This window comes from Acomys russatus, chromosome 2 (genome assembly GCF_903995435.1).
Source record: "Acomys russatus chromosome 2, mAcoRus1.1, whole genome shotgun sequence".
Lineage (NCBI taxonomy): Eukaryota > Metazoa > Chordata > Mammalia > Rodentia > Muridae > Acomys > Acomys russatus.
This window is the reverse complement of record NC_067138.1, coordinates 82,474,461-82,546,549: the sequence shown is the minus strand read 5'-3', so window position 1 is coordinate 82,546,549 and position 72,089 is coordinate 82,474,461. Positions and strand designations below refer to the sequence as shown.

Genomic DNA, 72,089 nt, shown 5'->3' with positions numbered 1-72,089 from the left:
GCTCTTTCAAAGGACCCAGGTTCAATTCCTAGAACACACATGGCAGCTCACAATTGTCTGTAACTCTAGTTCCAAGGCACATAAGATTAAATAAGTTGTTTTTTTAAAAGTTTGGGTGCCATAATTTGAGCAAGACCCCTGGGCCCAGACATGCAGTAAACTTCGAACCCCTACCCAGATCTACCCATTGGACAGGACGTTCTCCACAGTTGAGTGCAGAGTGGGGACTAACTTTCACATGAACTTTGGTGCCCCATATTTGACCACGTCCCCTGGATGGAGAGGCCTGGTGGCACTCAGAGGAAGGATAGCAGGCTACCAAGAAGAGACTTGATGCCCTATGAGCATATACAGGGGCAAGGAGGTCCCCCTCAGTCACAGTCATAGGGGAGAGGATTAAGGGGAAAATGGGAAGGAGGGAGGAATGGGAGGATAGAAGGGGAGTATCAGAGAGGCAGACACTTTCCTAGTGTTGCAGAGATGAAAAGTAGTTGAGTGGGTCCTATTTTAAATGCAGTAATTTCCTTTAATCTCAGTCATTGCTTTTCAGAATCCTGATTCAACCATATCACAGTACAAACCTACATAATGAGTTATCAACTCAGATATTTTAGGAAAGATCTGTTTTATTTTTTACTTGTTTTTATTTTGGCGACTATAATATATTTATATCTTTTCTTTCTTCCTTTTTCTCCTCCAAAACACCCATATAGCCTTTTCCACATGCTTTGTTAAATTCGAGGCCTCTTCATTCATTGTTATTACATGCATATATGTATATACAAATATATTCTAAATATAATCAACTCAATCTGCCAATTTGACCCTGGATATCATATTAGTGTGCGCTTCCCTGGGAAGACCACTTCTAACTCCCAGTTTTTCTGAGTTACCTATATTTATTTATTTAATTTTGAAGCCTTGTGGACTTTTTCAGTCCACCTTGACACATTTAATGGTGATATTGCTCAGCTAACCCTTGGGTAGTAATATTAGTGGGACTGCACAGATGTCGCTTCTGATATTACTAAGCAATAGAAACTCATAGCTCCTACAGTCTTTCTACATCCCTCTTCTGGAATGTTTTCTGAGCTTTATTTGTGGGAGTATTTTGAAGATATATCCATTGGGAACTGGGTCCACAATTCTGCCTCCCTATCACTGTATAGTTATCTAGGCTTCCAGTATCAATCACCTTTTCTTAGTCAGGTTTTAAGTCCAATTAGAGAGCTGTTGGTTTCCACTAAGATGTGTGCCACTACTGCCCCTTTAAGGTTATTGTGTTATGCTGGTCATAGGCATCATAGCTACGCAGGGCTATTGATTGTCTTCCTACTTTGGAATTTGAATGATGCCGTTGGGTGTCATGAAAGTCAGTCCTCATGGAGGAGACATGTAGGTCAGTTCTAGCTTAGAAGTCTCTGGGCCATATTTCTGAGGTGCATGATGTCTTCATCAATAGACACCTACCTTCTACCTCTGTGGGGCAAAGCAAGGGCAGTAGCAATAGGCTATGTGTTTTTAGAGTCTCTTGGGCACCACTGGTGCTGGGAAAACTAGTGTCCACATACAGAAGAAATAAATTTGACCCACATCTATCACCTTTCATAAAACCAAAGTCCAAATGAATCAAAGACCTAAACATAAATCTGAAACTCTGAAACAGTTCAAAGAAAACATAGGCAGTTCTCTGAATAATATAAGCACAGGGGTGTACTTTCTGAATAGAACTCCATTTGTTAAAGAATTAAGGCTAACAATTGATGAGTAGGACCTCATAAAACTGAAAAAGATCTGCACAGCAAAAGAAACAACCAACCAAATGAGGAAGCCCATATAATGGGAGAGAAACTTTGGCAGCTATATATTGGTCAAAGAATGGATATCCAAAATAAGCAACAGTCACTTCTTATACACACACACACACACACACATGCACTACCAAGACATGCCCACACATCATACATGCACAAACACACCACCACAACTACCACCAACAGCAATGATGACTACAACAACAACAACAACAACAAAACAATGTCCCAGGCCAGTCAGGACATCATATCAGAGCCTGTCTCAAATTTACAAATTGTGATTATACTTAACACAACAGGCTATTGAATTGTTAGGGGACAATGACATCAACAGGAGAGAAAAGCTAAAATGCTAAATTTTGTAAAACAATTTTAGATCCTTCTGTAGACTGGAAATCTATAGGACACTGACTTTAATTTGCTGAGTTAGTTTCTGTTAGATTTTAAAAGTACCTGCATCACATAGAAATTTCATTCTTCTTTCATTAGTATGCATGAACTTCATGCAATGAATGGATTTAAAATGATATAAAATAATTTTGTAAAATAAACTATGATATGTCTTATGATATTACCTCACTCCTTTATAAACTCTACAAATATTTGAGGCAGCAAAAGTCATCAGAATATAAATAATAAGCATACAAACAAATCTATTATGAAGTGAACTTTCAAATCCAGTTAAGTTAAGAAATGCCTCAGATAAGGTTACTGGCTGACTAGAACCAAAGTATTGTGCATTATAACATAGCCAAGTACTTTTTCCTATGAGCTACTAAAAAGAATGAAACTAGATAAAACAAAAATAAATGAATAAAAATTTTATGGGAAATCCTTTTGAAAAATAATAGATTTTTAGCAGCTTCAATATTAATGTATCTCTTCTCCTGATTCTTGGTGTTACTCATTGAATACTTTTAAGTAGAATGTATAAAAACATGTACACAAATCAACAGACACACATATGTTTATATTTATTTTGGTTTCTATGGTAGCTAGTTGTCTGCTTCAAATCACTAGATCATCCACAGCATGGTTGGATTTCTGCTTATCTTCAGGAGCCCCAGCATATTTATGTTATTGCCATGTGCATACTGGGTCCTTGATAAACATTTGTGATGGCTGATGGAACTGCTGCTGTTGCTAATGCGCTGTTGGGAAGGCCTCAGGTCTGTGTTAGGGAGAAGCTTTTCTCTTCTAAACTAGCCATTGGCTCTTGTTTGACATTTAATAAAGGCTTTCTATTACTAGTTGCATAATAACAATTAAAACCCTCATCAAATTTATCTTAACTGCTTAAAGTCTTCCACTGGGGAGCATTTTCCTTGGCAAACATCTGCAATAAAAGGCTATTTAATCTTCATAACTGAAACAGTCAGTTATGCTAATTTGTCTCTTTTATTGTCAGTTTACATTGGAGTCACACACAGCTCAAATCCTCCAGCAAAAGCAGTTAGAAGCAAGCCCTTCACATCTGAAAGCAGTTACAATTGGCCCAAGATTCTCGATGGGAATAAAGTTAGACTAATGAAGATCTATGATGGTTTCTATTAGAGACTCTTAATTTGTACTCCCCAGTTTAAGACGAGGCTGCCAAACACTGCAGACAGCCATTCTGTAGTAAAATTCTGACATCAAGTTTCAATGGCAAGTGAAACAGCCTCCATTGTATCATGTTTTCCTTTAGAAATACTTTTAAAATGGTAAATTTTATACCTTCTATCTTATGAATAGTTATATAATTGCTTAAAAGTTGGGAGAAGACATAAAAATACAATTTTGTTTCACATAAAATTTTGATCAATCTTTAAACATCTCTGTTTCTATTCCCATTTCTGTCCTTTTTTTTTTTTTTTTTTTTTTTTTTTTTTTGCCTATTTCTACCTTTTGAAATTGCTAGCCCATAGCTATCTTCTCTATTTTCCTCTTGTTGCCTTCTTGGATTAAATTAGTCATTCCTGATACATCTTCTTCCCTTATCACTACAAATTATGTTTCTAAGTCATTTTTTCTTATTTTTCGTCCTTGTGAACCATGAATTGAGGGGGTTTTGTTTGCTTGTTCACTTGTATTTTCTTGTAGGTCAGCTATCCATTGCTTCTTGCTATTGTAGTCCTTCCTTTTCTGCAATGATATATAAGCATTGGGAAGAGGAGATGTGAGAACGATTTCCCACTTGGGACTGAGAACTCCACTGTCTTACTCTTTGCATGTTGACCAGTTGTGGGTCTCTGCATTAACAACTATCTACTACAAAAAAAGCTATCCTATCCTTAGTAATGAGGATGATAATGGAGGAAACGAATAAAATTCATAATCAAATGCAGGAAGACGCAGCCAAACAGGTGAGAGACATAAAAGAAGCACATAGAGTGGAACTGGAAAATTTTCAGGAAAATGCAAATAACCAGATGAAATAAATAAATAAATCGGTTCAAGCTGGGAAGACCTATAAAGAGGCAATGGAAGAAACTCAGGAACATACAAATAACCAGATGAAAGAAACCAAAAAGTGGCTGTACTAGTTTGCATTCCCACCAGCAATGAAGGAGTGTTCCTCTCTCCCCACATCCTCGCCAGCATGTGGTGTCACTTGAGTTTTTGATCTTAGCCATTCTGATGGGTGTAAGATGGAATCTCAGAGTTGTTTTGATTTGCATTTACCTGATGACTAAGGAGGTTGAGCATTTCTTTAAGTGTTTCTCAGCCATTTGATACTCCTCTGTTGAGAATTCTCTGTTTAGTTCCAAGCCCCATTTCGCAATTGGGTTATTCGGTTTGGTGGTGTTTAATTTCTTGAGTTCTTTATATATTTTGGATATTAGACCTTTGTCAGATGTAGGGTTGGTGAAGATCTTTTCCCAGTCTGTAGGCTGTCGCTTTGTTCTCTTGACAGTGTCTCCTGCCTTACAGAAGCTTCTCAGCCTCATGAGGTCCCATTTATTAATGGTTGACATTAAGGCCTGGGCCGTTGGTGTTCTGTTCAGGAAGTTGTCTCCTGTGCCAATATGTTCCAGGCTCTTTCCCACTTTTTCTTCTAAGTGGCTTAGTGTCTCTGGTTTTATGTTGAGGTCTTTAATCCACTTGGATTTGAGTTTTGTGCAAGGTGACAAATATGGGTCCAGTTTCATTTTTTTACACATAGACCTCCAGTTAGACCAGCACCATTTGTTGAAGATGCTATCCTTTTTCCATTGAATGGATTTGGCTTCTTTGTCAAAAATCAAGTGACCATATGTGTGTGGATTCATATCTGGGTCTTCGATTCGATTCAAAAAATCAGTTCAAGATCTGAAGATGAAAATGGAATCAATGATAAAAACTCAGACAGAAGAAAAACGAGAATGTGAGACCTCATAAGAAGAAGGTGAGCAACACAGAGGTGAGTTTTCTAACAGAATCCAGGAGATGGAAGAATGAATCTCAGGGCTAGAAGATACAATCACAGATCTTGAAGCAACCATTAAAGAAAATGCCAAAACTCCTGACACAAAACAGCCAAGAAATAAAAGACAGCATGAAAAGAAGAAATCTGAGGATAATAGGCATTGAAGAACAAGAAGATATCAGACTCCAAGGCCCAGAAAATATTCTCAACAAAATCATAAAAGAAAATTTCCCTAATCTAAAGAAAGAGATGCCTATAAACATACAAGAGGCCTACAGAACACCAAATAGAATTGACCAGAAAAGAAAACCTCCCTGTCACATAATAATCAAAACATACACAATAAAGAAAAAATATTAAAAGCTGCAGGGGAAAAGGGTCAAATAACATTTAATGGCAAACCTATGAGAATTACACCCAACTTCTCAGCAGAGACCATCAATGCCAGAAGGGCCTGGACAGAGATCCTGCAAACCCTAAGAGAACACAGATGCCAGGCCAGACTACTTTACCCAGCAAAATTATCAATAACCATTGATGGAGAAAACAAAATATTCCATGACAAAATTAAATTCAAACAGTACCTATCCACAAACCCAGCTTTACAGAAGGTACTAGAAGGAAAACTCCATCCCAAAGGGTCAAGCTACAACCAAAACTACCCAGGAAATAGATAACTATCCCATGGCAAAAACACAACTACACAAACGCTCGACTGGAAACAACATCAAAATTAAGACTCTTAACAGTCACTGGTCATTAATATCTCTCAACATCAATGGCCTCAATTCTCCAATAAAAAGACACAGACTAACTGAATGGGTACATAAACGAGATCCAACATTCTTCTGCATCCAAGAAACACATCTCACCCATAAGGAAAGGCATTACCTCAGGGTAAAAGGTTGGAAAAAAATATTCCAAGCAAATGGTCACAAGAAGCAAGCAGGCGTAGCCATTTTAGTATCGAACAAAATAGACTTTCAACCAAAATTAATCAAAAGGTATGAGGAAGGACACTTCATACTCATCAAAGGTAAAGTCAACCAAGATGACATCACAATTCTGAACATCTATGCTCCCAATACAAGGGCACCCACATTTGTAAAAGATCTCCTAAAAAAGCTTAAACCACACATCGATCCCCACACAATTATAGTGGGAGACTTCAACACCCCACTCTCACTGAAGGATAAGTCATTGAAACAGAAACTAAGCCGAGAAATAACATCATTAACCAATGCCATGGGTCAAATGGATCTAACAGATATCTATAGAACCTTTCACCCAAACAAGAAAGAATACACCTTCTTCTCTGCACCCCATGGAACCTTCTCCAAGATTGATCACATCATAGGTCACAAAGCAGGCCTCAGCAGATACAAGAGGATTGAAATAATACCTTGTATCCTATCAGATCACCATGTTCTTAGGCTGCAATTGAACAACAACAGATATAACAAAAAGCCTACATGTACATGGAAACTAAACAACTCTCTGCTAAATGACACAAGGCTCAGGGAAGAAATAAAGAAAGAAATCAAGGAGTTTCTGAAATTCAATAAAAATGAAGGAAAAACATACTCAAATTTGTGGGATACATTGAAAGCAGTGCTAAGAGGAAAACTCATAGCACTAAGTGCCCTTAAAAAGAAATTGGAAACATCGCACATAAGCATCTTAACGACACAACTGGAAGCCCTAGAAAAAAAAGAAGTAGAAACACCCAAAAGGAGTAGACGTCTGGAAATAATCAAACTCAGGGCTGAAATTAACAAATTAGAAACTAAGAAAACAGCCCAAAGAGTCAACAAAACCAAGAGCTGGTTCTTTGAGAAAATCAACAAGATACACAGACCGTTAGCCAAACTAACTAAAAGGCAGAGGGACAGTACTGAAATCAACAAAATCAGAAATGAAAAGGGAGACATAACAACAGACACTGAAGAAATACAAAGAATCATAAGATCCTACTTTGAAGGCATATATGCCACAAAATTTGAAAATCTAGGGGAAATAGACAATTTTCTTGATCAAGTTCACTTGCCAAAGTTGAGTGAAGAACAGATAAACAAGCTAAATAGTCCCATTTCCCCTACAGAAATAGAAGCAATCATTGATAGTCTCCCAACCAAAAAGAGCCCAGGCCAGATGGTTTCAGTGCAGAATTCTACCAGACCTTCAAGGGTGAGCTAATACCGATACTCTTCAAGCTACTCCAAAAAATAGAAATGGATGGAACATTACCAAATTCATTCTATGAGGCCATAGTCACATTGATACCTAAACCTCACAAAGACTCAACAATGAAAGAGAATTTCAGACCAATTTCTCTTATGAACATCGATGCAAAAATACTAAATAAAATACTTGCAAAATGAATACAGGAACACATCAAAGATATCATTCATCATGACCAAGTAGGCTTCATTCCAGGCATGCATGGATGGTTTAATATATGGAAATTCATCAATGTAATCCACCATATAAACAAACTGAAAATAAAAAATCACATGATCATCTCTTTAGATGCAGAGAAAGCATTTGATAAAATCCAACACCCATTCATGTTTAAAGTTTTAGAGAGATCGGGAATACAAGGCACTTTCCTCAACACAATAAAGGCTATATACAGTAAGCCAATAGCCAAAATCAAAGTAAATTGTGAGATACTCAAGGCAATTCCTCTAAAATCGGGAACAAGGCAAGGCTGCCGACTCTCTCCATATCTCTTCAATATAGTACTCGAAGTTCTAGCCAGAGCAATAAGACAACAAAAGGAGATCAAGGGTATGCAAATGGGAAAGGAGGAAGCCAAATTATCCCTCTTTGCAGATGATATGATAGTGTATATAACTGACCCTCAAAATTCCACCAGAGAACTCCTACAGCTGATAAACACCCCCAGCAAATTGCCTGGATAAAAAATTAACTCAAAAAGTCTGTAGCCTTCCTATACACATATGACAAGCTTGCAGAGAAAGAAATTAGGAAAACCACACCCTTCACATTAGCCACAAGCAATATAAAATATTTAGGAGTTACTCTAACTAAGCAAGTGAAAAACTTGTTTGAAAAAAATTTCAAAACTCTGAAGAAAGAGATTGAAGATGACATGAGAATATGGAATGATCTTCCTTGCTCATGGATATGGATTGGGAGAATTAAAATAGTAAAAATGGCCATCCTACCAAAGCAATCTACAGATTCAATGCAATCCCTATCAAAATACCTACACAATTTTTTAAAGACATTGAAAGTTCAAATCTGAACTTCATATGGAAAAACAAAAAACCCAGCATAACTAAAACAACCTTGTACAATAAAAGGTGCTCCGGAGGAATCTCCATACCTGATCTCAAACTGTACTATAAAGCAATAGTAATTAAAACAGCATGGTACTGGCACAGCAACAGGCTGGTTGATCAGTGGAATCGAATCGAAGACCCAGATATGAATCCACACACATATGGCCACTTGATTTTTGACAAAGAAGCCAAATCCATTCAATGGAAAAAGGATAGCATCTTCAGCAAATGGTGCGGGTTTAACTGGAGGTCTATGTGTAAAAACAAATGCAACTGGACCCATATTTGTCACCTTGCACAAAACTCAAATCCAAGTGGATTAAAGACCTCAACATAAAACCAGAGACACTAAGTCACTTAGAAGAAAAGGTAGGGAAGAGCCTGGAACATATTGGCACAGGAGACAACTTCCTGAACAGAACACCAACATCCCAGGCCTTATTGTCAACAATTAATAAATGGGACCTCATGAGGTTGAAAAGCTTCTGTAAGGCAGGAGACACTGTCAAGAGAACAAAGCGACAGCCTACAGACTGGGAAAAGATCTTCACCAACCCTACATCTGACAAAGGTCTAATATCCAAAATATATAAAGAACTCAAGAAATTAAACACCATCAAACCAAATTACTCAATTGAGAAATGGGGCTTGGTACTAAACAGAGAATTCTCAACAGAGGAATATCAAATGGCTGAGAAACACTTAAAGAAATGCTCAACCTCCTTAGTCATCAGGGAAATGCAAATCAAAACAACTCTGAGATTGCATTTTACACCGTTCAGAATGGTTAAGATAAAAAACTCAAGTGACACCACATGCTGGCGAGGATGTGGGGAGAGAGGAACACTCCTTCATTGCTTGTGGAAATACAAACTAGTACAGCCACTTTGGAAATCTATCTGGTGCTATCTCTGAACACTGGGAATAGGGCTTCCTCAAGACCCAGGTATTCCACTCCTTGGAATATACCCAGAAGATACTCCAGAACACAACAAGAAAATTTGCTAAACCATGTTTCTAGCAGCCTTATTCATAATAGCCAGAACATGGAAACAGCCTAAGTGTCCCTCAGTAGAAGAATGGATAAAGAAATTGTGGTACATATGCACTATGAAATACTACTCAGCTATTAAAAGCAAGGAATTCCCAAAATTTGTGGACAAATGGATTGAGCTAGAAATGATCATAATGAGTGAGTTAACCCAGAAGCAGAAAGAGTCAAATGGTATATACTCACTTATATCTGCATACTAGCCCAAGGGGCATGTCCGACAAAAGCCTTCACTTACCAGGAAAGTGGGACAGAGGGGAGGACATCCTATTGGGACTCTAGATGAGAATAGCAAAGTATAAGGATCCAGAGGGTCCTAGACACCTACAAGTAGAACATTATGATAGGCAGATTTGGGCCCAGGGGTCCCGCTCAAACTAAGCCACCAGCCAAGGACAATACAGGTGATAAACTTTAAACCCCTTCCCACATCTAGCCAATGGACAGAACATTCTCCACAGTTGAGTGGAGAGTGTGATATGACTTTCTCACGTACTCTGTTGCCTCACATTTGACCATGTCCCCTGGAGGGGGAGACCTGGTGGCACTCAGAGGAAGGACAGCAGGTTAGCAAGAAGAGACTTGATACCCTATGAACATATACAGGGGGAGGAAATCCACCTCAGTCATAGTCATAGGGGAGGGGAATAAGGGGAAAATGGGAGGGAGGGAAGAATGGGAGGGTACAAGGGATGGGATAACCATTGAGATGTAACAAGAATAAATTAATAAAAAATTTTCAAAAAGCTATCTGATGAAGGTTAAGAGATGCATCAATGTGTGAGTATGACAGTAAGTCCTGACAAATCGATAGAATACACTGTCCATTCAGCAAAGAGAAGCCATATGCTCTTCGTCCCAATATTAAAGCAAGGCATGCATTTACATTTGTGAAACAGACCTTATATTCAAAGATAAGGTGGTTGAATACTGTTCTGAATCTTTGTTGCTATTACAATATTCAGAATGTCTTACCAAGATGGTCATTGTTGTAGCTCACAGTATTCATGGATAAGTATTGATGATTCCTTTTCTCCTCCACTATACCTTCCAATACAATGATAGCTATCTAGTAATAATGGAGTATTCAGAAGGTGACCATCTTGATTTCTCCTACAAGTATGTAGTCTTCAGCAATAAAGTCATACTGTCAAGTTCGAGAGGGTAACCAAGAGCACTTGGCAATAGCATATAATGCTTGAGTCTATTGGGCGTCACTGACCAAAACCTCCAAAAAAGGCAACCATTCCTGGCCAAGGACTATTGTTGCTACTGTTCTGTCCTGGGTAGTAGGAACATTGTTGCACATTAACCTATGCATATGTGTATGTGTGTGTGTGTGTGTGTGTGTGTGTGTCCACATTTTAGAAAGATATTACAGAATTATGTTTCCACATAACCTTCTCAAAATATCTTTAATGTTCATTATCCCATGGCCCCCCAGATAACCTCATCTACTCTGCCTTCTCATCTCTTCTTCATTAAACCATTTCTGTACCATGATTCCCCTCTAACCATTTATTCCACAGCATTGTATCTCCCTTCTCATGAAATTTCCTTTCTTAAAATTTCTTTTTTACTTCCTGCTTCTTTCTTTTAAAATGTTATGTGAGAATATCTCACAGTCACAGAGGTATACAGTGAAATATAAAAATCCTCCCTTCACTTACCTCCTCCAACTACTCCTGGGTCTCCCCATACATGTCCTTCTCTTAACTTTATAATTTCATGTCCTTTCATTTTTAAATGCCACATTAAATCTAATCAGTACTGCAAAATATATGTATGGGTGTGGGGCCATCCACAGAAGCGTAAGCAACCTGTCATTGGCCACACTTTCAAAGTGTTTCACATGCCCTATCAAGTATGTTCTTTGATTACATATTGGGCCTAGTGAACTTCTTACCCATCCAAGATAGATTTTGTGGTGGTTTGCTATTGTGTATGTCTTGTGTAGATAGTAGCAGCTTCAGTGACTTTGTGAGTGAAAGCCATGCTATATCCAGAATGCAGAATTTAATAGCATTCTTGCACACATTATAGCATTTTCATTCATTCTGTCTCCTTTTCTGTAATATCTCGTTTAAGGTTGTACACATGTAACATTTTATCAGCACTTTGACGAGTTGTAAGTCTCTGTATTAGCTGTTACCATTTCAAAAGACACTTCTCTGACCAAGGTTAAAAGCAGCTTAGTTCTATGGATATAAACATTCATATTTAGATCTCTGTGGAATTGGATTCAATTCCAATCACAAAACAGTTGGTTTCCTCACAAAAGTCATGTCCACATCAGTGACCCCTTCTTCTCTTGCCTGTGAAACTGCTATTGTAGCATGCAATATATAACCATTAGGTAATGTTATTTATGTGTTTTCTCATATTTTCCCAGCAACCTCCATAGCACCTACTGACAATATGAAATCTAGATATCAGAAAGTTTCCTGCTTGGTTTGAGATTTGTTTCTCTATACTTTGCAGCCATCGTGTGTGATATCTTCAGCAATAGGGTCTTACTGCCTGTGCTTTTCTAGAGATCTCAGGTGCCTCCCTGAGCAATAACCACTAAGAGCATAGTCCATGTGTTATAATACAACCCTTATTTAGTCACCACATATCTGGGAACAGCATTAATCCCATGGTACTATGTAGGTATTTTTACTACAACTTCTTTTTCTGAAAGTTATATTTTGAAATTATTACCAACTAGTGGGTTTTCTTATGGCTTTTTGAATTATTCTTAGTTTTGGTTAACCCCCTCCATCCATTGTTCTCTCCCATTCCTCTACTCCCATCTCCACTTAAATTATCCCCCTTATGTATACCACATGTGTCCAACTGTCTTCCAGAGTTACATTTTTAATTGGGTTCTGAGATAGGAGATTTCCATTTGGCATTTTCGTATACCTTTCTCTAAGTTTAACTATCTCCTTCCACCTCTTGATTATCTCAATCTTTCTTGTGCCATTACTTGATTAAACCCTTCCCTACAGCACTTCATCTTTCTACTTTTCTTTCACCTATATCTACTACCTTCCCCTTTAAAATTCCCCCAATGCATGCTTCTAGTTTTCTGTCTCTCACATGTGCTGCAACTTAAACACATCGAATGAAAGATTTTAAGCAAGAATGTGCATTTGAGAGAAATCAGTCTACATTTGTCTTTCTGGGCCTGAGTTATCTTAATCAGTATAATTTTTCCAGTTACATCGATTTCCTGCAAGTTTTGTAATTTCATTCTTTATAGTTATGTAACATTCAATTCTGTATATGTACCATATGTTCTTCAAACATCCCCCACTAGAATCAGGACTATGATAAGAATGTTCTTACTCCACTTTTATTCAAAATACAGCTTGAAGTCTTACCTAGAGAAATAATATAAAATAGCAAGTACCCTTAAAAGTTCTGAAATCCGTAGCTATCAGTGAAAGCTACTTAAACCTTCCACCCTTGAGAGAATGACCATTCAGGAATACAAATAATGAGTGCTAATGTGGCTTCTGTGAAAGGATAAGGCTTATATGATTCTTGTGTAGATGTAAGTTAATGCCTTCACTTTGTAAAATGGTTTGTATGGATCTCAGAACCTAGAACTGAACTGTCATTTGACCCAGATATGCCACTCTGGAACATTCACTCCAAAGACTCTATGTGTCCTGCCGGAGAGATACTTGCAGATACATGTTTGTTGCCTTCTATTCACTTTATTTCTATTTAAATGTTCCCTCAAAGCTGCCATCAATGGACTACAGTAAAATAATAGTAGAAGTATAAACTAGACAATTTTCTCTTTTCTACTTAAGAAAGTTAAATGAATTAAGAGAAACCTAATGAGAATCAACTTAAGGACAATACTTACTTAAAAGATAAACAAATAACTGGTGAAAGTGAGAAGATAAGAGTGCATGATAAAAGTGGAATTTCAAATCAGTAGAGAAATGTTGCAGTGTTTATGAGTTATCTGGAGAATACAATGTTTTAATTAGAAAATTCTCACAAAATTGAAAATATAACTATTCACTCAGAAAATTTATAGTTGAAAATACACCAAAGACTTAAAATAAACATTTGAAATTTAAGCTTCCTACCAGACAACTAAAATTTTTAAAATAATTTTTCATTAGATGAGTAACCACTTAAAATTAAGTAGCCTATTTTTCAGAATAGGAGGATCAACTTTCTGCTATATTTTCATGTAGCACAGAATTTTCAAATCTTTTGGGTTAATTCATCACATTTCCCCAAATTGTTACATGAATTAAATGAAATGCACAAAAAACAATTGCTCAAATTTTCTACTTCTAAAGATTTCTTTTTAAATATATTTTATTAATTTATTGATATTATGTCTCAATTGTTATCCCATCCCTTGTATCCTTCCATTCCCCCCTCCCTCCCATTCCCCTTACTACGCTCCCCTATGACTGTGACTGAGGGGGACTCCCTCCCCATTTATATGCTCATAGGGTATCAAGTCTCTTCTTGGTAGCCTGCTATCCTTCCTCTGAGTGCCACCAGGCCTCCCCATCCAGGGGACATGGTCAAATATGGGGTACCAGAGTTCATGTGAAAGTTAATCCCTGCTCTCCACTCAACTGTGAAGAATGTCCTGTCCATTGGCTAGATCTGGGGAGGATTTCTAAGTTTACTGCACTTATTGTCCTTGGCTGGTACCACAGTTTGAGCAGGACCCCTGGGCCCACATCTGCCCATCATAATGTTCTTCTTGTAGGTTTCTAGGACCTCTGGATCCTTCTATTTCCCCATTCTCCCATGATTCTCTCATCTAGAGTCCCAATTGGATGTCCTCCCCTCTGACCCATTTTCTTGGTAAGTGAAGACTTTCAGGGGACATCCCCTTGGGCTAGTGTCCAGATATAAGTGAGTATATACCATTTGACTCTTTCTGCTTCTGGGTGAACTCACTCATTATGATCATTTCTAGTTCAATCCATTTGTCCACAAATTTTGGGAATTCCTTGTTTTTAATAGCTGAGTAGTATTCCATAGTGTAAATGTACCAGTTTCTTCATCCATTCTTCTACTAAGGGACACTTAGGCTGTTTCCATGTTCTGGCTATTATGAATAAGGCTCCTATGAACATGGTTGAGCAAATGATCTTTTTGTGTGCTGGAGTATCTTCTGGGTATATTCCAAGGAGTGGAATAGCTGGGTCTTGAGGAAGCCTTATTCCCAGTTTTCTGAGATAGTGCCAGAGATTTCCAAAGTGACTGTACTAATTTGCATTCCCACCAGCAATGAAGAAATGTTTCTCTTTCTCCACATCCTCTCCAGTATGAGGTGTCACTTGAATTTTTGAACTTAGACATTCTGATGAGTGTAAGATGGAATCTCAGAGTTGTTTTGTTTTGCATTTCCCTGATGACTAAGGAGGTTGAGCATTTCTTTAAGTGTTTCTCAGCCATTCGATATTCCTCTGTTGAGAATTCTCTGTTTAGTTCTGAGCCCCATTTCTCAATTGGACTATTTTCTTTGGTGGTGTTTAATTTCTTGAGCTCTTTATATATTTTGTATATTACGAGAAAACATTCCCATATAGAAGTTATTTTCTGAATTGGTAAATAATTATTTTCAGCAAAATATTATATAGCATTTATGTTAATAAAAAGAAACTGTAATTAATTTTTATACACATCTTGTAAACTGTGAACATTATATGAAAGATGAACATATTCTCATGGAAAATATGCAAAAAATTCTGGTCCTTTATAACAAAAAATCATAAACAAAATTATATAATTTACATTAACTTTAGATCAACAAAAATATTTTTTATAAATCAAAGTTACCTTCTAATAAGATGAATTAGAAAAAAAGTAATCACTTTGTAATTTTTTTATGCTATATCAGTGGAAATTAGTTTTCAAAAACTTTGTGGAATTATTAATGTCTTTATTTTTAAATTCAGTAGAAACTTATATGTGGATTTTCTCTTCAAAATGCTAATGCACACAATTTTTCTTTACATAAATGATAATATGAAATCTGAACTCTTCCTTACTTCCAATGGCCTGATAGAATGAAAGGAATGTGGCTTCAAATATGTCAAACCAAACACTGGGCAAATCGTCCTCATTTCTGCCACAGACAGAATTCTGCCAAAAAATGGGCGAGCTTGGATACATGCAGAGTCGGCAGCCAAACACTGTCAAGACAGGTTAAGCAAGTCCTCAATAGTTTCTGTCTTACAAATATGTCTGTCAGATATATTGGGGCAGAAGCCTGAAGATGATGCTCCATCTGGATGACTGTTCAAGCAGTAAACTGTCTCTGTCACTTTTTTTTTCTTTTTTTCTTTCTTTCCCCTTCTCATTCTGGAAGCTGTTAACCTGCACTTGTGGTTCACTCAAATAATTAGCTTTCATTCCTTCTCAAGTCTATGATGGGGCTGAAGTCCTGATAGTGTAGACTTACAATTAACCTAGCTGTTTAGGGGTCAAGATGTTTTTAGGTATAGATAGAGGTTTTGAGTTGGCAGAGGTGAGGGAGGATAGGTATTGATTCTCATTCAGAATTTTAGACTCACCAATATAGGGAAGATATTTTCTACAAGGTTGCCAAATGCAATTAGCCAAAACACCTTAAATGTAACATTCATATGATCTCTGATTGTTTCATGGTTCTTCTTGCTGTATTTAATTCTTCTACTTACATGTAATAATATAAATACATATGCCAAATTAATTAATTAATTAATGTTTTAAAAAAATGTAAGGGTGTATACATTAATATTTCCTCTTTTGTTTACAGTTTCTCTTTCTTTCATTAAACTGTATGAAACCCAAATGATTTCACAGACCTTGTCTCCTATTATTGTGACAACACATGTGAAGACGGAAGTGTCAAAATCCAGACAAGAGTCACATTGTGCTAGGTTTTTTTGCAATAAGTCAAAATAATGAATAAAATAGAAATTTACACTTGAAGTAATGTGCTTATTGTTTTTCTACTGTGAACCTTTCATATTGTATCAATGCCATTTACAGCATTCTCTCACAGCAAGTCACAAATTTCTTTCACTTCAACTGTTTTCAATCACTTAACATTGTTAAAAAGATGACTGGAAACAATAGTCAGGGTGATTTCTCTTAAGCTGAAATAAAAGTGTTGTTCTTGTTGACATTCACTGTATAGAATCAAGACTTCTGTAGGAACAATAGGAGGGAACGTCAAATAATGAATGTGATTACATTAGGTTTTCATGTTCGTGAAAGTTAAGTCAAACTTGGTGCAATAAAACAAACTAGAAAATGTTCTTGCAGTGCAGTCAACTTGTTTGACATATATACAGTACAGCTTGAATAAAATATTGATTATCCTATAAGTACATGAGGGTGAGCAGTAATACTGAACTTACAGTGATGGACATTTGTCATGTCAAACTCCCTCAGCAGCAGCAGTGGAAATTGGTGATCAATGCCATTTTAAAAGAACAGATATTCATTATTAATAAACATGACAAATTTGAATGTGGTAATTAAGTAGAAATACATTAAGTTGTACTTTATTCCAAGAAGAAAACCTGCCAGAATTCATTGTTGTATTCATTTAATTAATGTTTTAAAGCAATTCAGGAGCAGTGGAAAGATCAAGAACTAGCACATTCTTCACAAAATTCCAATTTTATGAAATAGGATATTCTAAGGTAAAAACATTGCTCCTTTGCTGCCTGCTCATTAACTGCATTAATTGCTTAATTTCGGCCATGTGAGGTTTGAGGAAATTTCATCTATTTCCGTTCTAACATATAGTGTGGTAGTTTAAATGATGGTAGCAGACAATTAAATACATGGTCTCCAGTTGGCCATGCTATTTGGGGAGGCTTAGGAAGCATGATCCTGCTGGATTCGATGTCTCTTGGAGCTTAAGTTCTCATACTGTTTACACTTGCTCTCTCTGTTTCCTCCTTGTAGCTCAGGATGTGGGTCCTCAGCCTTCAGTGCCAGCCATCCTGTCTGCTGCTTGCTGCCGTGCATCCCTACTGTGATATACTCTTTTCCCTTTGGAACCATAAGTTCAAAGAAAAGTTCTTTCTATAGTTACTTTCTACATGGTACTTTATAGTAGCAATTGAAAAGTAATACAGCTAGTAAAAGAAAGGATAAAACATTGAATTCTTGGTCTGGCTAAATTTTGATGTCTCATTTAGTTGTAGATATTATTCCTATTCCTAAAGTACAAGGAGATATGGTATGAATAAATCCTTACCAACGTGAGCTCTTCTGTCACCAGCTTCTAATAATTCATCTTTGTACTGCATTAGAGAAGCTGAGAACTGCACTTCCCAAAATTCTCCTATCATTATTGTTCCGGTGTGTTAGCCTTTAGGTTGCACTTATATAAAAATTGGAAAGTCTTAAAGAATGGGGTCAAGTCCGTATGCACCAGAGCAGATTTCCAGCTGTGAGAGATGTTCCTTCATGAACCACAATTCCCAGCCTGCACTACCCTCCCTGCAAAGCTAACAGCAAAGAGTTCTGCCTCATCCCTAAAACACTGTACTTCAGGTCCACCATCCTGACTGCTGGAGGCCATGGTGAGACAGCCCGCCTCCCCAAACCACAATTCCCTGCCAACTTTGCCCTCCAGGCAAACTGTCCCCTGAGCACTGCACTCCAGGTCCACTGCCCCTAACACTGAAGGCCATCAGCAGCAGCCTGGGGAACAGAGGGACCACAAGGCCACAGGGCAAACATAGCAGCTGTAAACTACACCAGATCTATTGAACCCTGGACCTCATACTTATGTGCATTGCCAGAACCCAGCAGCCTCCAGAGACCATGATGCAATACCAGCGATAACCAAGTGGATAAAGGCCAGCACAAGAACACAAAGAACAAGAACCTGGGCAATATGGCAACACCAGAACCCAAGCACTATACTACAAGGAACTCAGGATATCTTAACACAGCAGACAAATAAGAAAATGACCTTAAATCAGGTTTCATGAAGATGATAGAGGCCTTTAAAGAGGAATGAATCCCCTAAACAAATACAGGATAAAAGAATCAAACAGGTAGAGGCTTTTAATTTCTTTCTTTCTTTTTCCTTTCTTTCTTTTTTTATGCTGTGGTTTTCTTCCATTTTTAAATATTTTTTTAACTTATTCATATTGCATCTCAATTGTTAGCCCATCCCTTATATCCTCCCATTCCCCCTTACCTCCTGATTTCCCCCAACTCTCCTCCTTTATGTCTGTGACTGAGGGGGACCTCCTCCCCCTATATATGCTCATAGGGTATCAAGTATCTTTTTGGTAGCCTGCTAATCTTCCTCTGAGTGCCACTAGGCCTCCCCATCAAGGGGACATGGTCAAAAATGGGGCACCAGAGTTTGCATGAAAGTCAGACCCCACTCTCTACTCAACGGTGGAGAATGTACTGTCCACTGGCTAGATCTGGGTAGGGGTTCGAAGCTTACTACATATATTGTCCTTGGCTGGTGCCATAGTTTAAGCAAGACCCCTGGACCCAGATCTGCCTGTCCTAATGTTCTTCTTGTAGGGTTCTAGGACCCTCTGGATCCTTCTATTTCCCCATTCTCCCATGCTTCTCTCACCAAAAGTCCCAATAGGATGTCCTCCCCTCTGACCCACTTTCCTAGTAAGTGAAGACTTTCATGGGACATGCCTCTTGTGCTAGTGTGTAGATACAAGTGAGTATATACCATTTGCCTCTTTTTGCTTCTGGGTGAACTCACTCAGTAGGACCATCTCTAGTCCCATCCATTTGTCCACAAATTTCAGGATTTCCTTGTTTTTAAAAGTTGAGCACTATTCCACAGTGTAAATAAACGACAGTTTCTTTATCCATTCTTCAACTGAGGGACATTTAGGCTGTTTCCATGTTCTGCCTATTATAAATAAGGCCTCTATGAACATGGATGAGCATATTTCCTTGTCTGGTGGAGCATATTTTGGTTATATTCCAAGGAGTGGAATGGCTGGATCTTGAGGAAGCTCTATTCCCATTTTTCAGAGAAAGCGCCAAACAGATTTCCAAAGTGGTTGTACTAGTTTGCATTCTCACCAGCAATGAAGGAGTGTTCCTCTTTCTCCACATCCTTGCCAGTATGTGGTGTCACTTGAATTTTTTATTTTAGCCATTCTGATGGGTGTAAGATGGAATCTCAGTGTTGTTTTGATTTGCGTTTCTCTGATGACTGACGAGGACGAGCATTTCTTTAAGTGTTTCTCGGCCATTTGATATTCCTCTGTTGAGAATTCTCTGTTTAGCTCCAAGCCCCATTTCTTAATTGGGTTATTTGGTTTGGTGGTATTTAATTTCTTGAGCTCTTTATATATTTTGGATATTAGACCTTTGTCAGATGTAGGGTTGGTGAAGATCTTTTCCCAGTCGTAGGCTGTCGCTTTGTTCTCTTGACAGTGTCACCTGCCTTACAGAAGCTTTTCAGCCTCATGAGGTCCCATTTATTAATTGTTGACCTTAAGGCCTAGGCTGTTGATGTTTTGTTCAGGAAGTTGTCTCTTGTTCCAATGTGTTCCAGGCTCTTCCCCACTTTTTCTTCTAAGTGACTTAGTGTCTCTGGTTTTATGTTAAGGTCTTTAATCCACTTGGATTTGAGTTTTGTGCAAGGTGACAAATATGGGTCCAGTTGCATTTTTTTAAACATAGACCTCCAGTTAGACCAGCACCATTTGTTGAAGATGCTATCCTTTTTCCATTGAATGGATTTGGCTTCTTTGTCAAAAATCAAGTGACCATATGTGTGTGGATTCATCTCTGGGTCTTCGATTCAATTCCCTTGATCCACCAGCCTATTCCTGTGCCAATACCATGCTGTTTTAATTACTATTGCTCAATAGTTCAGCTTGAGATCTGCTATCGAGATTCCGCCAGAGGATCTTTTATTTTATAGGATTGTTTTTGCTATTCTGGGCTTTTTGTTTCTCCATATGAAGTTGAGAATTGATCTTTCAATATCTTCAAAATATTTTGTAGGTATTTTGATAGGGATTGCATTGAATCTGTAAATGGTTTTGGTAAGAGGGCCATTTTTACTATGTTAATTCTCCTGATCCACGAACAAAGAAACCCTCCATCTTCTGATGTCATCCTCAATCTCTTTCTTCAAAGATTTAAAGTTTTTTCAAACAAGTCCTTCACTTGCTTGGTTAGAGTTACTCCTAAATATTTTATATTGCTTGTGGCGATTGTGAAGGGTGTAGTTTTCCTAATTTCTTCCTGTGCATGTTCGTCATTTATATATAGGAAGGCTACTGACTTTTTAAAGGTAATTTTGTATCCAGCCAATTTGTTGAAGGTGTTTATCAGCTGTAGTAGTTCTCTGGTGGAATTTTGGGGGTCACTTATGTACACTATCATATCATCTGCCAATAGGGATAATTTGACTTCTTCCTTTCCCATTTGGATACCCTTCATCTCCTTTTGTTGTCTTATTGCTCTAGCTAGAACTTCAAGAACGATATTGAAGAGATATGGAGAAAGTGGGCAGCCTTGTCTGGTCCCCAATTTTAGAGGAATTTCCTTGAGTATCTCTCCATTTATAATTTGATGCTGGCTATTGGCTTGCTGTATAAAGCCTGTATTATGTTTAGGTATGTGCCTTGTATTCCCGCTATCTACAGAACTTTAAACATGAATGGGTGTTGGATTTTGTCAAATGCCTTTTCTGCATCTAAGGAGATGATCATGTGGTTTTTCATTTTCAGTTTGTTTATATGGTGGATTACATTGGTAGATTTCTGTATATTAAACCATCCCTGCATGCCTAGAATGAAGCCTACCTGGTCATAACGAATGATGTCTTTGATATGTTCTTGTATTCATTTTGCAAGTATTTTATTGAGTATTTTTGCATCAATGTTCATAAGAGAAATTGGTCTGAAATTCTCTTTTTTTTTGTTAGGTCTTATGGGGTTTAGATATTAACGTGACTATGGCCTCATAGAAAAAATCTGGTAATATTCCATCCATTTCTCTCTTTTGGAGTAGCTGGGATACTACAAAAAGAGCTAATCTATGAATAATAGGAATAGAAGAAGGTGAAGAGTCTGAGTGCCAAGGACCAGAAAATATTTTTAACAAAATCTTTGACTGTGGTGCAGTAAACAAAATTGAAAGGAGATGGACATCTGAAGAACATTTTGATATGCAGCATAGAGATTCAGAGTTTGGAGTTTGCCCAGATTGTTGTATCTTCTTTGGACCAGTATTTCCTCAATATGCTTCCTTTTGGAATGTTAATGTATATCCTCTACCATTATATATTGGAAGTATGTGATCTGCTCTTTCATTTTGATTTTACAGGGGTCAGAGTTAAGAGATTGATTGCCATGAGTTTTGGAAGAGATTTTGGACTTGGGAGTTTTAAACAAGTTTGAGACTGTTGACGACGACAGGGACATTTGAAGTTGGACTAAATGCATTTTGTAATATGATGTGGCTACTAAACTATAGAGGCCAGGAAGTGAATTGTGGTGGTTTGATAAAAATGGTCCCCCTAGGCCCTTAGGGAGTTACTATTAGGAGGTCTGGCCTTGTTGGAGTGGGTATGGCATTGAGGGGTGGGCTTTGAGGTCTCCAATGCTCAAGCCAAGCCCAGCGTGGTATTGTCTTCCTGCTGCCTGCCAATCCACATCTAAAACTCTCAACTCACTCTCCAGCACCATGTGTACCAGCATGCTGCCATGCTTCCTGCCAGTATAATGGACTAAACCTCTGAAACTGCGTGCCATCCCCAATTAAAAGTTTTTCTTTAAAGGAGTTGCTCTTATTATGATCTCTTTGCAGCAATAAAATCATAACAAAGACAGTTATATTTTAATTATATTCACCCAGCCCTTCCCAGATCCATCTTCATATCACTACCGATCCAACTTTGTACTCCTCCCCTTCTCTCTTTCACCAATGGAGTCCAGGTTTTGTTTCCCAAATTCTCTTGGAGGTAGGGACATCCTTGGGGTTTGTTGCTCAACCAGGACTCACACTCTTAGAGATAACTGACTCGTCCTAATAGTTATCAAATGCCAATAGCTTTTTAAGTAGGTGTTGGAGTTTTTGTTCATTTTCCTTATTAAACGTTTGAGTTTTGTCTGGCTTGAGCTCCTATATGTTTTGTTCATGCTCTCACAAGTGCTGTGAATTGATGTGAAACTTCCATGTAGTATCCAGAAAATACTGCTTTCCTGTGGTTACCTATCACCCATGGACCTTACAATCTTTCCACCCCTTTTTTCTTCAAGATTCATTAGGCCTTAGGAAGAAGGGTGATATATTGAGGTCCTATTTAGTACAGGGTAGTTGGCATTCTCTTGTTCTCTTTAGGTTGACCAGTTTGTGATCTGGTTCTTTTTCTCATCAATACTAGTTACTACTGCAAATTTCCCAAATATCTGAATATTTTCAACAGTTTGTTAAGAATCTTATGCTTTAATACTAATACAGTCTGGCACTCTCTATTCTTTATTTATATGTAAGAAATAAAGACATTTATGTTTGTTCAAGCCCCTACTACTTGAAATATACTGAGTTGCTTCAATTTTCCTTGCTAAACTGCCCTAACTTATCAGTGTTAGAATCTTGTTTGCCTCGCTGGAATTCCTTCTTCGCCAAGCCTCAATTTTGACATATGTGTCACATAGAATTTACTATTTTCTTGTAGCAAAACTGAACTGTTTCTTTCTAAGACACTTGCCTCTTTCTAGGTCATTTGCTTTGGTCATGCTGAGAATCTTATGATACTTCCTAATTAATGACAGATATCTTAATAAGCAAACCTTTATAAGCAACATAACTAATTATATCTAAGTTTACCAAACAATGTAGAGCACAGACACTACATAGAGTCTGACCCAAGACTATTGATAGGTTGCCTAGACCCATTTCCACATCAACTGTGACTATAAGAACCACAGTTGTATTGTATGATATTTGATCTCACTGTGAACCATGAAATTATGAACTGTAAAAACCTGTTTCTAGTTATAGAATGGCTTAGCCTAGCACAACACCTTTTGTCCAAGAATTTTCTGTTTATTGTAAACAAGTCTGTGTGGTGTGGCTCAGCCCTAGCACAAACATTTAATCCAAGAGCATTCTGTAAACAAGAGGAAAATAGTGTTAACCCTAGGTCAGGAGGTAGAACAAGATACCAGCTGACAGTGATTAAGTAGAAAGGATGCTATTGAAAGAAGGATGTTTAAGGAGGAGAGAAGAGGTAGAGACAGAAGAGAGAAGAGGTGAAGACAGAGGAGGAAGAGAAGGAGGAGGAAGAGGAGGAGTTAGTTTTAACTTATTGGTTTTTTCTTCTGGCATGGGATCTGAGTAACAAGGTCAACTGACTCTTTCTCTGACTTTCTGATCTAGCAAGTTTTCACCCTAGCATCTGGCTCCTGATTCTTCATTGGTAAAATCAAAAGCCTTAAAAAAAAATAACAACACAGCTGTGAGTTAGGACAAATTATCTTTGCTTATTATCACATATTGCTTCTGTTATAATAGGCAAAGGTACTGATAAACTTAGAAGTGAGTGAAGGCGAGGAGATATTTATTGAGAAAGCTGGTGGTACAGAGGATGTGTTTACTATGGAAGAGATAAGCAAAGGGCTGTTTAAAGATAATAAACAGGGATGAATAGATGGCTCAGCAATTAAGATCATTTGCTGTTCTTTCAGAAGGTTTGAGTTCAAGTCTTAACACCCACATGATGAGTTACAGCCAACTATTAATTCCTCTTCTGGGAGAACTAGTGTATTTTCTGTCCTCGTTGGGCACCAGACATGTTCATGGTGCAAATACATATGTGCATGCAAATACTCATACATGTAAAATAAAATACACAAGTCTTTCAAAAAAGAAAGTGACTGAAAAGGACCAGTTTGCAAGTGAAGCAAAATTTAGCATAACTTGAAGGAATAAGAGTGAGAAGACATGAGAGATGGGAGGTAGGAAGTGTATACATAGAAAAAGCTTGTATCAGTAGTCAGTACAATTGACACTTTTCTCTTAGGAAAATATGATTGATTGATTGATTGATTGAATTTGCAATCAAATGTTATTAATTTAGTTTAGTCTGGAATTACTTATTAAACTAATTCTTTATTTCACCAGTCTTGATGGATGTCACATTTATAAAGATACCTAAAATAGACATGATTATTTAGAAAATACTTCATCAAGGATGAAGACTTATGACAAAAAGAACAAAAAAGTTACCTCATATCATAAGGGGAAATTCTAAAATTCTCAGCATTCTGTCAGTTAAGGTGTTGTCAAATCTGTTTAACATCCTTGCTGCGTTTTTGTTTTACCCTCTGTTAATGTTGGAATGTCTTAATTGGCATGCAAGGGTATAAACAACACAATCAATTACATTTAGTTTAATACTTAAAGAGGAGCAGCTCAGGCACTACATGGAGACCTACTCAAGACCCTTGGAAGGTTTTCCAAACAAGGTTCTCCATTAGCTTCATGTAATACACCCAAAGCACAATCATGCACCAGTACCACATGGTGCTCAAACTCCAAAACCCAGTGAACCTGCTACAAACTGCTGAAGATCAGAGAGGCTCTTCTAAGCCTGCAGAGAGTTAACTCCTAGGCTGAAAGTTGCATCTATTGTTGGCTGATAAGAAACCGCTTCTGGCACTCCATTCACACACTAACTACTCAATGAAGGCAAGATCTGATATGCAAACAAATAAACACTACCTACCACCTAACTCCAGATATTGCATATAATCACAAAACATAAACACAAAAATAAAGCATTAATGATAAAGACAGCATGTTTCTTCCAGAAATTAGAACCTGCAAATATAATAGTCTCTGAGAAAGGATGTTAGCTAATGCACTGTAAAGTGATTGCAAAAATATGGTAATTATTATAAAACAATAATTGTAAGTATGTTCAAGAAAATCAAAGAGGGCATGAACCAATGACTAAAAGAGGACAACACACACACCTACACACTACAATGTGTTGAAGGAAATAATTAAAACAATTCAAGATATGCAATGGAATTTAATAAAGAAAATCTCTAGGAAGAAACCTGAGATAGAATAAAATTTCAAGTAAAAAATCCAAAGAGTCAAACAAATAGCTCAGAGCAAAGTGTCACAAACAAATCAGGTCAAATATAATACCCGATCGGGAAGATAAGAAAGAAGAAATAAATCACTCAGTCAAAGAAAATGTTAAATCTAAAAGAAAAAGAAAAGGAAAGGGACATACAGGAACCCTGAGGCACCATAAAAAGACCAAATCAATGAATAATACATATACAGGCAGGAGAAGAAACCAGGTCAAAGCACAGAAAATATTTTCAATGGAATTATAGAAGAAATTCCCAAACTCTAAGAAAAGAGATGTATTTTAAGGTGAAAGAGATATAATGAACACCAAATAGACAAGAAGAAAAGAGAAAGTCCCCCCTTCACAGACTAATGAAAACAATGTACAGAAATAAGGTTATTTACTGTACCAAGAAAGACCAAGACAGGCCTCTCAGAACAACCTGTTTTTTTCTTTTTAAAAATCAAAACTAAGTTTATTCATGGAGAAAACAGCTAACGTCACAGCTGAGAGAGTCATGTTCACAACAGAGAGCAGTTCTCAACCTGTGAGTGGTGATCTCTTTGGGGAGTTGTGATCCTAGATATCAGATATTTACATTATGGTTCATAATAGTATCAACACTATAGTTATGAAGTAGCAATGGAATAAAATATGGCTGGGGGTTACCTCAACAATGGAAACTGTATAAAAGGGTCAGAGCATTAGGACAATTGAGTGTACACTCTAGAATTTTTGGTTAACTAGTTAAAATTGATTAAAATTCCAACAGAGATTTCAACATTTCTTTGATTTACAAAGGTAGTCTTTAAGAAAAAATTATGGCTGTGGTTATTTTCATTAGGGAAAATGTGTGTGTGTGTGTGTGTGTGTGAGAGAGAGAGAGAGAGAGAGAGAGAGAGAGAGAGAGAGAGAGAGAGAGAGAGAGAGAGTCACATGTAATTAAGATTAACTTTAAATATGTAGATGATAATCTACCTCTGGCGCACTTAAATATCAGGTGTTCACTACCATATCTGATGTAGGTGGCTCTGACTGTTAAATCCTGGGTTTGCTATACTCTGGGAAAGCACCTCTAAGGAACCACATTTTAAATTCTATTGTTTTCATATATGCACAATCCCTCTGCGAGAGCCAGAAAAATGTAAAGAACTCAAAGAATTTGATGATGACTGGAGGAGTTAGAAGATTCTGATGGTCTGTTCACAGATGCACAAATTGCTGATGTCATAGGATAAAAACTACTGTGTTTCCAATTAATAGAATCTGAGGTACTCTGAGGACATGTACACTCAGTTCAACCTTCCTCAGAGGTAGCAGCAAAGGTTGAGAAGTCTGTGAGGATTGTACCACCTTGGCATGCCCAACACCCATTCCTTCCTTTATCTAACAAGGACTGTGCCAAGTCAAATACTTGTCTCAGAAAGCTATAAGCAGTTTACTCTCCAATAAGGGTCTAGGGCAGCATTGTGATTGATGATGAGTTCTTCTTTGCCTCTGTTTTTGCCTTGTGTTGGAGCTAGAGACCATGGCAATGAAAGACTGAAAGAACAGTACCCCAAAGTCACATCTGTCAAGATTTAACCCCTTCTGTTCTATGAGTCCACTCTAGTCATCTAGATGTCATAACCAATTATTGGTAATGTCTTGCCTTGTCTTCTCCATGGATTATAAAGAAAAGCCTGGGTGTGTGTCAAGTACTCTGTCTGACAGCTATGTTCACTTGAACAGTTTTTGTGTAAGTCATACAAATCCCTGTAAGGGACAGCTGGAAGCATTGTCTCCAGGTAGTAAAGCAGGCTCTTCCCATCAGTATGTGGAAGGATGTGTGAGGAAGCACATTGTTCAAGAGGTAGATGAAACATGACATTATCATGAGTCACCACTAAGCATACATGTGGCCTTGGGGTCCTCTTTTTATTTTTAGGCCAACCATGAGAAAGATAGCATATTGTCCAGATCATAATACATCAAGGGCTGGAAGTAATCTAGTCCATATCTGTCCACCTTGATCCCAGTATGAAGTCTAGGCAACAGTAATTCATGATATATACTTCTACTTGGGAGCCCTGAAATCCACAGGCAGTGGCTACTTGCTCTCATACAAAAGCCAAGTCCGAAGGGAAAGGTACATATTGCTATGTTGAGTATTTCTTATATTCCTAGTTGTGACGGTAGGCCAGAGTTTCCCAGTGTCATTTCTCTGATAAACTCAGAAACTCCTCTTTACACATAGGGTATCTTCCTTGGTCATGTGCTTTTGCAGGTTCCATACAATAGCTGTCTAGGACTACAACTTAAGACAACTTATTCAGTGTCACTGGAGCCAGGAAGGAAAGGGGCTTTGGACAAATATAAAGCCAGGATAGCATTCAATTCCACAGGCTGGGGACTTAATTCAGGCTTAATTCCCATTATTAAGTACACATACAGTTGTTATGGCTGAAGCCATGGATACTGTGCCCTACAAAGAACCTGAAATTGTTCCCATAAGTTATTCTCGGTTGGTGTTGGAGGAACAGATTCTGTAGTATCTGCAAATCTTCTCCATTATGGAGATGTATCAGAATAACAGGTATATATTAAAATGAATAAACTATCTATGACATATTTAAAGCTTAAATGTCTACTTTGAATCATGATACATATAATCCAGAAGAGGACAGAACAGCAATAAAACCGCCTAAACATCTTTCTTTTTGTTTTTTTTCAGGTTTTTAAAAAATTTATTCTTGTTACATCTCAATGGGTATCCCGTCCTTTGTATCTTCCCATTCTTCCCTCCCTCCCATTTTCCCCTTATTCCCCTCCCCTATGATTGTTCCTGGGGAAAAACAGAAAACCTAGAGTAGCTAAAACAATCTTGAACAATAAATGTTGCTCTGGAGGAATCTCCATACCTGATCTCAAACTGTACTATAAAGCAATAGTAATTAAAACAGCATGGTACTGGCACAGCAACAGACTGGTTGATAAGTGGAAACAAATCAAAGACCCAGATATGAATCCACACACATTTGGTCACTTGATTTTTGACAAAGAAGCCAAATCCATTCAATGGAAAAAGGATAGCATCTTCAACAAATGGTGCTGGTTTAACTGGAGATCTATGTGTAAAAAATACAACTGGACCCATATTTGTCACCTTGGACAAAACTCAAATCCAACTGGATTAAAGACCTCAACATAAAACCAGAGACACTAAGTCACTTAGAAGAAAAAGTGGGGAAGAGCTTGGAACATATTGGCACAGGAGACAACTTCCTGAACAGAACACCAATAGCTCAGGCCTTAATGTTAACAATTAATAAATAGGACCTCATGAGGCTGAAAAGCTTCTGTAATGCAGGAGACACTGTCAAGAGAACAAAGCGACAGCTTACAGACTGGGAAAAGATCTTCACCAACCCTCTGACAAAGGTCTAATATCCAAAATATATAAAGAACTCAAGAAGCTAAACACCACCAAACCAAATTACTCAATTGAGAAATGGGGCTTGGAACTAAACAGAGAATTCTCAACAGAGGAATATCAAATGGCTGAGAAACACTTAAAGAAACGCTCAACCTCCTTAGTCATCAGGGAAATGCAAATCAAAACAACTCTGAGATTCCATCTTACACCCATCAGAATGGCTAAGATCAAAAATTCAAGTGACACCACATGCTGGCGAGGATGTGGGGAGAGAGGAACACTCCTTCATTGCTGGTGGAAATGCAAACTAGTACAGCCACTTTGGAAATCTATCTGGTGCTATCTCAGAACACTGGGAATAGGGATTCCTCAAGACCCAGGTATTCCACTCCTTGGAATATACCCAGAAGATGCTCCAGCACACAACAAGAAAATTTGCTCAACCATGTTCATAGCATCCTTATTCATAATAGACTTAAATGGTATATACTCACTTATATCTGCATACTAGCCCAAAGGGCATGTCCCACGAAAGCCTTCACTTACCAGGAAACTGGGACAGAGGGGAGGACATCCTATTGGAACTCTAGATGAGAGAAGCATGGGAGAATAACAAAATAGAAGGATCCAGAGGGTCCTAGACACCTACAAATAGAACATTATGATAGGCAGATTTGGGCGCAGGGGTCCCGCTCAAACTAAGGCACCAGCCAAGGACAATCGAGGTAGTAAACTTCAAACCCCTACCCAGATCTACCCAATGGACAGAACATTCTCCACAGTTGAGTGGAGAATGGGATATGACTTTCTCACGTACTCTGGTGCCTCATAGTTGACCATGTCCCCTGGATGGGGAGACCTGGTGGCACCCAGAGGAAGGATAACCGGTTACCAAGAGGAGATTTGATACCCTATGAAGTTCAGAATTGAACTTTCAATGTCTATAAAAAATTTTGTAGGTATTTTGATAGGGATTGCATTGAATCTGTAGATTGCTTTTGGTAGGATGGCCATTTTTACTATGTTAATTCTCCCAATCCATGAGCAAAGAAGATCATTCCGTCTTCTCATGTCATCTTCAATCTCTTTCTTCAGAGTTTTGAAATTTTTTCAATCAAGTCCTTCACTTGTTTAGTTAGAATAACTCCTAAATATTTTATGTTGCTTGTGGCTAATGTGAAGGGTGCGGTTTTCCTAATTTCCTCCTCTGCAAGCTTGTCATATGTGTATAGGAAGGCTACAGACTTTTTGAGTTAATTTTATATCCAGGAAATTTGCTGAAGGTGTTTATCAGCTGTAGGAGTTCTCTGGTGGACTTTTGAGGGTCACTTATGTACACTATCATATCATCTGCAAATAGGGATAATTTGACTTCCTCCTTTCCCATTTGCATACCCTTGATCTCCTTTTGTTATCTTATTGCTCTGGCTAGAACTTCGAGTACTATAGTGAAGAGATATGGAGAGAGTCAGCAGCCTTGCCTTGTTCCCGATTTTAGAGGAATTGCCTTGAGTATCTCACAATTTACTTTGATTTTGGCTATTGGCTTGCTGTATATAGCCTTTATTGTGTTGAGGAAAGTGCCTTGTATTCCCGATCTCTCTAAAACTTTAAACATGAATGGGTGTTGGATTTTATCAAATGCTTTCTCTGCATCTAAAGTGATGATCGTGTGTTTTTTTATTTTCACTTTGTTTATATGGTGGATTAAATTGATGGATTTCCATATATTAAACCATCCATGCATGCCTGGAATGAAACCTACTTGGTCATGATGAATAATATCTTTGATGTGTTCTTGTATTCATTTTGCATGTATTTTATTTAGTATTTTTGCATCAATGCTCATAAGAGAAATTGGTCTGAAATTCTCTTTCTTTGTTGAGTCTTTGTGAGGTTTAGGTATCAATGTGACTATGGCCTAATAGAATGAATTTGGTAATGTTCCATCCATTTCTATTTTTTGGAGTAGCTTGAAGAGTATAGGTATTAGCTTGCCCTTGAAGGTCTGGTGGAATTCTGAACTGAAATCATCTGGCCCTGGCTTATTTTGGTTGGAAGACTATCAATGATTGCTTCTATTTCTCTAGGGGAAATGGGACTATTTAGCTTGTTTATCTGTTCTTCACTCAACTTTGGCAAGTGAACTTGATCAAGAAAATTGTCCATTTCCCCTAGATTTTCAAATTTTGTGGCATATATGCCTTCAAAGTAGGCTCTTATGATTCCTTGTATTTCTTCAGTGTTGGTTGTTATGTCTCCCTTTTCATTTCTGATTTTGTTAATTTCAGTACTGTCTCTCTGCCTTTTAGTTATTTTGGCTAATGGTCTGTGTATCTTGTTGATTTTCTCAAAGAACTAGCTCTTGGTTTTGTTGATTATTTGGGCTGTTTTCTTAGTTTCTAATTTGTTAATTTCAGCCCTGAGTTTGATTATTTCCAGATGTCTACTCCTTTTGGGTGTTTCTACTTCTTTTTTTCCTAGGGCTTCCAGTTGTGTCGTTAAGATGCTTATGTGCTATGTTTCCATTTTCTATTTAAAGGCACTTAGTGCTATGAATTTTCCTCTTAGCACTACTTTCAATGTATCCCACAAATTTGGGTATCTTGTTCTTTCATTTTTATTGAATTTCAGAAACTCCTTGATTTCTTTCTTTATTTCTTCCCTGAGCCTTGTGTCATTTAGCAGAGAGTTGTTTAGTTTCCATGTACATGTAGGCTTTTTGTTATATCTGTTGTTGTTCAATTGCAGCCTAAGAGCATGGTGATCTGATAGGATACAAGGTATTATTTCAATCCTCTTGTATCTGCTGAGGCCTGCTTTGTGACCTACAATGTGATCAATTTTGGAGAAGGTTCCATGGGGTGCAGAGAAGAAGGTATATTCTTTCTTGTTTGGGTTTAAGGTTCTATAGATATCTGTTAGATCCATTTGACCCATGGCTTCGGTTAATGATGTTATTTCTCAGCTTAATTTCTGTTTCAATGACTTATCCTTCAGTGAGAGTGGGGTGTTGAAGTCTCCCACTATTATTGTGTGGGGATCAATGTGTGCTTTAAGCTTTTTTAGCAGAACTTTTACAAATGTGGGTGCCCTTGTATTGGGAGCATGGATGTTCAGAATTGTGATGTCATCTTGGTTGATTTTACCTTTGATGAGTATGAAGTGTCCTTCCGCATCCCTTTTGATTAATTTTGGTTGAAAGTCTATTTTGTTCAATATTAAAATGGCTACACCTGCTTGCTTCTTGTGACCATTTGCTTGGAATATTTTTTTCCAACATTTTACCCTGAGGTAATGCCTATCATTGTAGGTGAGGATATGGCCTGGTTCTTTTTATTTTTAACTTTATTTATTTATTCACTTTTCACCTGATTGCAGCCCCCCTTTTCTCCCCTCAGTTCCCACCCTCACACACCCTTCCCTGAGGCAGATGAAGCAGCCCCGATAGGGGAATGGGATCCAAAGCAAAGCATCAGAATCAGGGAGGGCCCACACTCCACTTGTGGGAATCCAGATAAAGACTAAGAGGAATGGGAGGATACAAGGGATGGGATAACAATTGAGATGTAATATGAATAAATTAATAAAATATATTTAAAAAGACTAAGCTGTACAGATGCTGGTTATGTTCTGGGGGCATATGACCAGTCCATGCATATTCATTGATTGGTGGTTCAGTCTTCGTGAAACCCCCATGTGTCCAGGTTCGTTGATTCTGTAGGTCTTCTTGAACCCCTTGACTCCTCCACCTCTTTCAATGATTCCTGCACGTCTTCCATATGACTTCCTGATCTCTGCCTAATATTTTGGCTGTAGTTCTCTGCATCTGTATCCATTAGCTGCAGGGTAAAGCCTCTCAGAGGAGTTATGTGAGGCTCCTGCCTATAAGCACAGGAGAGTAACATTAATAGTGTCAGGGGTTGGTTCTTTCCCATGGGATGTGCCCCAAGTAGGGATAGTCTTTGGTTTGCCATTTCCTCAATCTTCATGCTGTCTTTGTCCTTGCATATCTTATAGGCAGGACAAATTTTGAGTTGAAGATTTTGTGGGTGGATTGGTCCCTGCTGCTTCTGCTGGCCTCCTGGATCTGAGAGGCACTGGGTTGACAGTGTGTTGAAGCTACAGCTGATATCTCTTCATTCTCTGTACCTGAATGCTGGCTGAGGCTCTGGCCTAGCAATTCATCCCCACCCCTAGCAGTTAGTCCTTGGGGGATAATTACTCACCTCTGGCTTGGGCATATGCTGAATTTTCTATACCTGTGTTGTATCATGCACACCTTGTGTAAGCTGCTTTCTGTGATTTTAAACATCCTAGAAGCTCTTTAGCACAGAATTGGGCTTTCTGATAATTATTTTTCTTTCTTTTTTTTTCAGATTGCTTTTTTATTTATACAGGTTTTACAGAATAAAGGCAGACTAATGATTACTCAAGAAGTACAGAATATGTGTTTGAATTTTCATTACATGTTCAGGGTTACAAGTTCAGTCACAATTAGAAAATACAAATAGAACAGATCTTATTTTTATTATCAGCCCGCTAAGTCCGATTTAGAGAATCCAAAGAATGTCTTCTCCAAAGCAAACATGTTTATTAAACAACAGCTTATTTTTAGCTTGGCTTGCAGTTTTAAAGCATTCCCGACAAACAGAAAATATCTGAAGCAGTCTTTATAGAAATAGGAAATACTAATACCTACCTCCCATTACTATATATTTCATCATCTGGCCTATAAAGTAAGGAAGGATTATTTTAGTCAATCTATTTTATTAACTAAGTTAAGCTTAAAGCTGTCTGATAATTTTTTTTCTTTATAAACTCTGGCCCAATGCAAATCCTCACAGTTGTCTTCAACTATCCAAGACAGATCTTTCTCTGCTTTGCCCTTTTCTTACCTCCTTTGAGTTGCTCTCTCACTCTATGATCATTTTTTATGTGCTCGTTTAGACAGTTCGGGTCTGCCAAATCCTGTCAAACTGCATAAAGCTCACATGCCACCACAGGACTCACCAGATCCCCTAAATCCCCATAACAATCTTGAGGTCTCTGCTGACTCAAAGGCTTCATAACTAACCTGTGAACATTGTTCTACCCTGTCCCATGAATAGGGGTTCAAATACAGCATTTCTTACTGCTAGTTCCGATAAAAATACTTTCTTTTTCTCTATTGTTTTTCATTCCTACATATTTATGAGGGTTTTACTATTTTATGATCTCCCATATATGGGACAGTGGGATGAGGGGAAGGGTTTCAATGTAGTTACTCTACTTAGGGAATAATATTCCCCCTTGTAGACGTAGGCTATGAAACAAAAATCTCAGTTGTAGATGAGCGAAAAATTTCCAGAGATCCTCATAATAAAAGAGGTTTTTGCTATTAGGTTTTGGTTGGACGCCATAACTTGATAGGAATATTCTACTGCTAAAGATACCAAACACTTTGCAGCACATGGAGGAAATACTAATGGAGAAGTTTTCTCCTTGCTGGGTAATTTTCATATTACAGGAGGTTCTATGCAGACTGCTGGAGTTGGAGATCCAATAGTCTTACCCAGCTATGAACTCGATGTACTACAATAAAAACAAGTTTAGTAAGACATTGGTGCAACAATGGCATAAATGATATAGTTTAGGGGTTGGACAACAACTTTCTGATTGGATCTGAGGCCTGCCTCACAAAAGAACTCTTGACTGGTACTATAAATATGGCAAAGAACTCATACCTAGGAAGATCATTGGCTCTAGGAGAGATCCTATGACTTTCATTTTGCTAATTGGACATTTTAACTTTTTAATTAAAAAAAGTTTTATTCCACTAATTAATGATGCTGGTAGGTTGGCCATGACCAGATAGCATTGCACTCATGCCCATGCAGGATATACTAGCTGGGCAGAGTGCTCTATTAGACAAAATCATACCATTAAGTTAGGAGGAGGGGTGTGGTCTTAAAGTGGTCTGAGAGGAGTTGGGGTAGGAAAGTGGAATTAGGTATGATCAAAATAATGTATGAAATTCTCAAATAATACATAAAATTATATTCTGAAAAATGATAATGGTCAAAAATCCTTTCTGTCATCAAAATGTATTGGTCTATGAAGTGATCATTTAAAGATTTTAACATAAATTCTCAAATGGATCTTACATGTTTTATAAGTATTCAAAGCTTAACACACTCATTAGATTAAAATAAAACATCTTGGTAATTACACAGTATACATTCTCATTGGTCTCATAACACCATTACAGCAAGCCTTGAGGTAAGGATATGGAGGGCTTGGTAGACAGGCATTTCCTGATTGACATGTTCATGCAGAGTCAAACAGTCTGGCTCAAAGTAGTAAAGACAGACACAAAATGAAGGCAGATATTCAAGGCCTTAGCTATTTGGGCCCAAGTGAGGAGGACATGCTTATCAGAAAAAGCAGACTCTGTCAGACTGCCTTGTATCCACATCCTCCAAAAGAGTGGAATTCCAGGCCATGTTAGGGCACAGCATTTTGTGATCTGTAGTTTTCAAACCCCCCCCCCATTTCTTTCTTTTATTCTATTAGTTTTTGTTTTGATTTTTTTCTTTATTTGTTTTTTCACTTTACTTTCTGGTCATAGTGCCTTCCCTCCTTTCCTCCCATCCCCCTGTTTCCTTTCCCTCTCCCCTATTCCACAGAAAAGGGAAGTCTGCTTCCCTTTCAGCTTAGCTCATCAAGTTGCATCAGGATTGAGTATTTCTTATTCACTTGTGGCCTGGCAAATCATTCCCATCAGGAGGAAGTGATAAAAAAAAGCTGGAAACAAATTCCATGTCAGAGACAGCCCCCTCTCCCATAACTAGAGGACCCACATAAGGCCTGAGCTACATCTTTGTAGGGGCCTAGGTCCAGCCCATGCAAGATTCTTTGTTGTTGTTTTAATCTCAGAAAGCCCCTCTGGGCCCTAATTAGTTGGCTCTGTTAGTCTTCTTGTAGAGCTCCTGTCTCCTCCAGGTCCTTTTGTCTTCTGTCCACTTTTCCACAAGACTCCCTACACATTGTCCAATCTTTAGCTATGAGTTTTAGCATCTGTATCAAAGTGCTGCTGGGTAGAGACTGTCAGAGGAGAACCCTGCTGGGCTGTTGTCTACAAGCAGAGAAGAGCATCATTAATAGTGTCAGAAGTTGGCTATCTCCTATGGGGTGGGTCTTTGTTTGTGCCAGGTATTGGCTGGACACTCTCACAATCTCTGCTCTTTCTTTATCCCTGCACATCTTGTAGGCAGGGTAAATTTTGGATCGGAGTTTCTGTTTGTGGGATGGTGTTCTCCTTCTAGTAGGAGTCTTGTCTATTTCGGGTGAGTCCTCTTAAGTCTCTATGGCCCCTGCTACAATGAGTCTCTGCTAGAGTGCCCCCTCCCCCACTCTATTCTGCCAGGGGCCTACATGAGTTAGGTCTCCAGCCTATCACAGAGATGACCCATCTATAGTTTTTCTTTTCTCTGTAGGCCTTCAGTCCTCCCTCTCCTGTTTTCTCCAGGTCAGATCTCCACTTTCATATCTCTCTGTGCTCCTTCTCCTACCTTTTTCCCTCTCTTCAACCACTACCTCTGTCTATTCTATTTCCCCTTCTGAGTAAGATTCAAGGATCCTCCCTTGGATTCTTCTTGTTACTTATCTTTTTTTTGAGTCTGTTCATTGTAGTATGCTAATCCTGTACTATATGGCTAAAATCCACTTATAAATGAGGACATACCACATGTGTCTTTCTGTGTCTGGGTAACCTCACTCAGGGTGATTTTTTTTTGTGTGCATGATGATAAATATGCATCTATATGCATCTTTCTACATGTAGACATCCAGTTAGACCAGCCTCATTTGTTGAAGACACTGTCTTTTTTCCACTGCATGGTTTTGGCTCCTTTGTCAAAAATCAAGTGCCTGTAGATGTGTGGGTTTATTTCTGGGTGTTAAATTTGATTCCATTGATCAACCAGTCTATTTATATGCCAGTAACACACAATTTTTATTACTGTTGCTCTGTAGTATATCTTGAAGTTAAGCATAGAGATACATCTAGAAGTTTTATTATTGTAAAGGATTGTTTTAGGCATTCTGTGATTTTTGTTTGTTTCTTTTTCCATATGAAATTTAGAGTTTAGTACTGTTCTCTCCTTCTTCTTCTTCTTCTTCTTCTTCTTCTTCTTCTTCTTCTTCTTTTTCTTCTTCTTCTTCTTCTTCTTCTTCTTTTTCTTCTTCTTCTTCTTCTTCTTCTTCTTCTTCTTCTTCTTCTTCTTCTTCTTTTTCTTCTTCTTCCTCCTCCTCCTTCTCCTCCTCCTCTTCTTCTTCTTGTCATCATCATTGCTGTCATCATCATCATTTATTCAAATTACATGTCAATTGTAATCCCCTTGCTCTTATCTTCCTGTTCTCACCCTCCCTCCCTTTTTCACTCTATTCCCCTCCCCTAGACCTCTGACAGGTGTGGTCCTACTACCTCACCATCTGACCAGAGCATATCAGTTTTCATCTGAATAGCCTGCGTCCCCTTCCTCTGTGTTCCCAAAGGGCCTTTCCACCAAGGGGCACCAGAATTCCTGTCAAACGTAGTTCCTCACTCTCCTTCCTGCCTTACCCATTTGGAAAATGAGGCATCCATTGCCTACATCTGAACAGGGAATCTAAGTCAGCTGATTGAAGTGTCCTTGGTTGGTGTATCAGTTTGTTGAGGCCCCTCTGGGTCCAGATCCACCAGCCTTCATAGTTTCCTTGTGGTGCTCCTGACAACTGCTCCCTGCTCCACCCTTCCATCCCATATGTCTTCCATACAACTTGCAGCTCTTCACCCAGAGTCGAGCTGTAAGTCCCAGTGTCTGTCCTGATCCCTCACTGGGTGGAGTCTCTCAGAAGACATCTATGTTGGGCTAATATCCACTTATAAGTGAGTATATACCATGCATGTCTTTCTGGGTCTGGGTTACCTCACTCAGGGTGATTGTTTCTGGTTCCATCCATCTGCTTGCAATTTTCAAGATTTCCTTGTTCTTGATAGCTGAATAGTATTCCATTGTGTAGATTACCATAGTTTCTTTATCCATTCTTCAGTTGAGGCATATCTGAGTTGTTTCCAGTTTCTGTTTATTACAAATAATACTGCCATTAACATAGTTTAGCAAATGTCCTTGCATGGTAAAGCATTTTTTGGGTATATGCACAGAAGTGGTGTTCCTGAGTCTTGAGGTAGACCTTTTCCTGATTTTCTGAGAAAGTGCTTGTACATTTTTCCTCTCCCACCAGCAATGGAGCAGTGTTCCCCTTTCTTATTCTCGCCAGCATGTGCTGTCACTTGAGTTTTTTTTACCTTAGCCATACTGGTAGGTATAAGATGGAATCTCAGAATCTTTTTGATATGCATTTCCCTCATGACTAGGGACAACGAACATTTCTCTAAGTGTTTCTCAACCACTCAATATTCCTCTGTTGAGAATTCTCTGTTTAGTTAGTTTTAAAAATCAAGTTAATTGTTTTGGTGGTGTTTAATTTCTTGAGTTTTTAATATACTTTGGATATTAGCCCTTTTTTTACTGTAGTGTTGGTAAATATCTTTTCCCAGTCTGTAGGCTGTCAATTTTGTTCTCTTCACAGTGTCCATTGCCTTATACAAGCTTTTCAGTTTTGTAAGATCCAATTTATTAAATTGTTGTCTTTAGAGCCTAAGCTGTTGGTGTTCTGTTCAGGAAGTTGTCTCCTGTGTCAATGAGTTCAAGGCACTTGCCCTCTTTTTCTTCTTACAGATTTAGTGTGTCTGGTTTTATGGTGATGTCTTTAATCCACTTGGACTTGATTTTTGTTCAGGGTGATAAATATGGGTCTATTTGCATTTTTTACATGTAGCCATCCAGTTAGACCATCATCATTTGTTGAAGATGCTATCTTTTTTCATTGTATGTATCTGGCTTCTTTGCCAAAAATCAAGTATCCATAAATGTGTAAGTTTTATTCTGGGTCTTCAAATCAATACCACTGTTCAAGCATCCTATTTCTCTTCTAGTGTCATGATGTTTTTATTACTGTCGCTCAATAGTACAGCTTCAGATCAGTGATTTAGATTCCTCCAGAATTGTTTAAACTATTCTGTGTTTTTGTTTTTGCATATGAAATTGAGAATTGATCTTTCAAGGCCTGCAAATAATTGTTTAGGAATTTTGGTGGGAACTGCATTGAATCTGCAGATTACTTTTGGTAAGATGGCTATCTTTATTATGTTAATTCTACCAATCCATGAGCATGGGAGATCTTTCCATTTTCTGACATCTTCTCCAGTTTCTTTCTTCAGAGACTTGAAGTTCTTGTCATATAGGTCTTTCACTTGCTTGGCTAGAATTACACCAAGATACTTTTTGCTTTTTGTGGCTATTGTGAAGGGTGTTGTTACCCTACTTTCTTTCTCCGCCCATTTGTCATTTGTATACAGGAGTGACACTGCTTTTTTTTTTTTTTTAAATTAATCTTGTACCAAGCCACTTTCCTGAAGGTGTTTATCAGTTGTAGGAGATTTCTGGTGGAATTTTTGGTTCCCTTATGTGTGCTGTTATATCATATCATCTGTAAATAGTGATAGTATGATTCTTTCCTTTCCGATTTGCATTTCTTTGATCTCCTTTAGTTGTCTTATTGCTCTAGCTAGAACTTCTCATACAATATTGAATATACATGAAGAGTGTTGTGTGTAGTTGACCTCTTTTGGTTGGAGTTTTTCTTCTAGTATCTCCTGGAAGACTCGGTTTGTGCATAGATATTGTTTAAATTTGTTTTTTGACATAGAATATCTTGTTTTCTCCCTCTATATTGATTGAAAGCTTTGCTGTTTATAGTTGTCTGGGCTGGTATCTGTGTTCTCTTAGTGTCTGTGTGACATATGCCCTGGGCCTTCTGACTTTCATAGTCTCTGCTGAGAAGTCAGAAGTGATTCTGATGGTTCTGATTTTGTAAGTTTCTTGGCCTTTCCCCCTGTTTTCCATTTAATATTTTCTTTGACTTATGTATGAATTTCTTCTATTGTATCTTCTGTGCCTGCGATTCCTCCAGCTCTTGTATTCTGTTGGTGATCCTTACCTTTGTGGTTCTGTTCTCTCTTTAAGTTTTCCATCTCCAGGAGTTTTCCAGTTTGTGCTTTCCTTATTGATTTTATTTCCATTTCCTTGTTTGAGCCATTTTATTCCTTTCCTTCACCTATTTACTCGTATTATCCTGTATGTCTCTGATGACTTCTGTTTGTTTGTATTTTCCTGTATTTTTTGAGGTTATTCATTTTCCTTTTTATGTATCTCTAACATCTTCTTAAGCATAAATTTAAGGTTATTTTTCTGTGTTTTCGATGCATTGGAATATCCTGTGTTTTTGTTTGATTCTGGTAAAACTATATTGGCTTGGTTTTTGTTGATTATGTTTTTTCACTGGCCTTTAGTCTTCTGGTTGTCCATGGTGTCGGCTGTTTATTCCTGGAATCTGCTTGGTTTCTCCGGCCTTTTTGATCCAGTAAGTTCTTGCTGGTCTTCTCAAGATAGACAGCTTATAGAGCTGAACCAAAGACAGAATCTGCATGCTCTGGAGTCCAGAATCCTATTCAGGATGGCTAGAGACATGAATGGGTGAGTTTCAGAGTTAACTGCTCAGCAGGTTTCTAGAAAATGAGATGCTATGCTCCCAGCACTCAAACTCAGCTGGGTTCTGCTATCTTAGTCCTGGGACTCTGTATGCTCCTACTGCCTAGTTGGTCTCCTTCGGGGACCCAGCGGCACCATAGATTGGAGTTTGGGATGCTGTCTTGTTGCCCTTGGAGAAGTCGAAGGAATACCAGGTCTGGTTGCTGGATTGGAGTGCCCCTAAAATTGTGGGCCAGTGCTCAAGAAGGCAGAAAGCGCCAAGTGGTTGCTGCGAGTTCTGACTGTGCAATTCCTGGACACAGGGGACAGCTGCTCAATCCAGGACTTTGTATATTTCTACTGCCTAGTTGGTCTCCACTAGGGGAACCAGTGGAACCCTAGATTGGAGGTTGGGGTGCTGTCTCCGATATCCTGGCACTGCACTCAGGGTGGAAGGAATCCAAGGTCTTGTTGCTGGATTGGATAGCCCCTGGAACTGGGGTCCTGCACTCAACTAGGCAGAAAGCACCAAACGGGCAGAAAGCATAAGGTGGTCAGAAAGCACCAGGTGGGAGCTGCCATCCCATACCATGTTCATCTCTTACACCTGGGAGACAGCTTTGAAACATGTGTCCCCAGGTCCCCAGATGTCCACTTCAGTTAGGCAAACATAGATGTCAGTGTTTTGGAGAGCGCTGCCAGGTTACTCATTGAACCTGTAGTCTCTGACCTTCTGCCACTCAGATAAGGTGCTCCCTGGCCACAGCCATCTTGGAAGTCCCCCCATTTTTCTATTTCTGTTTGACAAGTTACTGAATTTACTCTAAACTTTTTGTTTTTCAATTTAATTGCATAAAAGAGTATTCATTTGGCTCAGTTTTGATTAGATGACCATCCCTAAAGTAACCACTTAAATATAGTCTTGTATTGTTTGAAAATGGTTTCCAAGACTCTATGAGTACTTTAGTCAGTAGTAGGCATTGTAGCTAGAGCTTCTACTACTGTGGAAAAAACACTGTAATCAAAAGAAATTTGGGGGAAGAAACTATTTTATCTTAGAGCTTGTAGTCTATCATCCAGAAAAGTCAGGTCAGCACTCAAGGTAGAAACATGGAGGGAAGAACCGATGCAGAGCTCATGGAGGACTACTGCCTAGTGGAATACTCCTTCATGGCTTGATCTGCCTGCTTTCTTACAGCACCAGGACCAACAGCCCACAAGGAGCACCACATCCAATGGAATGGGCCTTCCCAAATCAATCATCACTCAAGAAAATGCATCACAGGATTCTCACAGCTGAATCTAGTGTGGACAATTTCTCAGTTGAGTTTCCCTTTCCCAAAATGACTCTAACTTGTGTCTAGTTGACATGAAATTACCCAGTGCAGTTTTGATGGTGAATTGACTGGGCAGAGTCTTTCAAAAATTCCCTATAACCAGTAGTCATTTCAACTGTAGTGTAAATAAATCTCTTCAGAATTGCTTACATCAGTTAGTCTTCTCTGATTCCTTTTATGGTGTAACCACTGTAGACAATCTCCAGAAAATAATCCAGTGCATGTATGAAGAAGTTTTCTGGTAGAGAGACAGAGAGAAATGTTACCTAAGACATCCAGATTATCATAGATATTCATTATCACTCCTGACACTCATCTTTGAAACATAAACTGATTTACTCCAAAAGCAAAGAGAAAAACTGCAAGTGTCTTTAAGCTACTTGTTTTGACTATGTGTTATTTACATGAAAGTCTGCAATTACTGAAAAGTATTCACTGCCTCCAAGATACAGGCAAGAGACCGATCAGCAGAAACTGAGAGTAGCAGAGATGAAGCAGTCCTTGAAGTGTGGGCCTCTCCTCATCTGTGATGATGAATAGAAAACATTGCCTTTTCTCAACTATAGATACTTTATTTTTCAGCACTGAGTCTCTGCTTCACGAGAAAGGCCAGGTGTCAGAGATGCTTGTTTACTGCTCTAAAGCAGTGCCATTTATAGCATGAAAGCCCCATCAATCAAGAACTTTCACCTCGAGGCAGTAATATAGATTAAATACTCTGAAAGTCCCTCTATTATAAAGTAACACCATTCAGGAAAAGTAGAATTTTTAATCAATTGCTATACTAAGTAAATAAGTAAGAATGTGATCAAATGATAAAGAACAATGGAATGAAGCAGAACTATGAACTGCTTTTTCTAGCAAATGCAAACAAACAAACAACCAAGCAAAACCAAATAAACAGAAAGCCTTCAGGTTTTTGTCACAGACAACTGCAAATGCACTAGCATTGCAACCAGGAGAGGGGTAAGAGGCTCAGTTGAGAAAATCTAGCTTGGAGCCAGCAAGTGTCAGAAAGTGAAGCTGAGATTCCTTCCTGAGCCAGGTTGTGAAAAGTTCAAGTTGCTTCCCCAGTCTGAATAACTGGGACTGACAGGATGCATCATCACCAGCCACTGACTTCCTATAGAAGAACCTCTGAAATCTGTACTTCAGGAAGGAGGGAGATAAGCACAGTGCATAGGTCTGACATAAAAGAAGAGGTGGTGATCACAGAAGCTGATTAACATGCTAATTACATAGCCTTATATTACTGGCATATGATGCTAATTGTGATTGTGGGTACCCTGCCATTTGGGGATTTGAAATCACAGAAATCGTGTCGGTCAACCATAACATTTAAATCAGGGGGCAAGAACTATGTTTTTCTGTTTGATTTAGATAAATGAATGAAATTTGTACATTACATATGGAATAATTTAAATGTCAAGCAGTTTTTAAAATGGACAACATGGCTTCCAATGTACTAAAGAGAGACAGTGAAATACACTTATTTAAAAAACCAAATATAAGGAATTAAGGAAGTTGGGCATGGTGGCACATGACTTTAATCATAGCATTTGGAAGGCAGAGACAAGTGGATCCCTGAATTCCAGGCCAGCTTTCTCTACAGAGTGAGTTCTAGGATGGCCAGGACTACACAGAGAAACCCTATCTCTAAAAACCTAAAATAAAGAAAGAATGGGAAATAAATGAGGGAGGAAAAGTGGATAAAAAGCACAACAGCACATAGGAGTGTTAAAGTAAAAAAAAAATGTGTAAATATGTTCAACCTTAGCATAGTTCACATGCTTATGCTAAAAACATATATTGTTAGGATCCCCAAACTCTACAAACATTCTAAACCAATATCATTTTAACAAAACTCACTTTTGAACCTGTATAACTGATCAAACCAACTTGAAAAAGGAAGTGAGGTCATGAACATGGGATGTGCAGGTAGATTCTTTTCCCGTGTGGCTGGGAAAAGGGAAGAAACAAGAAAGTCATCTTCGATTCCAGCCCCTCCTCCATGAGCAGCCTGAATTGTAGCTAGAATCTTGATTTTAATGAGCTTTTCACTAAAGCACAACCAGAAGCAAAGATCAAAGGTTGAAACTAGGAAAAAAAAAAAAAAAAACATCAATGCTCACATAACAAATCTTGCTTTTCTTCAGAAGAGCTGCTCCCATTTTCTAGCTGTTTGAAAGTGACTGCAGGGCAATATGGCTTCCTCCACCTGGAGGTGGGTGAGGAAATTGAATTTGATATCATGGAGAAAAGATGGGACACTGAGGAGACACCACCTTCAGAGACAATGGAAGAAGAAAAGGATGATGACTTGGAACTCCTTGGGGGCTACAATAGCATCTGGAGTTACAGCAGTAGTGACAGCAGTGAGAGCAGCTCCTGTCTGGAGGAGGCAAGTGAAGCAGAAAATGAAAATAGGGAAGCAGAGGAGCTACCTACCCTGCCTTTGCATTCATTCAGCCCTGGGAATACCTGCTCCTTGGATGGAAGTGGTTCTGAGCCAGCGGTTTGTTAGATGTATGGTATCTTGGATAATAGAGAAGCTTTCTTCTCAAAGACCAAGAGGTTCAGCAGTGTCCCATGTTCCAGGAGCTACTCCTTCAACTCCAAGAAAGCCAGTATCTTGGCTAGACTACAGGGAAAGCCGCCCACTGAAAAAGCCAAAGTCCTGCACAAAGCATCTTGGTCTGCCAAGATTGGAGGCTTCCTCCATGCCTAGGGCACGGGACAGCTAGCAGATGGGTTACCAACAGGGCAAGATGCTCTGGTCTTAGGGTTCAAGTGGGAGAAGTTTCTGAAGGATAACAGGTAAAAGGCTGTTCTTGTCAGCTGCTTTAAACACATACCCCTCTATGACCAATGGGAAGATGTCAGGAAGAGGGTGAAGGTAGAAGTCCTCAACAGTGATGATATGCTCCCCAGCAGGGTGTACTGGATCACCTCTGTCATTAAGGCATCTGGGTTCCAGGTGCTGCTCTGCTATGAAGGCTTTGAAAATGATGCCAGTCATGACTTATGGTGCAACCTGGGGACTATGGATGTCCACCCCAATGGGTAGTGTGCCATAAACAGCATGGACCAACAATGTCAAGTTTACTGACTAGAAGAGCTACCTCATGAAGCAATTGGTGGGCTCCAGCATGCTTCCTGCAGATTTCCACATCAAGATGGTGGAGAGCATGAAGTACCTCTTTTGGCAGGGCATGACTTTAGAGATTGAAGACAAGACTCAGATATCACAGACCTACATGGATGTGGTAGACACAGTAATTGGATGTTGCCTACAGCTCCTCTATAAGGATGGTGACAGTGATGATGACTTCTGGTGCCATATGTGGAGTCCTCTGATCCACCCAGTGGTCTGTTCAAGGCGTGTTGGCCACAGTATCAAGTTGTCAGAGAGACGATGTGACATATCATCACCCTCCCTTCCAGAAAATCTGTTGTGATGTTGTTCCTTACCTCTTCAAGAAAATTTGAGCTGTACACACAGAAGGTGAATGGTTGAGGAATGGATGAAACTGGAGGCCATTGACCCTCTGAATCTGGGTAATATCTGTGTAGCAACCATCTGCAAGGTTCTCTTGGATGGTTACCTGATGATCTGTGTGGATCGGCACCCCTCCACAGATGGCTCGGATTGGTTCTGCTATCACATCTCCTCCCATGCCATCTTCCTAGCCACTGTCTGTCAAAAGAATGACATTGAGCTCACACAACCCAAAAGGGTATGAGACACAACCTTCTGACTGGGAGAGCTACTTGGAGAGGACCAAGTTGAAAGCAGCCTTAGCAAGACTCTTCAACATGAACTGCCCCAATCATGGCTTCAAGGTGGGCATGAAGCTGGAGGCTGTGGACTTGATAGATCCCAGCTCATCAGTGTGGCCACTGTGAAGCAAGTGATGCATTGGCTCCTTAGCATTCATTTTGATGGCTGGGACAAGAAGTATGATCAGTAAGTGGACTGTGAATCCCCGGACATCTACCCTCTTGGCTGGTGTGAACTCACTGCCTACCAGCTCCAGCCACCTATATCTGCAGATCCAAACACACTCCAGAAAGACAAAGAAGCCACAAAGAAGAAAAAGAAAGTTTAGGGGAAAAAAAACAGAAAAGGATCCCATCAGCTAAAACTCAGCCCTTCCAACAGGGTTACTGGAGGAAAACATGCAGATTCTGGGGGTCTTGGAGCCAGTTCCCAGTGACATTATTGCTGTGTGAGTGAAGGAGGAACACCAACATCCTTTCACCAGACAGGTCACTCAGTCCACAGTTGCTTCTCCCCATTGAGAGCATCAAGCGGGAGAGGGACAACTGAAACTTCTCTGGCATTACCTTGGACTCTATCAGAAGCCAAGCATGGTCATGGAGCAGAGGAGGTCCCAGCTTTACTGCTATGCAGCGAATGGACAGCTGGTCTTGTAGGGTCCACTTGTGCCATCTGGCTAGGCCTACTGATCAGTCAGCTTGACTTCTTAGCTGGCACACTCATTGCACCCCTGCCACACTGGAAAACTAGACTGGTCCACATATGTCTACCCAGACAAGAGATGGGAGTAAAGTTATGGGGCTGCTGGGAGTGGACAGCCCAACACATTATGGATGTGGACAGAGCCACCTCTGCCTTAGCCAAATTGAGGGCCTCATGCCTCTTGGGGGCACCTTGTATCACCTAGTACTGTAGGGACCCACTGTAGCAAACTGTGAAGGGACCAGGGTAGTGGGTTTCAGTGTCTCTTGAGTGGCCTTGACCTCAAGATTGCCAGGAACAGTTGGGAAGACACTCAGGAACCTCTATCCCAAAGGGGGACTTGGGGCAGGCTCCTTGTTGCTGGGTACAGGATCAGACGGTAGTTTGGCCCATGCACTGTGGGGGTCCTATCTGACCCCCATCCTTCTCTAGAGCCAAGCTTGGGTTGGACCTAACACTTCTATCCCCTGCCTGGTCACATAAGCACTCAGCTGTCCACCTTTATGTCAAGTTTAAGCTTCTGTATTTCCTACCTAAGACACACTGTTTGTTTGTTTGTTTGAGACAGGGTCTATGTATTCCTGGTTGTTCTGGGCTTGAGTCCAGGCTGGCTTCAAACTCAGAGATCCACTTGCCTCTGTTTCTCGAGTGCTGGGATTAAAGGTGTGCACCTGGTCCCCAGTTAGACACTTTTAAAACTGGTTATCTAGCTCCTGTAATTGGCTCTCTGTGTTTCACCGTACTTTGGACAGAAGCAATGAAGCCAGTGCTTCCTGCCATGCACTTCCTGTAGCTGTGCTGCACTGCACTGCCACCCTCTGGCTTTGCACTGGTCAGCTGGCTTCTTCATGCTGAGGTATACTGACAAGCTTTGCTCAGAACTAGGCTGGGTTCATCGCTGAGGAGAGGTGTGAGTGGACCTGTCATCACAGACTGAGCAAGTTCAGAGAGAATTTGGTCCTAACTCATCTGCTAAAGACAGACTACCCTGTTCAGAGCCTGGGCCACAAAAGAGGCCTATGTCAGTCTGATTTCCTCAAAGGGTAATTACATTTGGAAGTGGATGGAAGACCAAGGCAAAAGGTAGGTTCCATTCCCAGCACCCACTCAGAGCCACCTGTAACTTGAGATCTAGGGGGAGCCTGTGCCTCTGTTTTCTGTGGATACAAATGTGAGCACCCTCAAACATGTAACTAAAAATAAAATCATTCAAGGAAAGAAGAAGAAGAAGGAGGAGGAGGAGGAGGAGGAGGAGGAGGAGAAGAAGAAGGAGAAGAAGAAGGAGAAGGAGAAGGAGAAGGAGAAGGAGAAGGAGAAGGAGAAAGCCACTGCAGTAAGCTAGGAGATAGCACTATTTCTAGGGCACCTAAGTAGATATTTGCTATGGGAGAAAATTAAGTACATACAGCCTTTTCCTCTGCATTGTTTTTAGCATGAGCTTTTCAGTTACAACACAGAACATTAGGAGTAAGAAATTACTCTTCCACTCATAGGAGACAATCAAATAGATGTGGCTCCATTTGGTTTTAAACTCTGAAATCATAAGATGGATGTGCATCATGACTCTTGAAAACTCGGAGGTACTGAGCTAGTAATAGCTACAGACTGCTTCAAATGCTAGGCAGCAGCCAGCAGTACAGCAGAGATGAAGCTAAACAAATAATTACATCTTTTAGAGTCTACTTAATAGCATATCTGAGGACACGATGGTAATTTTCATGCTAAAGTATACATTTCAAGTTGAAATTTTTATGTGTGCTTTTATTTATAAGTGTGTGAGCACATATGCGTGTATATATGCATCTATATCAATGTATATATGTGTTTGTCCATATACATATATATCTAATGTAATATACGTGTATGCATATAATAATATGTTGATGTGTTTAGAAATTGTTTAATTTTACTAACAATATCCCGACAATTGTCAGATAAGATGATTAATTTTCATTGTCTTCCAGACTGGGCTTAAAATCACCTAAGAAACTGAGATGCACTCATGGCTGTATTTGTAGGAGAGGTTTCAGACAGGATTAACTGAGTGGAGAGACCCACACTGAGTATTGGAAACACCATCCCAGGGACTGGAGGCCAGGAGAGCATAAAAGGAGAAAGAAGAGAAAACTATGGGAGTGCACTCACTCCCTTCTTCCCTCTGCTGCTTTACTGTACTTTGGGTTGTTCTGCTCCTCCCAGGCTTTCTCCACTATGGTGAACTGAATTCTCTTGGTCGAAGTAAACCTTGACTCTTTCATATTGATTACGTCATGTATTTTGTCACAAAAATATTTCACAAAAGCAGTTAACACTGAAGGAAAATTCAAGAGTATTCTGTTTGTATGTAGGAACACTGAGGTGTCTTTCAGAATTATAGAACCATTATTGGCTTGGGGATTTGACCTCCTGGAAAAATTCATGGGTAGCAGCATAGCTGTTTCCAGTCATTTTATTTCTGGTTTTGACTTGTGAATTCCAAGACCAAAATTCAGGGACCACAAAAAGTGAGTTTTACAGAATAGTTTATTACAGATTCATAGATAAGAGCTAAAGAGCCAGGGAGTGCATAGAGCTCCTGTATAGCAAAAAGGATCTCAGGAAACAGAGTACCATTGAGTTTCTAGGACTTACAGAATAAGCTGGGGTGAGGATTGGGAAGGGTCTGAGTAGAACATAACAGGGGTCCAACAAGGTGTCCTGGTGGCTCTTCTGAGTTTTAGACAAGCAGTCAAGTAGGCTGAGGAGCACAAGAGAAAACAAAGAAACAGGAATCAGAGTCGGCCCTGGCACCTCACATCTCCTGTAAGGACATTTTCAGAGCAACAGACTTGGAGTAGCTGTCCTACAGGACAGTTTCTAACTCTTGTTTTCATAAGAATGAAGTTGAAGGGGGAGAGGGAGGGAGGGAGAGAGGGAGGGAGGGAGGAGAGAGAGAGAGAGAGAGAGGAGAGAGGAGAGAGAGAGAGAGAGAGAGAGAGAGAGAGAGAGAGAGAGAGAGAGAGAGAATATGAATAAAGAATGCAAGAGTTTTTAAGGTCAAATTCAAATAATGATATGATGCAATGGACAACAATGAGGAGGATGATCCCAAGACAGGACATGTGGCTGATGAAAAGAGAACTTAATCCTTAAGTATTTCCTGTGAGGTAGCAAAAGTATTTGAGGAAAAAGGCAGGAAATGGGAGATGAGACAGAAGAGGTAAGTAAGGTAGGAGTAATATCAAGGAGTCACTCTTGATTTCGCCCTGTCTAGTTTTCTGTTTCGGCAATTGATTGCATTTGGTTTGGATCATAGCTTCTCTCCACCTCCTGCTTTCTCACCACCAGACTTGCCTCTCCTGAATGGAAATATTTCTTTTGAGCTTAAAGAAGGGTAGCACAGTGAAGTCAGGAAAGATATTATGCCACAGTTGTAGCTGTACTTCATAATAAACTATATCATTTAAGTATATTAAGACCTCCTGAGGAAAGATGCATTGGAATACAGGACTAGTTATAGACAGGGATTCTAGTGTATCCCACTGGCCTCGTTATTATTTCTGTTCCTGTAGTTAATACTCAAAGAAACTTGAGGGAAAGGCTTTATTTTGGCTTATATTTCCACATCACTACTCATAACTGAGAAAAGTCAAGTCAAAACTCAGAGAAGGGACCTAGAGGTAGCAGCTCATGCAGAACTACAAAGGAGTGATATTTACTGGTTTGGTCTCAGTCTCACTTCCTGATGAAGACCTGATCAGTGCTGGTATCACCTTCAGCGGGGTGGACCCTCCCAAGTCAAACATTAATAAAATTTGCCCCAAAATTTTGTCCATTGGCTAATCTGATGGACAATTCTCAACTGAGATTCTCTCTTCCCAGATGACCTGAACTTATATTGATTTGACAAAAAACTCAATCAGCACACATACATAGATCAAGGTACATATTTTACCTACATATAGCCCATAATACCTATGATAAATACCTTTTCTGAAATCACTTCATCTTCCCTTACCTCCCCTCTGCAATTAGAAACTATCCTTCATCAGTACATTCTGTTGATATTTTATGGTAAGAATATGATGTTCATCTAAATTTTAAAAACTAGAAATATAAGCTAAAGAAAAGGAAGTGGTTCATAGTGCAGTTTGTAGAAAAATCTTTATTGCAAACAGAAAGCCATGAAAGTAGTTAAACAGATGCTAAGTAATATCATTTCAGAAGAATATTTTATCTATAATCTGTCTATTATCTATCTATCTATCTATCTATCTATCTATCTACCTAATAACTATCTGCATATATCATCTATTGTCTGCCTAACACCTATCATCTATCAATATAATCTATCTATATATTCATTATCTATCATCTATTCATCAGTTATATCTATCTACCCACCCATCCATCTATCTCTATATATTATCTATTTAGCTATCATTTTCTGTCTATCTATCTATCTATCTATCTATCTATCTATCTATCTATCCTCTATCACATATCTATATTCATATGTAGTCCCACTCTTAACTTTACATTCTGGAATAGAAGTGGGTGACTTTCATATTTTGTATTATTTTTTCAACAAGTATGTTTTAAATTTATAATTTAATAAAATATGCATTCCTATAAAAGACATTGATTCACTGTATTAAAAACAAACCCATGACATCCTTTTTCCTACACAAAAATTTATAGACTCTGAAAGCATGAAGGTGCCCAAGAGACCTCCAGGCCAGACAGAACTACATCTAGTTCATGAAGCAGATGCTTGCATTTTCTTTTCTTTATGTTCTCCTGGAATGGAAAGAGTCCCATGGCAGTCTATTCTCGGGTTCAATTATCTTTCCTCTCTTGAAATTTCCTCTTCTGAAGAAATCAATTCCCCAAACTAAGAGTCATTGTTAGTAAAAGATTATTTTTAGTCATTATTCTCAAGCATATGGCTTGAATGATGAAAGGTAAAAAAAAAAATTAAAAAATAAAAAACCTGATATGTGTGCCAAGCAGAATATTTATCTTGAAGGATTTCCAAACAACCAAGGATCTGACTAAACTGCAGAAGGTTCTATGAGCAAACACAGAGGTCTTAAGGGTTCTGACATATTATGGATTCTTATGCATTATACTATCCACCAATGGGGTAAAGACTAAGTCTGATCTAAGTAATCTATGTATATGAATAGAGAAATGTCACATTCCTACAACTCATAAAATAAACCAGAAAATACATCAGATTCCTTAAATGTCCTCTAGAAGACTCATTTTTGGGGCCTTTTCTACATCTAGGAAATAGTTCATAGCATTTTCTGCTGAGGATATAACAAGTTCAAGAAGCTGATTTCTGATCAAGGTTAGTGCCCCATTCAGTGAATAACTAAGGTAGACTAAAAGAAGTTCCAAGTCAGTGAGGCCATGTTACAGTGAATATTTACCAGCATCATTCCCACTCAGATTCAAGTCTCCCTTGTGGTTATTTTCATTAAAATGTAAGCATCAGACATTTTTTATTAAACTATTAAAATTTTTTATAAATGCATTTCTAAATGAAGTGGACCCAGAACTATTACACAGCATCACTGTAAAGGAAGCACCATTTGCTAGAATTCTGTGAAAATTGAGAACTTTCATGGGGATAATTATGTAGTTATACTTATTTCTTATCCCATCCCATGTAAACATTGATTATTTTTTTAAAAACTGCTTTATTTGGGGTGTTTTAATGATTATACTTCCCTTCTAACCACCTACTGTAGATACAAGAGAAAGAAGGTTAATAGGGACAGGAGAAATAGACCTTTTGTAGATGTAGTTACTTGGGGTGATTTCTGTCTTCTTCATCAGAATTCCAAAAGCCCCACTAAAGAGCAAACCAGATGGACAGGACATCTCCACAGTTGAGTGGAGAGTGGGATCTAACTTTCATATGAACTCTGGTGCTCCATATTTGACCACGTGGCACTCAGAGGAAGGATAGCAGGCTACCAAGAAGAGACTTGATACCCTATGAGCATATACAGGGGAAGGAGGTCCCCCTCAGTCACAGTCATAGGGGAGGGGAGTAAGGGTTAAATGGGAGGGAGGGAGGAATGGGAGGATACAAGTGATGAGATAACAATTGAGATGTGATATGAATAAATTAATAAAATATATTTTAAAAAGAGCAAACCAGAAATTCAGCAAAGATAACTGCCACCTGGAGGAGACATAAACATTTTTTTGTTATGATCCCAAGAGCAGCAGGAGGAATGGGCTTGTGAGAGAACAGGTGGTGTTAATCCAGAAGGCGAACCGCCTTATTCAGAAGCTTGATTGTTGCCAGCTGAAGAAAACCCGTGACCAGACTCTGGGGAGAGAGATATATATATAGGAGCCCAAAACAGGAAGTAGGGGCAGCAGTTCTGGAGACTGGAGATAGTTTTGGCTGTTCATCGCTCCACTTCGAGATGCTCCTAGAGAGAAACACCAGAGGGAAGACTTCAGGGCTCCAGACTCCAGCTGAGGGTCTGGGTTCTGGTTGAGACAGGTTCCAGGAGAAGAAGTCCAGCTGACTATGCCAGGAGAATCGTTACTTGGAATTGATATCCTTAAGGTTTCATTATTGTGTTCTTTAATCTCCTTTTCCTATTGGTTAGGTTAGTCGGGTTATAAGTGAGGTACTCTCAGTTTATAAGTTCAAAATAAAAGATAATTGTTAAGAATATTGAGCCTACAAGTGGTGCTCAACATGCTTCGGGCATCATGGGTAACTTACCTTCTAAGGTTGTGGAGGAAGACAATGGGTTTCAAGAGATAGTAATGCTTTTTCAGGGTGTCGGCACAAGTGCAGCTGCTGTTACAAAGTCCTTTCCTGCTTTATACCCAGACAGAATAATTTGTTTTTTTCTCTTGGTCTTTTTACTGTATAACTTTTTAAAAAGATTGGAAACATTTTTTAAAAGATTGGAAACATTTTTTTAAAAGATTGGAAAAAAGACTGATAAGATGAGAAAACTGGAAGGGTCAGTAAATTCTATCATTCTGGATAGGACTGCCGAGTTGGCGGTACAACTAGAAAATTTGAAGGTACAGGTTGGAGCAAGTGGAAAACAAAAAGCACAGTTGATAAATGAGAAAAACCTGGTACCTAAAAGCGAGTGTTTCCCACAATTGCTCCCCTACCCTGCTCCACAGGCCAAGTGGTCAGAACACCCGCATGTAGAAGGGGACATAGAGAAATGGGAAGCTGGCAAGGCTGTAAAGAAACAAAAGGATTCTAGGACCCTCTGGATCCTTCTATTTCCCCATTCTCCCATGCTTCTCTCATCTAGAGTCCCAATTGGATGTCCTCCCCTCTGACCCAGTTTCCTGATAAGTGAAGGCTTTCGTGGGACATGCCCCTTGGGCTAGTATGCAGATATAAGTGAGTATACACCATTTGCCTCTTTCTGCTTCTGGGTTAACTCACTCATTATGATCATTTCTAGCTCAATCCATTTGTCCACAAATTTTGGGAATTCCTTGTTTTTAATAGCTGAGTAGTATTCCACAGTGTATATGTACCACAGTTTCTTTATCCATTCTTCTACTGAGGGACACTTAGGCTGTTTCCATGTTTTGGCTATTATGAATAAGGCTGCTATGAACATGGAGCATTATGATAGGCAGATTTGGGCCCAGGAGTCCTGCTCAAACTAAGGCACCAGCCAAGGACAATACAGGTGGTAAACTTTAAACCCCTACCCAGATCTAGCCAATGGTCAGAACATTCTCCACAGTTGAGTGGAGAGTGGGGTATGGCTTTCACATGAACTCTGGTGCCTCATATTTGACCATGTCCCCTGGAGGGGGAGACCTGGTGGCACTCAGAGGAAGGACAGCAGATTACCAAGAAGAGACTTGATACCCTATGAGCATATACAGGGGGAGGAAGTCCCCCTCAGGAACAGTCATAGGGGAGGGGAATAAGGGGAAAATGGGAGGGAGGGAAGAATGGGAGGATACAAGGGATGGGATAACCATTGAGATGTAACAAGAATAAATTAATAAAAAAAAAAAAAGAAAGAAAGAAACAAGAGAAACAGGAGAGCATAAAAACAAAACAAGACAGATTCCACTGTCCATGTCTGAAATAACAGACTCACAGGAAAACAGGAATTAGGTTATACTCATCTAATGCATGCTACTGAAGGCAGCACAGATTTGGATATGGCCTCAGATATATCTATTACATTATCTCCACAGGTTGAATGTTACAAATTAAGTACTGATGTTTACAGCTCTTTTCCTTTAGGGACAGTGGGAATAATTCTGGGAAGAAGTGGATTGACTTCTCAAGGTCTTATTGTGCATCCCAGTATGGCGATTGTAAAGAGGAGATCAAAAATATGGCAAGTGTAGAGAAGGAGATGCAAATTAATGCAAGGAATAGAATTGCTCAGCTGTTATTGTTTCCCAACATTAAGGGCAAAGCCCACTCCAGTAGAACAAACAGGTGCATTCAAGAAACATGTGTTCTGGCAAGTAATGGTTAATGATCAGAGACCTAAATTAATAATACAAATGAATGGTGTTGAATTACAAGGTCTGGTAGATACCAGTAAGGACATCACAATAATTTCAAACAAGTATTGGAATCCAAGTTGGCCATTTTAGAAGGTTTATGCAGAAATTATAGGGATTAGTAAATTATCTCAAATAAAATAAAGCATATGGTGGCTTAAGTGTGTGGGATCATCAGGGCAGACAGGGAAGCTGAGAACCTGTGTGGCTGATATACCCATAAATCTATGGGGAAGGGATCTCTTACAACAATGGAATACTCAGATTAATATTCCTGCAATTACAGAAATAAACAATGATGAAGCTAGCAGTGAAATGGCACATGCTTCTGGGGAAGATATTAAAATGAATAATCAGGAGCAACTGCAGGCTATGCCCATTGTCCAAACTCAGACAGGTATTGAGTTTCCAAATTTATAAGAGGGGCCACTGCTAATGTACCAACATCCTTGCCCCTAAAATGGATTTCAAACAACCCTGTGTGGCAAGAGCAGTGGCCCTTAACAAAAGAAAAATTGCAGGTGCTTCATCATTTAGTGCAAGAGCAGCTGGAGGCTCAGCACATAGAAGAGTCTACTAGCCCTTGGAATTCCCCTGTGTTTGTAATAAAAAAAAAGAAAGAAAGAAAGAAAAAAAAAAGAAAAGAAAAAGTCAGATAACAAACTTGAGAGCAGTAAATAAGGTAATCCAACCAATAGGTCATTTACAGCCTGGAATTCCTTTATCTTCCCTGTTACCTAAGTCTTGGCCTATCACAGTAATTGATTTAAAAGACTTTTTTTTTTTTTTAACAATAACTTTGCATGAGAATGATAGGGAAAGGTTTTGCTTTCTCAGGACCTACACTAAACAGTAGTGGTCCAATGAAGATATACCATTGGAAGGGACTTCCACAGGGAATGTTGAATAGCCCCACTTTATGCCAAAATTCTGTGCAACAACCATTAGAAATAATATGTAGGCATTTTCCTCAATCTATTATTTACCTTTACATGGATGATATTCTGTTGGCTGATTCTGATTCAGAGACTTTAGAAAAGATGTTTAAAGAAATACAAAGAATGCCACTATGCTGTGGATTACAGATTGCTGTAGAAAAAAAATACAAAGAGGAGATTCAATTACCTATTTAGCCTATAAGGTAACTGAACAAAAATTAGACCACAAAAAGGTACAGATCTGTAGAGATCAGTTGCAAACACTTAAATGACTTTCAAAAATTAATGGGAGAAGCCGGGCGTGGTGGCACATGCCTTTAATCCCAGCACTCGGGAGGCAGAGCCAGGCAGATCGTTGTGAGTTCAAGGCCAGCCTGGTCTACAAAGTGAGTCCAGGATGGCCAAGGCTACACAGAGAAACCCTGTCTCGAAAAACCAAAAAAAAATTAATGGGAGACATTAATTCGTTAAGGCATCTATAATTGGACTAGCTACCTCTGAATTAAGTAACTTGTTTAAAACAATACAAAGGGATTCAGAGTTAAACAGTCCAAGGTGTCTAGCAGCTAAACAGAAAAGGAGTTAATTTTGGTAGAGCAAAACCTGCAAAAGGCATATGTGGATAGAACTGATCCAAAACTTGGTTGCATTCTGGTTATTTTACCTTCAAAACATTATCCTGCCGGACTCCTTATGCAAAAGGAATATAGAATTATGGAATGGGTTTTCGTAGCAAGTAAACAAAATAAGAAGTTGAAAATTTACTGAAAAAAATTAAGATTGCGTCAACTGTCAGGGACAGATCCGGACAAATTATAATGCCCCTTACTAGTTCTGAAATCATGTCATTATGGGTAATTAATGAAGATTGTCAAAGGGCTTATAGTAACTATTTGGGAGAAATTAATAAGGAATACCTGAAAAGCAAATGCGTACAATTTATAAAGAAAACCAATTGGATCCTTCCAAGTATTGTAAAGAGGACACCTATAGCAGGGGCACCCACGTTCTACATGGATGCAAATAAGATGGGTATGGCTGGTTATAAGTCTGATAAAATGACTAATATGTTTGTTATTATAAGCCTTAGTTAAAATAAAATCCTTTAGACATTAGAATAAGAATCAGCAGCATAGGATAGACAGTGGAATAATTTTTTAAAAATCGTTAACTATACGTGGACTAGTCCTTGTAAGTGACTTACTGGATAATTCTTATAATTATTTTCTTATGTATGGCTTATTTTATTTAGTAGAAAGGGGGAATGATAGAGAGATAAACATGTTTTTTCTTATGATCCCAAGAGTAGGATGAGGAATGGACATGTTTATTTCTATTACATTCGCACCCTTGTGATTTCAGCCTGCTCTGTTCTGCTCTAGACTCAGCTAAAAAGACAATGCTCATCTTTCAAGGTGGAAAAGAGGGATAGATTGTCTTTTATATTTTTGCATTAAAATTTCTTTTAATATAGGCACACAGAACTCCAACATATATATTAATGTGACAACATATATATGATTCAATTCATGTATGCATTGTATAATACTTAAATCAGGTTTAACATGTCTAACTTTTCTAACATCTGTTTCTTTATAGTAAAAAGTTTCCATTAGCTTTTGAACTATACACCAAATGCCCTTTAACTCAGTTGTCAACAATAATAAATAAAATACTTATTTAATGAAAAACATCAAGTATTTCTGATTTTAATGAAACATTGCTTTATATGCTTCTCAAATACTCATTATCCTGTTAGAATTAAAGTGGCTTATTAAATATTTTACATAAATAAAATATACAAAATATTGTTTCATATTTTGCGGAGAGAAATAAAAAATCACGGCTAAGAGACTGAGAATGTAAACCATAGCAATATTAGAAGTTGAAGGCCTAAGAAAGTGTTGATTCCTATTTGATAGATTGAGGCACTGTTTATGGATGGGTGGTATGGTCAAATGACTACCTAATGAAAGATGTAGGTGTATTGTTTAGCCAGATGCCCATTACATGTTTTATTCATATAAACTATTCCTCTTCATTCATTAGTTCTGTGGTTTGCTCTGAGGAAATGTGTAGGCAATTTGACTCTGCAGTAGACTTCAGGCACCATCTGGAGACCAGTGAGGTTGTCACAAGTAGAGGAGGGATGTGACAGGTGCGTGGTGTGCATGTTGTGCTGCTTCTGAACAATGTTCAGGACAGTGCTTCTATGCCAGAGGACCAATTCTGCAGCCTGCATTTCACTGGTACTCAGGTCATGAGATACTGCCCTGTGACATCCAATGCCTTCTTCATTGTCTAGGAAAGGCTCGTTTCCTGTATATGATCCAGCAGCTTCCCCAATTCTCTGCTTAGATGTTATCACAAGATGGTTCTTAGTGTACTTCCAAGCCTACACACAAAACTCCAATAATAACCCCTTTGTTTGCCTCAGGGAATAGACAATGTATGGCTTGTCTGACTCTATTAGCTCTGGGTGTGTTGTGGACAGAACGATGCTTGCCACTTCATAATATCTCAGCAAACATGCATAGAAAGAGTGAATGTGTGCATGCTTATATTTATTGGCGTTATCATTTGTAATTAGCTTGGATTTCATCTAGGAAGAATTTTACAGCTGTTTATCCTACACTCACTGGGCACATGCACATTTGACTGAGAGTTCATGCTGGCAAAGCACGTGCTCTGGAGCAGAGGATGCTCAGCCTCTGCTGTGAGTTCTGAATGTAAAATGCCCCTTCATGGGCTTACATGGTCTCCATCTCAAAGCATTGTTTAGAAAGAATTTGAAGGTTTTGAAGTGGAACCTACCTACCGAAGGTGGGTCTTATAGTCAGCTTCATTTCTCTCTCTCTCTCTCTCTCTCTCTCTCTCTCTCTCTCTCTCTCTCTCTCTCTCTCTCTCTCTCCCTCCCTCCCTGCTTGCTGACTAAAGATACAATATGACCAGTTCTTCAAGCTCCTGCCATCTTCAGTTTTTAGCCATGATGGAATGAGATGACTGCTAGGCAAATGAAACCTCTTTCTCCCTTAAGTTGCTTTCGTTGGATATTTTAATACACAAACAGAATGGAAGCAAAGAAAATGCATGCACATTTTGAAACACCAGACAAACCTTGCTTAAAAGATGAACACAGTTTCCCAGGGAGGGTACCAACACTTCACTCACATGACATTTGTTTAATTCACTTCAAGCCTAGAGAAGTATTCATCTGCTACTTGTTCTGTGCTCAGTGTTTACTGAGAGATGACTGGCCACTCCTGATGAAAGCAGAGAGATGCCAGTCAATCTCCAGCAAATGGCAGCCCATAATAACTAGTGCCTTTAGAGTTCTCCTGCAAAATGAAAACTTGACCGGACAGACTCTCCTGCTCTCTCATCATAATTGTCACTAACATCCACACAATGTGCATAGTGTGTGCTGGCAAATAGATGATGCAAAATGGCCACAAGGACTGAAAGCAGAGTGCTCTTTAAGACTTGCTTCCCACATCTCGGTCCTCACACTCATTTTAAATTAAGAAACCTCTCTTAGCCACTTATAAACATAGTTCACAATTACATTGAATAAAATCACAGGCTTATTTAGAAACATAAAACAGGCACATGAACAAATTCACAGCGGGGCAACAATTTTCTTTTTCTTTTAACCTCTTTCAAATGCCAACTCATAGCTCATTAAATTGCCCTTCAGAGAAAGCAAAGGCTACACAGTTAAAACACACTGTGTTGGAAGGACTGTGCTCTCAGGAGGAAAGCACACATGGAGAGACACACAGCAACCTCAGCTTGCTGGATTCCTTCCTTTGCCATCCCAGGACAGGGGAAGGTATTTGCAGTCATTGAGAACTCAATGAAGTGAGGAAGAGAAAAGTATTTTCCTGACCATATGGAAAAATCTTTCAAAATACGTGTGACCGTTGCCCGTAGCAGGACCCCTGGAACTGGTGAAGTAGGAATTGAACCTAGTACTGTCAATTTACTTCTCTTTTCATTTCATGAAAGGGGAACAGATGAAACACAGCCTTTGACTGTCACATTTGCATTTAGTTACCATTTAATGTTATTACAGATCACCTATTCCTTTTAACTGTTTTAAATGGAAAACTATATACACTGTATATATCTGCATTTACAATTCTTCAGATGAAACATCACATATATTACTCTTATTATCCACTACTCTCCAGAATCTAGTAATTCTTATTATCAGAAAATTTGCTTTCCACTCAACTGTGTAGAATATTCTGACCATTGGCTAGATCTGGGAAGGGGTTTAAAGTTTACCTCCTGTATTGTCCTTGGCTGGTGCCTTAGTTTGAGTGGGACCCCTGGGCCCAAATCTGCCTATCATATTGTTCTACTTGTAGATTTCTAGGACCATCTGTATCCTTTTATTTTGCTATTCTCCCATGCGTCTCTCATTTAGAGTCCCAATAGGATGCCTTCCCCTCTGTCCCAGTTTCCTGGTAAGTGAAGGCTTTCGTGGGACATGCCCCTTGGGCTAGTATGCAGATATAAGTGAGTATATACCATTTGATTCTTTCTGCTTCTGGGTTAACTCACTCATTATGATTATTTCTAGCTCAATCCATTTATCCACAAATTTCGGGAATTCCTTGTTTTTAATAGCTGCGTAGTATTCCATAGTGTATATGTACCACAGTTTCTTTATCCACTCTTCTACTGAGGGACACTTAGGCTGTTTCCATGTTCTGGCTATTATGAATAAGGCTGCTATGAACATGGTTGAGAGGAGAGTGTGATACGACTTTCTTACGTACTCTGGTGCCTCACATTTGACCATGTCCCCTGGAGGGGGAGACCTGGTGGCACTCAGAGGAAGGACAGCAAGTAGCCAAGAAGAGACTTGATACCCTATGAGAATATACAGGGGGACGTAATCCCCCTCAGGAACAGTCATAGGGGAGGGGAATAATGGGAAAATGGGGGGGGGGAGGAATGGGAGGATACAAGGGATGGGATAAACATTGAGATGTAACAAGAATAAATTAATAAAAAAAATTAAAAAAAAAAAAAAAGAAAGAAAATTTGCTTTTTCATCAAGATAGACTATCCTTCCTACGGTTTAAGACATAAGTGGAATCTTACACATTTGCATTATCAAAGCTCCATCATTTAATAATTACCAACATGCTTTAGCACTCTGGATGTTCACAGAGTACTTTTTCATACAGTACTGTGTTTAATAATTTAAACCTTTTATTGCATGCTAGACAGGAGGGAGCTTATAGCCCCAGCAGGCAGGGCTGCAGAGGTTCATGAGTAGAACTGGATGAACCTCTACTCATCATGCCTCTTCCTCTTGGAGAAAGAAACTGTCTGTCATGTTCTTAAAAGGCAATGCAGTACTGCATTTCTCATTTCCTGAGGTAAGTTTTGAAATGGTACCAATCGTTCATACATCTCAAATTAGGCAGTGATTGTGCTGTTCCAGATTGAGGGTAGCAGGTGATCAAGTCACACACTTACACTCTTTGGTGTTTTTGTGAGATTTTTTAGCTAATAATGTATTTGTGATATATATACATACACAGGGTAGTGGCCTGTTTTCTGCTATAGTTAGTCACATTAATACAAACTTGGTAAAGGCTTTTAAATCTTGGTAACTCCCCTGAAAAGTAAAGAGGAGAGTTTCGGTTCTTCTTGCAATGTAAATGAGATATAGAGACCATGTAAGATGGGAAGGGTGATAAATGGAACCAGATCAGCAAGATCACATGGATCTCAGCCATGCTGGTCACCATAAATTGTTCCATTGGATTGCCAAAACTTCCTTTAAACACCTGTGACTGCTTGACTATTTTTGGTCTAGCTAGCTCTTCTTTTTTTTTATTTTTATTAATTTATTCTTGTTATATCTCAATGTTTATCCCATTCCTTGTATCCTCCCATTCTTCCCTCCCTCCCATTTTCCCTTATTCCCCTCCCCTATGACTGTTCCTGAGGGGGATTACCTCCCCCTGTATATGTATCTCATAGGGTATCAAGTCTCTTCTTGGCAACCTGCTGTCCTTCCTCTGAGTGCCACCAGGTCTCCCCCTCCAGGGGACATGGTCAAATGTGAGGCACCAGAGTAGTGAGAAAGTCATATCTCACTCTCCACTCAAGTGTGGAGACTGTTCTGACCGTTGGCTAGATCTGGGTAGGGGTTTAAAGTTTACCCACTGGAACAGAGGGGAGGACATCCTATTGGGACTCTAAATGAGAGAAGCATGGGAGAATAGCAAAGTAGAAGGATCCAGAGGGTCCTAGAAACCTATAAGTAGAACATTATGATAGGCAGATTGGGCCCAGGGGTCCCTCTCAAACTAAGGCACAAGCTAGCTCTTCTTTAATGGATCCAGTGTCTTGTCTGTATCTTAATGTCTTTCCCGTGGCACATAAATAGTAACTTCTACACAGACGTCTAAATCATGACATGAAGGCTTATGTGGTTATTTTAGAAATATATTAGGAGAAGAGAGGACATCTAACAGGATGTTAAAGAAAGTAAACTTTTCGCACATTTTATGGTGGCCAGAACAACAGCAATGATATTCAACAGCAATTAATATTGCATTCATTCATCCATTTATCCAACATACCCCAGGGGCCAGCCGAGCATTGCAGATCTACTTCCTTTTTTTCAATTTAACTTTGAGAAAATAATTTGCCAAACTCAAGCGTCAGTTTTCTGTTACATTAAAGGTATACCCTATGCCTAAAGATGATGTAGGTAAAAAGAAAAAACAGAAAAAAATGCCTGTGGACATTCAGTAATTGCTCATTAAATATTCAGACATTTCATGATAGAGGGACAATTATTTAGTAAAGCACCTTCTATCAAAAATTTTGTGCTATGCTACACATCCAGGGCACAATTGTGGGAAGGTCAACTATGGCTTTTCTCTGTTCTGGAGCACTTTAGGCCAGCATCAAAGGCAGGCATAGCATCAAGATATATATATATACACACACATATATATACACACATATATGTATGCACATACAAATATACATACATACAAACATACATACATACATACATACATACATACATACATACATACCTGTGTGCTAGTGGGACCAGGCCCCAAGTAACATAAAGAAATATGGGAATGATCCTTTTAGCTGTAGAAGAGTCAAGGAAAAAGTCTGTACAGGAAGGAAGAACTCTCAGTCACTCCCTGAACAAATTTGAAGGGATATTTATTGCCTAGCTACCACTCTTCTCCATCAGCCTTATTCTTGGCTTTGTTCTCCTTAAGCTTCTACAGTACCCGCTCCTTGCCTCATTGTGGAAGAGTAAGTATTCATTCCATTGTAAGTCCCGTGAGGTTGAGGCCAAGAATTTATTCTTGTTCATGGTTTTACTCTCACGGCCTAGCACTATAAGATGCCCTATTTGAAATGTGTGTCTCAGTGAATGAAGGAAGGAAACAAAGGAAAGGAGGAGAAAGAATGAGATGGGGAGAGAGAGCACAAACAAAGGACAGGTCAAATTCTGAATAGAAAAGAGATGAGAAAGGGTCAAATCTGAGGCAGGCTTTTAATACATTTCTTCTTTTCTTTTCTTTTCTTATTTATTTATTTTCTTATTTATTTATTTATTTAATTTATTCAGATTACAGCTAAATTGTTATCCCATCACTTGTAGCCTCCTGTTCCTCCCTCCCTCCCACTTTCACCCTATTCCCTTCCCCTAGGTCTATGACCGAGGGGGACCTCCTCCCCCATTTTACAGTCATAGACTATCAAGTCTCATCTTGGCAGCCTGCTTATTCTTTTTTTGAGTGCCTCCAGGCCTCTCCACCAAGGTGAGGTCATCAAATATGGGGTACCAGAGTTCATGTCTGAGTTAGTCCCCGCTCCCTACACAACTGTGGTGAATGTCCTGTCCATTGGCTAGATCAGAGTTCAATGTTTACTACTTGTATTGTCCGTGGTTAGTGCAGTAGTTTGAGAAGACCTCCCTGGGCCCTGATCCACACATTACGATGTTCTTCTTGTAGGTTTCTAAGACCCTCTGGATCCTTCTATTTCCCCATCTCCTATATTTCTCTTATCTAGAGTCCCAGTAGGTTGTCCTCACATCTATCCCAATCTCCAGGTAAGTGAAGACTTTCATGGAACATGCATTTTGTGCTGGTGCCCAATTATAAGTGAGTATATACCATGTGAGTCTATCAGCTTCTGGGTTAACTCATTCAGCATGATCATTTCTAGTTCCATCCATTTGTCCACAAATTTCAGGATTTCCTTGTTGTTTATATCTGAGTAGTATTCCATAGTGTAAATGTACCACAGTTTCTTTATTCATTCTTTGACTGAGGGACACTTAGGCTGTTTCCAGGTTCTGGTTATTATAAATAAGGCTGTTATAAACATGGTTTAATATATGTCTATGTTGTATGGTGGAACATTTTCTGGGTGTACTCCAAGGACTGGAATAGCTGGGTGTTGAGGAAGCTCTATTCCCAGTTTTCTGAGAAAGCACCAGATAGATTTCCAAAGTGGTTGTACAAGTTCTCATTCCCACCTGCAATGAAAGAGTGTTCCTCTTTCTCCACATCTTCACCAGCACGTGGTGTCACTTGAATTTTTTATCTTCCCTTCCACTTTTGAATTAACATTTATACCTTTTACACTATAACAACACAAGGAATATATTGAAATTATATTGTAGACTCAATCTACTGCTAAACTAACCATTTAGTATAGGAAAAAACACATGGCTTCTGGAGGTGCTTATAACTGGGCTAAGGTTCTGTCTTTGTACATCTTGTATTATGGCTTAAAATTTTTTTCAGGACAATATAAATAGTGATGGTTTTATAAGACCTACAGACATTAGCCATTTGGTTATGGTGGTGGTGAGACAATATCTCTCACATAATCTGGAGCTCACCTGTTTGACTAAACTAAGGAGCAGGCAAATCCTAGGGAATCCCCTGCTTCATCTTACCCTGTGCTAGCAATGCTAGCATAAGCTACTAGGGCTGCTTTTATTTTTTTTTTCTTGAAAAATATTTATTTATTTATTCACTTTGCATCCTGGTCCTAGCCTCATCCCTCTTCACCTCCCTGTCGCACTCACTTTCCCACTCTTCCACCCCTGTATTCTTCAGAGAAGAGAGCCCCTCTTCCCTTCCACCACAGCTCATCAAGTCATATGAAGACTGACAGTATCCTTTTCCCCTGTGGCATGGCAAGGCAGTCCTGCCAGAGGGAAGTAATTGAAAAGCTGACAAGCGAGCCCATGTCAAAGAAAGCCCCACTCCTCCTAAATGAAGCCTGAGCTTCATTCATTCATTGGCTACATTCAGCAGTTATATCTGGGTAGAGGGCCTAGGTCCAGTCCATTTAAGGTCTTTGTTTGGTGCTTCAGTCTCAGTAGGTCCCTTTGGGCCTTCGTTAATTGGATCTATTGTTATTCTTGTGACATTCTTATCACCTCCAAGTCCATCTCTCCTTACCCCCACTTTTGCACAAGGCTCCCAAAGTTTAGCTGTGAATCTCAGCAACTGTTTCGAGGCACTTCTGTGTGGAGCCTCTCAGAGGAAAACTGCTTGACAAAGAACAGAGTACTGTTAATAGTATTAGGGGTTGGCTCTTTCCCATGGGGTGAGTCTTGGGTTGGTCCAGAATTTGACTGGACATTTCCTCAGTCTCTGCTCTATGCACTATATCTTCATCCATGGACATCTACAGGCAAGGTGAATTTTGAGTCAAAGATTTTGTGGGTGGGCTGGTGCTTCCCTCCCTTTACTAGGAGACTTTTCTAGTTAGAGGGTGTCCTCTTTAGTCTCTGTGCCCTGTGCTAGTAGGAGTCAGTGCTAGAATCCTGCTAATATTCCTGCAAGAGCCTGCCCTAAGTTAGGCCTCCAGCTTGTTACCGATATGCCCCATCCATAGTTTCTCTTTTCTCTATAGGACCTTTGTCCACATGTGTTCCACCCCTTCCCCAGGTATGATCTCCACCCTTATCTTTCTCTGTGCTTCCCCTCCAAATTTGTCCCCTCTCTGCAGCCACTACCTGTGTCCATTCTATTTCCTCTTTTGAGTAATATTTAAGCATCCTCCCTTAGATATTCATTGTTACTTATCTTCTCTGGTCTGTGCATTGCAGTATGTTTATCCTGTACTATATGGATAAAATCCACTTAAAAGTGTGGACATACCATGTGTGTCTTTCAGAGTCTGGGTTACCTTATTCAAGATGATCTTTTCTTGTTCCATCCATTTGCCTGTAAGTTTCATCATTTCTTTGTTTTTAATAGCTGAGTAATATTCCATTGTGTAAATGTACCACAGTTTCATTATCCATTTTTTGGTTGAGGGATATCTAGGTTGTTTCCAGATTCTGCCTATTAAAATTAAAGCTGCTATGAACATAGTTGAGCAAGTGTTAAATGGCTGAGTGTCTTTTGGGCATATACATAGGAGTGGTATATCTAGGTCTTGAGGTAGAGATATTTATTGTGGTGGTGGGGATGGGACTCAAGTCCTTACAATAGCAGTCCCAGTTCCTAGCAGGCACTTTACTGACTGAGCCATCTTCCCAGACCTTATCTTTTTCTTTATTCTATATAATGTGTTAGATGATATAGTATACAAAGAAATGTCTGCACATAATATCTGTTAATTAAACTCTTGTTAATGGCTGCTAATGAGATGAACAAATTTTAAAACAATGGAAACAACTAAGATGCTAAAATTAATATTTTTCTGGATATGGGTAAGTTTACCAATGAGAAGAAATTTTCATAAATTAATTTTTTTTTACTAAAATTGCTCCATTTAGTCACTCAGTAAGAAAAAAAATTCCATGCTTTTAAAGAATATTTATCAACAAGTCACCTATTACTTCCCAGAAATTCATAAGTTGAAAATATTCTGAATGTATTCCATACTTGATATAAAGCTTTAAGTAAATCTGGATTGAATTCATCATTTTGTGCTTAAAAGTTGCAAAATTAGTTCCATCAACTGAAAAGAGTAAGTTCTCTAAAACGATCCAGCTATAAAAATTCAGAGTAGGTTTAACTGTAGTTCTTAGTAGGTTAGCAATGCATTTGTCATAGTAGCATCTAAACATCTGAACCATAGTAAAGAGTTTATTCAGACTATAAGCAAGTCTAGATAGGTATTGGAGTAGCAGATTCTATAATATCTGCAAATCTTATTGCTTTACAGATAAATCAGGATATCTGGTATATATTAAGTGAATAAGATGCCTAGGACACATTTAAAGTGCAAATGTCTACTTTGAGTCATGATAAAGGGAATCTGAAAAAGGACAGAACAAGAAAAGGATCCTTTGAGCACCTTTCTTTTTTTGAATGGCTCTTATTCTCCCTCAACTCTGCATGCTTCACAATGTCCAAATTTTTCAGTTGTCTGCTCCATATGCTCTTGTGTAAATATATATGTATATGTTATAGATAAAGCACCAGTACAAAAATAACATTGTAATCAGAATGAACTTATCAACTTGGCTTAAAGACCAAATGTGTGGAAATAGTATACTTCGTATATTCTATATTCCTGACAACTTTCATACAGTAGAGTAGTAAAATAAATAATTCCTATTGGGTAGGCTAGTTGGCTTTTAAATGTTTAAGTTTTTATAGGAGTTATAAATCACAGAGCACTTCTGCTTTAGAATAAAGGGGGGTTCATAGGGGAACACAGTGAAGGATTTAATTCATGAGCTGGAGGTAGGTTTTAGGGTAAAGGGAAGTAATTGCTGATTGGCATGGGCTTTGGATAGACATGGCTTGCAGTCAGCATGGTGACTTTTACTCTCAGGCTGTCAGCTGCCAAATTAGTCTCCCTCCAGTAATGATCCCCATGTTAGCTTTGGTTAATGAACTGAGAGGAGCTGCAGGTACCTCTGTCCATTAACTGCCTCCCCCTGTTGCTCTGTGAGCTTGCAGACTTTCTCTTGTCCCAGAATCTGATAGAAGCCATCTCGCAGGCCTGCTGTGAGGCAGATTATAGCAAGACAAATTTCTGTGAGGCAAGTTCTCATTTGAGACCCTTAGCCTAAGCCAGCAAGCACATGCTTTAGGTTTTAATTAAAAAGAGAACCAATTTTAGGAAAAGGTTGGTCATCGATGGCCAGAAAGATAGCTCTGTACTCTGTGTGGCTGCAGTTATAGGCTCAACTCTGCCCGTATAGTGAGGTGCTAAGGGCAATGCAGCATCAGTATGTGGGAAAGGACATAACACTCTACTTCTTTAGAAATATTTATTAGGTCAAAGTTAACAAAGACAGGAAAATACATATCAAAATGCAGTTTCAGAAAGGAGATCACATACATTAACAATATAAATTTTCTTTTTTAATTTAAAATCCTATTTATTATTGTGTTACATAGTATGCATTTGAAGGATGCCATGGTGCATATGTAGAGATTGGAGGTTAACCTCATAGTTTGCTCTCTCTTTCCATCTTTGCATGGGTACCAGAGTCCTAACTCATGTTCTCAGGCTTATGTTGTAAATGCTGTACACATTGAGGCCTCTCAATAAGATTTTCTTTAAATTAGACTAGCTTTGTTGCCTAAAGATAAGTTTAAATTATGAGTATAAAATAAAAAATATTCCTGAATTCAAACCCTCTCAGGCTATATACCTCTGAATCTGAAGTATTTATGTTACTGTAATATTTAGCTATAAAGCTCGGGATACCTGTGGCAACAGTTTCTTAAATGTGATTTATTTCATCCTTTCCCAAAAACCTAGAAAACTGTTGTCTGCAGTCAAATTATTGTTGAACTAATGCTTACTTATAATTGTATCATAAGCAATTTCTGGGTGAAAATTATTTTGAGTGGCCATTCCCCATCATTCTCAACGGTTTATTTTTACAATTTATATTCTGCGGCTCACAGTGTTTGGTTCATTTCCATGATTGATTTAGTTTCTCTTTAGTGGTGAAATCTGTTTGGCCTAGAGGCTTTTATCTGGAGTTGGGTTCATTCATGAGTACCCTCAGGGCATTCAAAGTGCTTAAATAAGTTGTACAGATGCTTGCTCCGAGATCACAGGTCTTTTAGAAAAGCACACAGAACTCTCAATGAAGCACACGGTCAGGAGCTCCCTTCTTAAGGTTGCCTTAGCAGTGATTCATGTAACCATCCCACTGAGTACAAAGGGCTGACTCCATGTGCAATCAGTGTGGCTCATGCAAGAGTATTAGCACAGCCACCCATGACCATCGCATGCTCTCTTAAGCCTACAGGATCTGCACCACTTCTGCTAGCCATAGGAATGATAATGTACTTCCCCATTTCCAAAGGTGAACTGAAATTATTTCTTCAAAGAGCCACAGCCTCTTATCAAATCATTCCACTATTCTGCTTTGTAAGCACAAAACCACATGAACATAATTGGGATTCAAGTCAGGAGACTTGAATCATACCTCCATCATATATTGTGCTTAGTGTTAATTGTCAACTCAATACCTAGGAGACAAGCCATCCTAGGACATCTGTGATGAATCCTCTAGATTAAGAATGGCTGCTATGGCTTCCATTGAAGGATTTTCATGATTATGGTTAGTGGTAGGTGGGATGGCTCATCTTAATTCTGGCCTGGCCCATTCCTTGGGCAGGGACTCCTGGGCTATATAAATAGAGACTACAAGCTGAGCACTAGCCTGAATAGCAATGCTCTGCTCCTGCCTGTGTGTGATGTGACCAGCTGTTTCGTGTTCCTGGTGCCTTCACTTCCCAGACAGATGAATTATAACTTGGAATTATGAACAACAACAACAAAAAAAAACTTATCACTTCTAAGTTGTTTCTGTCAGGGTGTTTTATCACAGCAGTGGAAGAAAAATGAATACATATTTAATTGTATGATATGGATAGATACTTAGCATCTTGAAAAATAGCTTATTTTTTCACCACACATTTTCCTTCTCTTTGGCTTGCACAACTGTGCTCATTCTTCCCCACAATTAGGTACAGTCAACTGACTGTGTTTTGAGCAGTGGAACTGTAGAAAACTTACAGCACTATATACAATTCTCCATTTACCTCCCCATTTACCAGATGGACATATCCTGTACCCCTGAGACCCTCTCAAAAAGTTTTCTAGACTTTGAGACTGCATTGACATATTGCCTGAATAACATTATAAATAATCATGTGCTTTGTCAAGGCACTCAAACTTTTGGTTCTATGTTAGCTGGTATCTCTTTCTACCTAATGTTGACAGTTGGTCTTCTAAACTTTGTGTTCAGATGCTAATTTCTGTATCTCAAGATGAGGTTACGGTCTGGACAGGAGCATCCTTATGGCTGTTGTTGAAGAATTTCCTGTACTGTTGTTGTGTAAAGAATGTTCGACAAACTGACTCTGACATGAACTCTGGTACCCCATATTTGACTACTTCCCCTTGGTGGGGAGGCCTGGTGGCACTCAGAGGAAAGGTAAGCAGGCTATCAGGATGAGACTTAATAGGCTGTGACCATATGGTGAGGGAGGAGATCTCCTTGTGTTACAGACCTAGGGGAGGGGAATAGGGTGAAAGAGGGAGGGAGGAACTGGAGGCTACAAGTGAGGGGATAACATTTGAGATGTAATCTGAACAAATTAATTAAATAAAAAATAAAGAGAAATTTATAAAAAAGAATGTTCCTCAATTATCTCTGATTGGTTAATAAAGATGCTTAAGAGCCTATGGCTGGGCAGAGGAAACAGTAAGCAGGATTTTGGTTCCTAGTCTGGGAGTCTTAGGCAGAGGGATGACAAGAGGAAGAAGGTTGCTGGGCCATGAGGACAAAGATGGAACAGAAGCAACCAGGGTGAGGGCGAGGGCAGGTAACAGGGCACATGACTGGGAAGTAGGCCAGGTTAGCATAGAAGCATTAGAGTAGATGAGGATCTGTGCAGCTATTGCTCTTTAAAGCTTATTAATAAATGTAACTGTCACATTATTTGGAAGCTAGAGTGAGTGGTTAGAAACATATGGTGGTTGCGATGATTAGAGGTAGATGTTGAAGGCATGTGGATCATTGTGTTATGCATAATATATGTGTGAAACATTGAAGCAGTAACAAAACTCTAGTTATTTATCCCATAATGTTTAGTCATTTCCTTTTCAGGTGAAGATAGGTGTATATTTGGGAGCCAGCAATCATCTTTGAGACTATATATGGAATTGAAAGCTTACAGTCCTTTCAGTCTCTCCCTATTTGATGTGTGAGATTTTACCTGAGTAGATGTACCACAGATACCTATTTATACGAGATCACAAACCAAGGACAGACCAAAACATTGGTTCTGCTAAGTCCATCATGGTGAGCTAATACATTTAATGGAGTTATTAACAGGGACATGGGTGACACAAAGCCAGCCGTGTTACTAAAAAGTACCCTGGAGCTCTCGCACAATTTTTAGGCAGCTCAACAAGCCAGAGGGACTTTCCTCCTCCAGCAATTGTTTATGGCTTCCATCACTTTAAGGAGGGACCTTGTGAGTCTGGTTAATTTCAGAGACTTTTCAGTTGTTTGCTTCCTAAGTCTCAAGCCTCACTATCTCCTTCCCAGAGGAAAGGAAGAAAGGTTTCTCTTTGGAGGAAACTTTACTCACTATCACTGTGCTTCCTTCATTCTCTACCAGATAGAAGAAAGGGGACAAAACCCCTAAACATTATTATGACTTTCCAGGGAAGAGATTCTGCCCAGACAACTGACCAGCTGAAGAGAAGGTTCTCAGAACTGAGGCATAGGCTAGGAAGCATTTCATGTAAAAATCCGAGTAAGGGTTGCTGCTTGATACAATATCCCAACACCAGTTTCTAACCTTGCTAGAACATTGACTTGTCCTTTGAAGACAGTACTCACACTTAAAAAGATTAGAGATTAATTATTTTTATTATATGAATGTTTTGCCTGAACATATCTACACATTCTGTGTGTATTTCCTTGTCTGCTGAAGCCAGGAACTGAAATATTATACTTCAGGTGTCCCTTCATTGTGGGATCTCTCTGTAGATTTTCTCTGAGGTACTTTTCTACCCCCATTTCTTTCATCTTCTCTCTCTCTCTCTCTCTCTCTCTCTCTCTCCTTTATTTCCTTTTTCTTCAATCCTCTTATTTTAACTCTTAATAAAGC

At 39.0% G+C, this 72,089-nt stretch overlaps 1 pseudogene; it reads left to right on the top strand.

Moving 5' to 3' along the window:
• Window positions 1–44,260: 44,260 nt before the first annotated feature.
• LOC127204347 (lethal(3)malignant brain tumor-like protein 2) lies at window positions 44,261–46,339 on the top strand (annotated as a pseudogene).
• The last annotated feature ends 25,750 nt before the right edge of the window (window positions 46,340–72,089 follow it).